Genomic DNA, 72,089 nt, shown 5'->3' on the forward strand with positions numbered 1-72,089 from the left:
CTTTTATGAACTGTTTACTGACACACTTTCCGAAATGACTTTCCAGGCGACAAAGATATTCTCGTTGTTCCCCAAACTTGTCTCCTCCTAAGTACCAAAGTTATATCTTGGCGTAAAGCTTATCTTTACGGCCTGTCACTACGACCGATGTTAGATGTAAGGAGATTCACGGGTTTCCAAGTTTTTCTGGCCACGTTAAAAACCCTCCGGGGACTTTATTGGTTTAACATAAATTAACAAAAATGAACTATAGTGAGATACATACAAGAAAGAGCACGATATCACAAACATTTTGCTGTCTTTCTCGACACATTCTGTAGGTAACCTTTAAGCATAGTATTATGCTATTTGTGGTTATAGTTATAATTAGTTAATTACTTATATTGTTAAGGATTTTAGCATTTTCCAAGTAATCTGTTGTTTTTTGGTGTTGTTTTTTGGGTTGTGTGTGTGTGTGTGTGTGTGTGTGTGTGTGTGTGTGTGTGTGTGTGTGTGTGTTTGTTTTGTTTGTTTGTGTTTTTGTGTGTGTGTATGTGTGTGTGTGTGTGTGTGTGTGTGTGTGTGTGTGTGTGTGTGTGTGTGTGTGTGTGTGTGTGTGTGTGTGTGTGTGAAAAACCACAAGATTCACATATAGTCGAACACTGTTGTGTTTTACCGAGGTACGCCACAGCGGTAAAACGACTAAATACCAGCTTTTGCTTCGAGACAATGGTACGTTCGACACATCAAAATTCGAGACAATGGTGTTTGACTGCAATATACCTTTTACGTAGTAGACACAAGAGGTGATTAGGACGGGCTACGTGTTGTTTGCGAGACAGATTTGGTCATTTGTCCTCTACTTGCCTTTGTGTTCCATGACGTCAGCGGTCCTCGAAGTGTCACAGCCACGTTGTGTATCTGCCAACACAGGTTGCATTGCGTTAACGCATTCAGCAATAGCGTTTGTTCCGGTCAATATGTATCAGACATAAACAGTAGTTCTGTAATAGTTTTACAAGAGATCAGGTAAGATGCAGCTCAATATTAGACGCAGCTGAGGGATCATTTTGTGACTAGATATTAGACGTAGAAAAGTCCGTACAGAGAGGTCACTATGTGACTAGATATGAGGCACAGCGAAGTCCCGTACAGAGGGATCGCTTTGTGACTAGATATTAGACGTAGAAAAGTCCGTAGTGAGGGATCACTTTGTGACTAGATATTAGACGCAGCAAAGTCCGTACAGAGGGATCACTTTGTGACTAGATATTGGACACAGCGAAGGCCATACAGAGGGATCACTTTGTGACTAGATATGAGAGGCAGCGAAGTCCGTACAGAGGGATCACTTTGTGACTAGATATGAGAGGCAGCGAAGTCCGTACAGAGGGATCACTTTGTGACTAGATATGAGAGGCAGCGAAGTCCGTACAGAGGGATCACATTGTGACTAGATATGAGAGGCAGCGAAGTCCGTACAGAGGGATCACTTTGTGACTAGATATTAGACGCAGCAAAGTCCGTACAGAGGGATCACTTTGTGACTAGATATGAGAGGCAGCGAAGTCCGCAGCAAAGGATCACAATGTGTGACTAGATATAAAAAGGCAGAAAGGTCCGTACAGACGGATCACTTTGTGATCAGATATTAGACGGTAGCTGTGATGACACTACAATGGGATTATTTAGTCACCAGATGATGGAGGAAGGACAGACAGATCACTGTTTGTTGTTCAAAAAACCTCACTGAACAATATTCCAGCTTTATGGTGGCGGCGTATTCATGATCTGGATCCTGACAATCCGGTGATTGCTATTGCATTTTGCTTCCCAAATGTGCTACCACTCGAGGTTAAATGACAAATCAAGTGACAGAAAATCAAAACACTCACCCTTCAAAGCAAATTATATATTTCAGGCAACTTAAAACAAACTCAGCTTCAGAATGTTTCAGCCGGTCCTTGTTGTTTGAAGCCAGCAACCAACGCATGATAAGAAAATATCCACGATCGTGGAATTTACCAGAATCATGAAAGACTACATTACTTTAAGCTGGATTTTAACTGGCGTTAAACTCGCACTCCCCGCTGCAAGTAAATAGTATACCGTATCTCTACCTGGATTTAGGTAGATCAATAAATCAAATCATTCCGCCCAACACCTTTGTGACTGTCAGTTTGTTCGTGAAAATCAATACGTATCAATGTATCGACTGAGGGCACGATAGAGCCATTCACAGGGGACGACGTGTACCTCTATATACACAATCATTACTGACAATAACATAGGTAACCCCCGGTGTTCTATCACTCCTCACCAACCAAATAAATGGAATCTTAAAATAGCAAATTTGCTTTGGTTGGTTTTATAATCCGATTTTACAATGATGGGTCATTTTGGGTAATAATGACTCTCTATTAACCTATGTTCGTACGTTTAGGAGAAATCACGATTACGAGCTCGAGGGTTTACGGCAGATTGCAAACCCTGCAGATGTTCCCTCCTCTCAGTGGTTCACAATCTCTAGTAAACCGAGTAGGAGTGGTTTCTCCGACTGATCAACCGTTTTGCGTAAAATATCTTTTAAAATATTATATAACGATCGACATCAATACGCCCCGAGCAGAACAACATTGATGAGACAGCCCACAAATGATGGAACAGCCGGTGTCAACTGGGATGCGACTGGCAGCCAAACCCTTGCCTTGCATCGCGTAATGCACGTGCTACCCGTGTCCTGCACGTGCGCTGCCGCAGTACCCGTCTTGTGAGGAAGACACGTTTCATACTGACAAACAATCTCATTTTTCACAGTGATCCTTCGTAGCCTGGTGGATAAAACCGCCAAGTTATAGAGTGAAGGGCTGCAGGTTCAAAACCAGTTATCGCCACTATATGTTGGAAGTTTTCAATAATGTGATGGTTTTACGATCAGTGATAGCAAGGCAAAGATTGTATCAATCATGAATAATATCCTAGGTTTAGAAATGATCAGCGTAGAGGTGTGGGAAACCCACTTTACAATTCGCACATCCTGGGGATTACAATACACATCTTTGATCATATAGTCTAACCATATGATACGATTTCGAAAAAGACTGTCTGAGATGTCTGAGGTTGATAATGATTACGACGGAATGAATCGGGTGGTCGGCAAAGTGAGTAAGTGAGCGAAGTTAAGATTTATAGTCACATCGGCAAAATTTCAGCCATATCGTGACTTTTACAAATTACAAATTCATAATCAAATGCAATCACATCATAAAAAACTGTCGACGTAGGACAAAGTAAAATAACCAGATTATCACATATAGAGAATTAAAACTAGCATGTAACTGTAAAATGAAACAAATTTTATGAACAATACAATATATAAAATCGCGGCTAGAGATCACCAGCAACTGTAGGTAGATCACTCATACAAGGGACCAGGGGACGCAAGTACCTTTGTTACCCGCATGGACCCCAGTTGATTTGCACCTATGCCTCCAGCCACTGGCGATTACAGGAAATTTAGCCTAAATTTAAAATAACAGAAATTCTACATTTAAATTTCAAATTTATTTCTTTAGATGTTGCTTCGGGACTTACGTACGCTCGCCACAGTACTAATTAATGTAGTTGATCATGACATCAACAGTTGCTCTTAATATCAAACACTTGATTGTCTAGTCATATCCAGGTTATTGACAGGAAGCCCTCCGATTCCTGAAAAGTGGCCTCGTGCAGCGTTAAACAAACAAACAAACATAATCCGATATTAAATTTACTATTTTATCTCCAACATATGTTATCTATTCGTTTATCAAGGAGTAGATTCCTATTTCAAATTGCCACGCACACAGTTAATTCTGTAAACTTACGTTGACGGATCCCAGGTCAGCTTTGAGTATTTCTCCTGGTTGAAATCCGTACGGTCCGTACATAAGAGAACCGGGTGTCATGCATGTGTCATGTGAAACACTCCGGTCCACTCCAACACCGAGTAGTAACGAACAATCAGCTATTCCAGGGCCTGATTCAAGAACAGCGATTGGATATTTGTCTTGAAATATGTTGACGTTTTCACCGAGTAGCTTTTAAATAGTTCATATGCAATTTTAATTTTATGTTTTCAGCACTGGTTATATAAGCAGGTTGAATACATTAAGCATTCTGTCTGTATGTAGTCCAGTGACGTATGTACGTCTACCTGTGATCATATACTTGTGCATTAACAATCTACAACTTAGAGTCTCGCTACGAGATTTACAGTAACATATAAATAGCTTTATCTCGTACATCGCTTTTTATATCAGCAGTAGCTTACGTGCTTAATACTGCTGGGCGTTATTGATCGTTATCACAGTAACATACGGTAACCTCGGGTTATATCGTCGGCTCGCCCGGTTTGATACCCACATGGTTCCTATGTGTGAATCTCAGTTATTGATAATTGTACCAGTTATCAAATGACAACATCAAATGCCTTTGCTATTACATAGTTTCCAGAAACAGACCTGGTAGGTTTAGTCACTACAACATCGAGTGTCAGATATACTCTCGTCACTTTATGCACAAGAAAGCGGGTCTCTTGGGTAATAACTGAGCCGGGAGAGACGTTTGAACCGACAGGTCTCCCGGAATAGATTTTTGAGATGTCCCCCGCCATGACTGGCTGTTCCGTTTCTGTGGTTTCACCCGCCGTGACAGATAACAACTTTTGCGTTTTCAATGATGATAGTTTCTTAAACAACTTTTGGGTGGAGTCCCGAAAAATTTTCAAATATATGAAAGCTGTTGGGTATTAGTAAATGATAAACATGATATATTTATATGGCAAGTTTGTACAATGATAAAATTTACAATTCATCGGTCTGCGTTTCTGACTCAAACGGACTGTAAATGCTCGTCAGTTTCTGGCCCCAACTTACTAGACGACTCAGAAACGCGTATGATATGTACAATATACAAATATACAATTGATCCATTTACCCGTTATCGACCCGCATGAAACGGTGTCTGAAAGAAATGTTAAAACGGTCATATTGGGGAAGAATGTGAGAGAATTAGGAGCAAATTAACCCGTATAAACAACGTAACCATATATCTTCGTTATTGCTTGTTGCACTTGTAAAACGATGATATCATCGTGTTAGCAGCGCCAGAGTGAGTGAAGTTAAAACCCTAACGTCAACTCAGCTTATTATCAGTTCTGTCGGGACGCGGCCAAGTTCATCATATGCACAAGACCATTGTCAACAAAATGTCACACTCGTCAGCAATTTCGATATATACCTTCCACCGCTACTCTATTTGTATATGCATGCGTGTGGACATTTGAGGATTTTATCCTTCCAGGCATAACGGCATGAAATCACTGTATTTTATGTATGCTTCTATGTAAGTTTTGGTTAACACAAGATGTTTGAGACATTCTGTCAAGAAATTGCTCTTTAGAACGTGTGATCTTTACAATGAGTGAGTCTGATCAATTGAAGATGAACTCTTCATATATTGTTCGCATAGGACGAATCGGACCCAGGCCTTCGACGAAACTACCGATCGCGGTAACACTGGGTCATCTCGATGTCTCTGTTATGACGGCTAAACAGGACTGTCTGAAGTAACGTAGAGTAATGAGTAGTGAGTTAAGTTTTACGCCGCACTCAGCAATATTCCAGCTATATGGCGGCGGGTCTGTAAATAATTGAGTCTGGACCAGACAGTCCAGTGATCAACATCATGAGTATCGATCTACGCAAATGGGATACGATGACATGTCAACCAAGTCAGCGAGCCTGACCACCCGATTCCTTTAGGCGCCTCTTACGACAAGCATGGGTTATTGAAGATCAATTCTAACCCGGATCCTTCACGGGTCATAGTGTAATGAGAGACAAAGATAAAGGGTATTGAAAAATCTGATATCTGAGTGTTGGGTTATGTGAATAACACATTTATTATATTCCCTGAGGTGATCGTTTTATACACATTTTCTCCTCTCACCACGTCGACAAACATAATATATGATATATTTTGGATTACATACTGCAGCACAGTAGCCTGGAATAGAAACCGACTGAGCCTATACTTATATATACGTATAACAGGAAGAACTGTCATTTATAAATTTCAACATACCCATACGGCCGGGTAGCCCAGTGGTTAAAGCCCATTTCTGGTTTCCTCGCCGTGATATTACTGGAAACTCACTCACTCACCCACTCACTCACCCACTCACTCACCCACCCACTCCGTCTCGTCCACTCGTCCACCCACCAATCACTCACTCACCTTCCCACGCTTGCACTCACTTATCCTGTTCTATTTTCAGTGTGGCAGTCAATGTGGTAACAAGGCTGTGAAGTCGACATGGCGAAATGATACACAGGAAAACATTCGCCCCAGTTGTGTAAAGGTTCTATAAATGTCTCCCCTTTGTACATGATAAGCGCGTTGCGGGTCTGTACACCTCTGATTAAATATACAACACAAACAATGCACTCCAGGCACGAGCGAACGTGTTATCAGGGAAGGATATACATGAACGTTAAAGTTTCCTGGTCAACCTGAATGGCAGGTTAGCAGGTATCTAATGACATCAGATATTGACAACATATATTTTGTTCATACAAATTCACACACTTTACAATCATTTATTATTACACGAAAATACACAGTGACAAAGAGACAAATGTACAACACAAATAATGCACAAAGTGAAATCTCTGTATTCTCACGGTTTTAGGTTTATTTTGAAACATTTAGTTCAATATCGTAATTTCTGCCTTTTAACCCATCACGAATAAATGGTGCGGATGGTTCATATAGTGACAAGCACGTAATTGTGAATCCATTTGCACCGAATACTCATTAAGTGAGTGAGTGAGTATGGTTCTAGACCGCTTTTAGCGATATTCCAGCAATATCACCAGAAATGATGTTCACACATTGTACCCATTCTGGGAATGAACCCAGGTCTTCAGCATAAAGAGCGGACACTTTAACCATTAGGCTACCACCACACGCACGCACGCACGCACACACCACCACCACAAATATTAAGTGATTTTTCCTAAACTGTAAAACGCGCGTACGTTTGTCAGAATAATTTTTAATTAGAATATTACCGGTATTACGACATGCCAGGGGAACACATGTTCATGCGGACGAATGAAACAGTCATTAAGTCAGCACTCCATGCGAATACTTCCGTCATAGAGTTGTTGCAGGATCCGATGATCATAAGTTCGAATCCCAGATTCGTACTGATTCACTAATGTGGTAAAATGTCGAAAACCTGAATTACGCCCTGATGTAACCCAACTGTTGTTCAACACGACGTTTAATCCAGTACACTCATTCCCTGCGTGAAACATTATCAACTGTCACTTAGCTCAACCCTTTTCCACATAATATGCAAGGCTCTGTGATCTGCAAATATTGCTCTTTTGTAAAATGATATTGGCTTTACGAGGAAGTAGGACAGATAATACTGTCAACAAAGAGACAAATACACAGGGCGGGGCTGCATCCAGAACGATTATGCCAATATTTTATTTGATTCAGACATTCGTACAAACATTTGTATGTGCTATTTAGATAGGATTTCAAGTGTCGATGGGTTAGGTTTTGGTGTACATACATCGAACCACCTTGTATCCTTTCTGCCCAGTATTTAACAAGAGTAAGTTAGGTCTCATGCTTCTGCCATCCCTGATTGGTTTGTTATTTAACGCCGCACTCAGCAATATTCAAGCTATATGGCGGCGGTCTGTAAATAATCGAGTCTGACCAGATAATCCAGTGATCAACATCATGAGCATCGATCTGCACAATTGAGATATTATGACATGAGTCAACCAAGTCAGCGAGCCTGACCACCTGTACCGTTAGTCGGCTCTTACGACAAGCATGGGTCACTGAAGATTAATTCTAACCCGCATCTTCACTGGTTTCCCTGACATAGACGTGACGTAGATATGACCAAACAAACAAGAGTATGGTGCTGTAAAACTAAGATCTGAGAAAACAACGCAATTGTACTGAATCAAAAGGGAATTTCTGAATCTTTATTAGTATACAATGCGAAGGCAGAAAGCCTCGTCTGCAATCAAACATTGAGGAACGATACAAGATTTGATGCATATTATTGAATGAGAATAGCATCCTCAAGTGAATGAGAGGACTCGATATATAAGGCACATGTGATTTTCAGATAACACTTATTTGCATTTTCAAAATGCTGATGATGATAACTTAAAATGTTATCGTAAAACGACATTCAGGTTATTGCAGGGGGTAATGAAAAAATATGAATGCAAACAAGAAAAAACAACAACAATTTTCTGTAACGCAAGTTTACAAAGCAATCATACATGAAACGAGAAAATAAATGAGATTAGTTGCTGGAAAATAAGGCACCCAAGGCACTCACTCATTTTGAAAGAAAATACAACAATCGGTCAAAGACATTATACATTTCTGTGTTTTTTAGCAAACATATATTTCTGTACTTATATACTTAAACCCGTGAAGGTCCGGGTTAAAATTGGTTTGCAGCAACCCATGCTTGTCGTAAGAGGCGACTAACGGGATCGGGTGGTCAGGCTCGCTGACTTGGTTGACACACGCTATTGTATCCAAATTGCGTAGATCGATACTCATGTTGTTGATCCCTGCATTGGCTGGTCCAGACTCGATTATTTACAGACCGCTGCCATATAGCTGGAATATTGTTGAGTGCGGCGTAAAACTTAACTCGCTCACTCACTCACTTATATACTTATTGTTAGAAATATTCTTACTGACACATATATAAGATAATCTCAAAGCATCTGTTACCGATGAATCATTAAAGGTGAAAAGATATTGTTAAATTTCGAGGTCGTTGTCTCCAAGCACGGATGTGTTACATGTAATGAATCATATTATAAACTAACCGTGAGAAGCCAACTTCAGCTGTACGAGACCCTCCACGTAAAGTGGTGACTGATCAGTGAACAGTTCAGTATTAAAACAAGCTTCAGAAAACAAAGTTTACGTATACAACGTATTTTGTGAAACAAAATTGATGAAAAGTAGTAAATGTTATTATGAAAATGTAAGAATATCGTGACCGCTATACAACAACAACTACGTATCTGAACTACTGTGTATGCATAACCATTGTGAAAATGTTTCAGAAATATATTTTGACATACATATAATACCTTTATTATTCCTTGCACATGCTAAAACTTTCTTACCTTCACATGGTCAATTTTTCAGTCAAAGTTTTGGAAGTAGATTTCAAATGTACAGAATTGTGAACAAGGAAGGTATTTCCTGTATGACTGGGATGTTTCTAAAAGATGAAAGTTACATAACAGTGGAAAAGCAATAGTAAACCGAAGGTTGGAACAAAAAACAGTGTTTTATAAAATTTAGATAGAAAACAATAATTTTAATGAATATGGTATTACACCGCGTTTAGCAATATTCCAATATATCGGTGCGTGTGACCAATTTCTCACTTGAATTCCACATGTAAAACTGAACACTGAATGAGCATATAAAGAGAATCGTGGTGTCCATCATTTGGTGGCGAATGTGTTTGTAGACTGCACCTGCTGGCTGGCTAACTCGTACAGGTATCTGTAGTCCTCCTGAATAACAAACAAGAAGATCGAAGAGAATTGTTTGCAATCCATGTCAGCATTTATAATTATTATACCTATCCATAGAAACATGAGAGTATTGATTTTAATGGAACACGAAGCAGTTGATCGAGTCCTTGAATCACGTTTCGCACTGATCTGTGCTTTGTCAAAACCATACGCGTTCTTTACTTACCTTTGCATGGGCATGTGGCTGATGTGATCGACAGGGCAGAATACTTTCAACTGTTCTCGAGTACATGGTATTGTCGTTAATTGATGGTGAATTATTAACATCTCCTTAGGATATATATTGAACAGCATAACAAATTCTGCTTTGAGCAGATATTTGCAGTTTTTGTTTTCAGGAACCTGTTAAAAGTCTATGATATGTTTTAATTCGGGCTTTCTTTCACGTCAAACCTACCGCCATGGTTTAACCCTGACATTGTGTTCAACACCTCCATCTGAACATATAAAGTATGCTCACCACACAGGTGATGGGTTGCCCATTTCTACACTGTATCTCCCTGACTGTCAAGTAGATGTCCACTTCCTTGTCCAGTCTCAGGCTGGTCAGCACATTGACTGCAGCAGCAAAGAGGCTGCACTTCCTGGGATCGTCTCTGGTGTATAGTATATTTGATAACAGTATATTTGATAATAGGCGCAAACATATTCATTGTCTGTAAATCTTTAGATTTCCTGTTGGGGCCACTGGCATGTTTTATATAAAGCCTTGCACCGTCATCAGGCAGATAGTTTATCGAAAACAACCATTTCTGTGTATCAAATGTCCAATAATGAATTATTATTTGTTTTGATTTCATGGTGTCATGCAGAAATAAAAATGGCTACATGCACTGAAGGTGTCAATGTTGCCTGCATATGCTACGGGCACACCATCTACTGACTATGGAATATACCTGAGAAATGAGTCACTTTCACCTGGAAGAGCAGGGTAACCGAGGGACTATGAGCCCTCGACACGTTTGTGTAACGGACCTACATTCAAGAACAGCGACCTACCGACACTGGAGTATGACGGGATGGCGCCCACTGATGTGTTGACGTTCAGCCAGGAGCTCTACGAGCATCAGGAGATTGGTTTTGTCAAAGTGACGTTCTGTAGATGGGGAATGGAAGTTGTAGTTGACAATAGACGTCACACCAGATCCACTGTCCTGTAAACACAGGAACCAAACCAACACATGATCAATCAACCATGTCCTGCGGCGCAAATTATATAAGAGGCTGTGGATTGCCATGACTTAATAACGACAGGCCCGTGTTAAAGGATTTTCCATACCCAACATGTCTGTATCGTCTTTGATTCGATGGTTAGCTTCTTCTCCGTCACTCCTATAGAAACGTCATCGACAGAATTCAAGGTCACGTGAAACTCTCCAAATGTCAACGACGTTCCAACGTCCTTTGGCATGGCATCAGAAGGATCCTAAGGATGAAGGTAGAATCAAATCTACAAGGAGATCCGTAACTCAGAAATGCCCATTAGGCTAACATTCAAACCACTATAATATACCTATTACATGTTATTACATGGCGCAAATGTCATTGCATAGTGGGAAATGTAACATTGATGCGGTCTGTAGCAGATATTTCTGATGACTATGGATAGTGCATTTTTGCATGAAATTGCACAGGGTTTTCAGGGAGAAAGTACACTGGTATTTTATCAGATCGCTCAGACATAACAAATGAACATATTGGTATCGATGGGCAATGAGGTTACCCAATATTTTCATTTCTTATGATATGCCTTGAGACCTAAAATGGACATTACCTGGCTGATGGTGATGGTGGTACTTGAACTGTTCCTGCATATCAGCTGCCAGAGTTCTTCCGGAGAAGGTTCCTTAATCACTCCAATGTTGAGGAAGCCCTTCTTGTTGAAATACGACTGTCGTTGAAAGCAAATAAAATATATTTTATTTATTCATACATTTGGCAGAGTTTGATTTATGTCGTCGAACATTTGCTGTAGATAATATTTATAACAAACAAAACAAAGAAAAGCAAAACAAAATGATTTTAGAAATTACTCGCTCAATACATACCGGCAGAGGTGTTATATTGAAATTGAATAGATCATCACCTACAAAAGAAAACCATGTTAACATATTTCCTCAAGACATACTAGTAGAATATGTGTGAACGAAGGGAATGAAACAATAAACCCCGAAAACTTTGTATGAAAGTCCACACCAACATATTAACATAAACGTTCTTCAAGTAAATTGTCATTCCGTAAGAAGTTACTTTTGATGACACACTTCATACATTTTAGATTTTGACAAATATGTTTACCAAGATAATATTGTGTTAAAGGCTTTAGAAGTTAGCTGCAAGGCATAATGTTTTGTACCATCTTCTTGTGTGGGATCTGGCTTTGCGTCAGACTTCTGGTCTCTCTGGAGCGACATCATAACTTCCAAATTCTGGAAGAAATCAATATCCACATTCAGGACATATTCAAGTAATCATTGAACTTTGATCCAACCGTAAGATACTTTGGTTTCTTAATTGTTTTCTTCACTTAGAGTGCACATAAGTAAATTTGTTTAAAGAATCGTGACGTAACACTATATATTTATCCCAAAGCGTCATCAGAATCACCTCGTATTCCTCCTGGATTACGATGTTGCCTGCTTCCAACATAGCTGGCAGTTCTCTAGCCACTACCGGCGAATCCCTGCTGAAGAGTGCCTCGAGGACAGCCCAGTGGAGGAACTTATACTGTCCCTAGAACAAACACCAACACCAACAATACTACATGTGCCAGGAGAACCATTTATTTATTTAGAAACACCCACAAACATTCGCAATACATTATATACTAATATGGATCAGATGGTTTATGCCAGTGTGTTGGCATACGATATAGAACGTCAGTGCAAAAGAACACCCAGTATTCCCAGAAACCAATTCCATTTAGCATGAAGTACATGGAATGGAAGAATTCGTTTTCATAGTTCCTGTCTGGAGAAGTCATGCCTACTACACCTGTGTCTGCACCATGTTCATCCTCTGGTCCCTCATGTTGAGGACGACGATGAAGAAGTTCACTTTCTCCTCCACAAGCGCCTCATTCATCAAGATGTCAAGACCGATGAAAGTACCTGTCCGACCCACTCCAGCACTAGTGGACAAACAAACGTATTTCTGTACCACTGGTTGTGTTCCTATTTTAGACAAGGTGTTAACCCAACAGCAGTATTACTACTTCTTGTAACGTTTTGCGAAAGCAAACATTTATGGATGTTTACGTTTCGGTGTATATTCTTATTCCTTCACCTCATACTCTTTATTTTGAGGAACAAGACATTTCTGAGATTGTTAACGTTTTTACTCCTTCATCAGGTGTAGGAGTAAGAATATATTCCGAAACGTACATGTGGTGTTCCTCAAAACAGAGAAGGTGACATCCATACATCTTTACCTTGTGTATTACTTCTAAATGCCGTTTAAAGAACTTACTTTTATTTAGATTTGAATATTAACAATATCTGTTCCAATAAAATTTGGTCCTCATGGGTTGAACTGATTATAGAAGCCTAAAGATTCGCCGATACTTCTTGGAACGTATTGCCTGCTTTGTCCGCCTTTTCTCCCACAATTGTCACACTATTATAGGAATCGGGAGATTAGCCTAACTCACCCTATATCTCAACTAATGAGGTTACAAGATGTCCATGTTGTCAAGCATTGTGATGTATTAATAGGATCCTTATTCAGTGAATATTAGAAGGAATTTAAGGACTTTATATAATCAAGTTGAGTCAATTTCTGGTCTTAACAACCAGCACCAAGTCCATATGCATTAACACTACCAACAACCTTGATTGATCAACGTTTATCTTTCACATATTTCAGATAAATTATTTTGGTGTTTTGGAATTTGTCAAACTGCATGCAATTTCTTTTATTTCGACATGGCAAACACATTGTAAAAAGCAAATACGATACAGTGATACCTGCAGTGGACAATTATTGGTCCTGCTTGTCCGTCATTTGGCTTGCTGCATATGTTGACATGTCTCCAGAAATTGACGAGAGAGGGCGCCGTGGGAACTCCATGGTCTGGCCACGAGGTGTAGTGGTACTGGGTCACCTCACGCCGAGTGTCCTCCTGAAAATATGCCACTTATAAAAACTGAAAGACGACTATAGGATAGGTGACGCAATGGCGATAACTCAATCTGTCGTAATCTCTTCAAGGTATTGAACATCTATGAACAGCTGAGTTTATACTAATTTTCTCAGGGGCATCCTGAGTCAGTCGCCGAACGAACTGATAATAATTCATGGTTTGTCGACAGCATACCAGTGTTCTTTGATTTGACCGAAATATTCAAACGTCTCAGACGTACGTCTCTTTAGCATGGGTACCACCCTGGTTATGTCTACACGTGACATTAGACTCTCCCTTACCAGAGAGATTTGGACTTTGACTATCAAACGTACCTTACGGTGATGCAGCGAGAAGATGCGAACTGTGTAGTCTGCACGTTCTATAGATTTCTCCTGTGTCACAGTGATGTTTCCATAACTACCGCGTTCTTCCTTTCCTGGCCAATACATGTGGCACTTGTGCTGAAACGCACCACATAGTATATTACTATGGACTGTATTTATTGAGGGTATCAAATCATAGTAGTTGTAGAATTAATAGCGTGTGGATACGTATCAGAATTGTTTTGATGGCTGTTCTTTGTCGAAACATATTGTTAATTGCCTCTTTCTTGAACGTAACGCATCACAATATAACGGAGATAATTTCTCCACGCACCACGCCATCTTCCAGTAGATTGGTGACCATGACGATCTCCCGAGATCCCTCCTGCCAGACCATACTCCAAAAGTCTACAACCGTCGAGTTCAGGGGACCTGTGGACCATTGTTGGTATGTGAGTGTGTATCGTTATATATCGTTCTCAGCAACATTCCAGTAATACCAAAACGGTGGACACAAGAAATGGTCTTCTGCAAAACCACATGGATATCCAACCGTCTCATCATAATTTACATGAAACTGTATGTCTATACACAACATTTCCAAGTTAAAAGAAACTATGTTTTAGATGACATCCAATGCGTGGGCATACAGGTGTTTGGGTTACACATCGCTCACACATTATTTCAGATTCAAGTAAGAAGCAAGCAAAACCACCAGCATGGGTATGATTCGAGCAATCCCGGGGTTTAGGATCAATCTTGAAGTTGAAACCAGGAACATAAGTCTGTGAGTCTTCAAGGATGCATATTGTAGCGTGTCAGACTGCTGTATCTCCTGTATCCCATGTGATGTGGATGACTAATTATTTTAACTTTGACAACACGTATGGCAAATAGAACTTTATACTTACCTTGCGCAGCTATAAATTTCAGAGGACTTTTAAAGCCCTGAAAAAAACAACATGTATTCTATCAAAGTTCATGAACGATGTTTGTTTGTTGTTTAACGCCGCACTATTCAATATACTATGACAATATTCCATCGAAACGGCGACAGTTTATACATAATCGAGTCTGGGCCAGACAATCCAGTGATCAACAGCATGGGCACTGGAGAACGCAATTGGGATACGATGACATGTGTCAACCAAGTCAGCGAGTCTGACTACCCGATTCAGTGGATTCTAACTGGGATCTTCACGGGTTGTTTATGAAAGCTTGGTTTGAATGGCGGATATATAATACGTATAAACGTAATATAATCATGTTTTCGTTATATCATATTTATGCTCATTGCCTCTCTCTACATACGTGTATGTACGATGCGTTGATATAATCTGCCCCACCTTCGCTCTGTAAGGGCACCCGAGTATCGTCATCTGTTGATGATACATTTCAAATCGAAAGTGGTGCATACGAATGATAACATTGTAACGTATGTGATGTATTAACATGTACCACAGTCGCTTTGGCCGAAGGGAAAGGGTGAGTGAGTTACTTTGGTTTTTCCAGCAATGTCATGGCAGGGGACACCGGTAATGTGCTTCAGACATTGTACTCATGAGAGGAATCAACCCGCGTCTTCGGCGTGACGGGCGAACGCTTTAACCACTTGGCTACCCCACCGTCCCCATACCCGTAGGAATGTGTTGTCAAAACGATTGGACGATTATATAACTATATCATACGCATATGCCTATGAATACCTCCCAAATGATATACAAGATGTGTATGAAAAGCTTAGGTATGCTGTCCCAACGGTGGGGCCATCACACTTGACTGACTGACTGAGTTTGGTTTTACGCCGCTTTTAGCAATATTCCAGCAACATTACGGCGGGGGACACCAGAAATGGGCTTCACACATTGTGCCCATGTGGGGATTCGAACCCGGGTCATTGGCGTGACGCACAAACACTTGAAAAGGCAAGTCAAGCATTCGCCACATCATATGACGATTTTGTTTTACAATATATCATCATTACATCCATGCATATATATCTTTTATGTTAGAGAATCCAACACGATATAACCGATCCCTGCTGTGTCTTAAGAACTTAAGACAAATGATGTTACATGCAAATAGTCTGTTGTAGCGGTTCTTGTGGAGATTTTCCTCTCTCGCTGCCGTCTCATATGTATGAGTGTTCCTCAGACCGGCCGGTATCATCTGAAAGAGAGCGGTAGTCATATAAATAGTATTACGTTTTTAAGCATAAACGATAAGTGTATACATTCTGCAGCAGCGCATGGCATCTTGACGTAATGCTACTTCCACTGGAAATTAGGGTCCATGCAGGAACCAAATGTACTGTAAGTCCCCATGGTCGCTAGTATGGTGATCTACCTTCAGTTGTTGGCAATCTATAGCCGTTTTATACATTGTATTGTCATTTAAAAGTAACATATTTTAGATTTTATTACTAGTCTTAAATTTTTCCCTGTTATAATCTAGTAGTTTTACTGTCCTTCGTCGACAGGTGTTTTATAATGTAATTGTGTTTATTGTTAATTTATAACTTTTTAAGTCACACTATGGCTGAAATATTGCCGATGTGACTATAAATTTGAACTCACTCACTCCACTGGAAATTTGTTTTTCCAGACTCCAGAGAATACAGATCCTACTACATTTGTTTGGTTGAGTCCAATCTGGGATTTATACCCACCACTGTCTGACAGAATGGATGAGATGGCTGACTTTGTGTGCTGGCGATTATGTGCCTTACTCTGAGAGTGTGGGTTCGAATCCCGGATTGGACTCAACCCATCAAAGGTACTAGAATCTGTATTTTACTGAGAAAGTGTAATCCTATATTTAACACGCGTTACGTTTGATCACTTTCTAAATGGCCTCGTGTATCCATAAGATGAATCTGGTAAGGTACTTGCCGCGTACTCCGTGGCGACGTTAGCATCCAGCTTCTCTCTGATGTAGCTGGGGAGATTCGCCACGCTAACAGCACTAGGGATGTGGCTCTGGAGGGATCCGTTAGTAGACGCAGATTTTTCCTCCGGGTAAGTAGGTAGTGCCACACTTTTGAACTCATTAAGATCAAACACTGTTGAGTTCGGCTGTTCGACTTCATCCATCTTAATTGCTTGATTCCTCACGGCAGCTGATTGATCATTCATGCATAACATGAATATCAAGTTCTCGTACAACTCTCAACCAACTATCAGTAGATGTTATATATTATGTACTTTTACGAGCCAATATGCACATGTTCACGGATATTAGCAACAACAGTTTGTCGTTGATGATGCCAATATGCCAATACCATTTTGTATGCTATACTTATGATTTTAGTTATATCAGGTCCCTACTCGTGCCCTTGGCACTCACTCACCCAAACTCATGCACACACGCACGCACTCACTCACTCACTCACCCACCCACCGATGATGCTCGCTCACACGCACGCACGCACGCTCGCACTCACTCACTCGACAACCAACACACTCACTCGGTATGTAATACATTGCTCGGTTACCTCTGGCTTCTGCATCCTTTGGGTTATACCTTTTTTTAATTCCATTTCTGAAAAGTATAGAGATCGGTAATGCATACACAAGTGCTCCAAATGACTAACAGTTTTGGGTGAACCCTTGTGTCAATATTTACAGACAAATTAGAATACGATAAATACGAATTTTAATGACACTCGTGAAATTGAAACATCGGTGTCATATTAACTTGTCTTTGCCTTGTGACAAAACAAAATGTGAATACGACGTGATGGTGTTATCAGTAAACACAGATGGGTTTACCTGCAGACAACTGCCACTACGACGATAATCAGCAGCAGCACGACCACTCCCACTACTGCAGCAATCGTCGTCCCTGAGATAGACATAATCTTTTAATAACGTGAGCTCGGTATCCAACTTTTATTTACCAAACTGGAAGTTCTTGAGGGAGGAAGGCAACTGAGTGGCATGAAACAACTATGATATCATTTACTTATCGCTCATATATCTTCCTCAATCTGCCTACCTCAGCAGTCTGTTGATTCCACTTGCATGGATGTAAATTGATCTGCTCGTTGAAATAATATTTTAAGCTGTTGGGATATTTTTTAAGTTACAAAAGTCCTCACGGAAATATAAAATGGTTTTTGGCGTTTATTTCGTAGTTTTGATCACAACTAAAGTTTCATTGTTAGATATTCTGTGACTATCGTTTTATATGTATATCACTCGCCTGTATCTGCACCAGCAGGTTGTGTGGTTGGTTTTGCATGCGACGTTGTTGATGTCTCTGTTGGAACTGGTGCAGCGGTGGAGGTAACAATGCTTGTTTGGGGTGATGTCGTGGGCTTGGTCGTTGTTATGGACGTGGTCGTTGTTGAGTCTACTGTACTGGACGTAACACCCGATGTCATCGGTGGCTGGGTGGACGATAAGGATGTTGTACTGTCGTCTATGCTGGTCCCCGATACTGTACTGGGTGTTGAGGATGCTATCGATGACGTAGTCACTGTTTTGTCTTGGATGTTGTTGGAGTAGTTGTGGAAGTAGACATCGTAGAGGACGTTACTATTGGGCTAGCTAAAGAAAACCAGAAATGTATTTCCATATGTTGTAAGAACCTTGAATTGGACGTAAAGATATCTTTAATACTACAAATGTATCTGAATTGAAACATAATTGCACCAAAACAGAAACGAAACGCTTCGCCGTTGATTTAAACATAAGGGTACCGTTCCTCAAAGCGATCGTAGCGCTAAGATGATCGTAACTCCTATACTTTAACATAGACTTACGATAGTCGTAGCGCTACGATCGCTTTGAGGAACGGGCCCCAGGGCCGTTGAAGATGTACAACCGCACAGAAGTTTGATGGATTTCCTCTAAAATATCTCCAGCGGAGGGCCATCAAAAATGTTGTACAATAACCTTGTCTTGAATGTCAGTGATGTACCGTCGTCCACTCAGATTTTGTGTGAACGTGAAACGGTCAATATTACAGTCATATGAGGGGGAACCTCACACCATAAAATGAACCCAAATATTACTTGCTCCAAGATACTCCGTTGTGCAAGTTTGAAGTGTTTCTGTGGTGTCAGTAACGAGCTCGATCATCAGTCATGAACGACGAAATCCACTTTCGTCTCACCAGTGGATCTTTCCCCCATGACGTCAAAATTCAGTGGCATCGAGCTTACACCAAGTTAGTCGTACTGCTTTGAGGTATGGGGATAACAACGTGCGTCTGATAGGTTGTCTGGCTCAATACCCCGCCGATGTTAGGTAAGTTTGGACCAATCTGATGGACAAACGATGATGTGGAAGCCACTCTGATTTAAACACGCCACTTGACAAAACGGGTAATGTCTTGGGATTCTGAGAAGGCCTGTATCATCCCTTGGAGTTGTAACTCGCGGTCGTCGTGAAAGCTGACGGAACATAACATCCTTAGTTTGATGATGTTTTCTGGCCAGTCAGCTGATGGCAACCAGAATCTATTGCCACGCCATGTTAGCATTCAGTATACCAATAACTTGCCATCTGTGAGAAGCTGTTGTCTGTTAAGGAGGCCTTATATTTGTTATCAACAATGACATCAATTCATTTTCCAAGTTGTCCAGGTGTACCAACAGTTTACTGAAACTTGATATTTGCTTAATGACAGGTACTGCGCGTGGTGCTCGCCTAAGATTGGAGCACGTGCATAACTAAAATCAATGACCGGTGAGTCAAAATACTCATTCAAACAAACATAATTATGATATGAATATACATGGCTATATGGGGGTTAAAAATCATGGGTGTTGCGGTACTTTTACCATGTGTATAGTTTAACGCGAACGAAACGTTACACCGTTACGCCTACGGTTACTGATTTAGACATTAGTTCCGTTGAAGATACAAAACTGCATATGAAGGTGAAGGTATTTCTAAACTTCTTGAATATCTTCAATAATATTTACAATTGCGTTACAGACATCAACACACTTCTATCGAAGCCAGACACATGATGGTGCAATGATTGGTCCGTATCAGATGATATACGCACACATCACAGCATCCTTGGCCTGTGCTATGCTTTATATTATGAATTATAATGGCATCGAAGAACAAAATGAGTAAGTGAGTTAGGGAGTTACTATTTATAGTTACATTAGCAGTATTTTAGCAATATCGTGAATAAAACAAGTTATAAATGCTAAAAAGTTAAATCATACAAACCTGTCGACACAGGACAGTAAAGGCAACCAGAATATCACAGAAACAGTATTCTAAAATTTGAGTTATAAGTAGAACAATACAAAACACAAACGGGCAATGGATCGCCTGAAACTGAATTTAGATCACCATACTAGGGACCATTGGGACGTACAGTACTTACAGATTTCACATGATCCCTTCAGCCGTTGGCGATTGTACTCATTTTTACTCATAGATTTAAATCAAAACTACACTACATTAAGAATAATTGTAGTCTGAACGTAGTTTTTTAAGAGTACCGTAATTTAACAATATTTCCACCTCGCAGAAACTCAGATGCACCATCCCCAATGTAGGTTGGCGATATATCTGGATATAGATGGTCCCCGTCACGGGTACATCACACTCCCAGGTTGTACTCTTTTTTCCAAATGTAGGAAGAGTTCGGGATGTGACAGATCCTGCCACCTATAGACACATATACGTCATCTTGTTGATCTGGAATATGTTTTGAGAAGAATGAAGAAAATACCTCACACTGAATACATATTCGGGTGTGTTGTAGCATTGCTGGTAACAGAATAGATTTCAAAGCTGACAAAATAACATTTTAGATGTCTCGTGTAAAGTATAACTTGTCCAAATTAGTACAATCTGTCAATCTAAGTGTGCATTCGTTATCTTGTGTTTATGATGACACCGTACCTTCCCAGAATATCTTGATCCTGGTGACTGTCCTGTTCTGTCCAAACTCCGCCTCCCATGCTGGGTATACGGACGAGACTGATGCACACGGCCCTGACGTCACACCATCAGTAACCCAGGATGCCTGCCCAGTGGTGGTGTAAGCATGGTTGTCCACAGATGTCAGATTGCTAATTGCTTCTCGTGCTATATTCACTGTAACAATAAACATAGTCATTATCTGTGGATAACCCATTTCAATATGGGCATTCAGGTAGCAATTACAAGAAGTATTGTCTGCAGAACCTAGCATATGTTGTTTCACTTCAGCTTGACTGATGCACACTGCCCTGACGTCACACCATCAGTAACCCAGGATGCCTGCCCGGTGGTGATGTAAGCATTGTTTTGCCCAGATGTAAAGTTACTTGCTGTTATATTCACTGTAATAATAAACAGTATCATTATCTGAGGTAAGGTGCATCACATTCCAATATGGGGATTCAGGTAGGAATTACTGTACGTACTGTATGTAGAATCCAGAACGTGTTCTTTCACTTGGTGTGTCATCTCGAGTTGCTTAAAACTTTAATATATGTTGCGTCACCTTACAGCACCAGTCTGTTGTTTTCTTCATCTCCATTAGATCGAAGAAATATTGTATCTTTTCCTGCATTCATTGTGTAACCCCTTTTGTTGAAAGACATCTTGTTAAATACTAAATACTAACTCTCCTATTTTCACTCTTGTGGTCAACAAGTAGTAAATGTCTATACGTGAAGTTAATGTAAAAAAAATAACCACAATGTAATGGCAACGCGATTCGAGTGTACATTAAGGTTTCTTGCGAATTATTGACAAAAGAGATTCCGTTGGCCGCGAAAAACAGGTGCAAATTTGTAATCACGACCTGCGTTACCTGTAGCATCAAATCAAAGCATCGACAATGACGTATAGTAACGGGAACCTGCTATCGGGGCACTCTGAAAGTGTAGGATACATTCAAGCGAGGAAATAAAACACATTACATATTAACACATTGAACAGGTAATTTTTGTATGTGAAATAGACACTTTTATGCCGCATTGATATCCTTTCCAACAATGACATGCTTCTTTTGGATGAACACATTTCTTCAGGCAAAACACAAACGACTTTTGCACCCGTCACCATGTGATCTATGTGATTGAATACTGCTCCTTCAGAATTGAAAGAGGTATTGTACGCCTGCTGAGAAATATCTCTGACAAAATACACTAATCGGACTTCCCCTTTGCAATAGCTCTCTTAATCCGTATACATGACCTGCATGATTCTAAACAATATAACCTCATAGTAAATGTAATTAGTAATGATGAGAAGTATTTTCTTCTTATGTGAGTGCATGCGAGTATAATATATATATTACATACGTGCACGTGAGATAGTACCAACAATACAATACAAACACAAAAAAGTCAGCAATATAAATTGGCCTTGATCATCTGCAGTGATTAACAAGAGTGAAAGCCTCGAAGTGACATAGTGCCAGTTATCATAGGGTTGGCCAAGTATACAATATAAAATGTATATTTAATTCATAGCATAAATATTCACTTCAAACTTCTGCTGTTGAAATGTCACGTGCAAAGATAAACTTTCTCTAATCCTGCTTGTTTCAATAAATACAATATCAATGGGAGATTTAAAATGGTTATTAATTGCGCAATTACAATTGACAGTAACTACAACCTGCAAGAATTTCGCACTCTGTCATTGTCTTTAACTCGTCCGTTTTTGAAGAACCCCCAAAACATATACACCACTTCCTTTACCTGCTGCACCAGATGGAGGCGTGGATGTTTCCGATGGGTGTGCTGTCGCTGTTGGTGGTGTTGTCATTGTGTTGGACGTTTGTGCAGTAGTGGACATAGTGACCCAGAACGCTGTACTCATTGTCGAGGATGCTAGTAGTGAAGTAGTCATTGTTGACGGAGACATTGTCTTGGATGTTGTTGGCATGGACGTTGTTGTAAAAGTAGACATTGATGAAGACGTTACTACCGCATCAGCTAAAGAAACACATACATGTCTTTCTATATTTCAACATAGCCTGAAATGAAGGTATTTCTGATGCTACAAAGGTATCTGATTTGGAAGTTCAAAAGTATTGGAACAAATACCAATAGCTTTCTCCAAACCGTAAGCGTAAGCCAAAGATATTGATTCAGACATCAGTTCCCTTGAAGATAAACAGTCAGATGGATTTCCTCTATAGATGATCGTATATATCTTCAATAATGTTAGGGACGGTGGGGTAGCCTAATGGTCAAAGCATCCGCTCGTCACACTAAAGACCTTGGTTCAGTTCCCCCACATGGTTACAATGTGTGACGACCTATTTCTGGTGTTCCCTGCCTTGATAGTGCTGTAATATTGCTCAAAGCCAGCTTCGTGGTTGTGTAAGCGCATTTTCCGTGAGTCAGACTAGATACTCCCAAATCAATGTGTTTTAGAGGTCTGTTTTGATTGGCTGGTATGTTCACAGTCTGCCGTAGCATGGCAGGAATACTGCTGTGCAGCGTCAGGCAAAATAATGCTATAGACAATAACATATATAAGTGTTCATTATATAGAATATTATTTCTATTACCGTATATTTCCACCTCGCAGAAACTCAGATGCACCATCCCCAATGTAGGTTGGCGATATATCTGGAGATGGTCCCCCGTCACGGGTACATCACACTCCAGGTTGTACTCTTTTTTTCCAAATGTAGGAAGAGTTCGGGATGTGACAGATCCTGCCACCTACAGACACATATACGTCATCTTGTTGATCTGGAATATGTTTTGAGAAGAATGAAGAAAATACCTCACACTGAATACATATTCGGGTGTGTTGTAGCATTGCTGGTAACAGAATAGATTTCAAAGCTGACAAAATAACATTTTAGATGTCTCATGTAAAGTATAACTTGTCCAAATTAGTACAATCTGTCAATCTAAGTGTGCATTCGTTATCTTGTGTTTATGATGACACCGTACCTTCCCAGAATATCTTGATCCTGGTGACTGTCCTGTTCTGTCCAAACTCCGCCTCCCATGCTGGGTATACGGACGAGACTGATGCACACTGCCCTGACGTCACACCATCAGTAACCCAGGATGCCTGCCCGGTGGTGATGTAAGCATTGTTTTGCCCAGATGTAAAGTTACTCGCTGTTATATTCACTGTAATAATAAACAGTATCATTATCTGAGGTACAGTGCATCACATTTCAATATGGGGATTCAGGTAGGAATAACTGTACGTACTGTATATAGAATCCAGAACGTGTTCTTTCACTTGGTGTGTCATCTCGAGTTGCTTAAAACTTTAATATATGTTGCGTCACCTTACAGCACCAGTCTGTTGTTTTCTTCATCTCCATTAGATCGAAGAAATATTGTATCTTTTCCTGCATTCATTGTGTAACCCCTTTTGTTGAAAAACATCTTGTTGAATACTAAATACTAACTCTCCTATTTTCACTCTTGTGGTCAACACGTAGTAAATGTCTATACGTAAACTTAATGTGAAAAAATAAACCCTAATGTAATGGCAACGCGATTCGAGTGTACATTAAGGTTTCTTGCGAATCATTGACAAAAGAGATTCCGTTGGCGGCGAAAAACAGGTGCAAATTTGTAATCACGACCTGCGTTACCTGCAGCATCAAATCAAAGCATCGATATCAACGTTACCTGCGGTACAGTTCTGGGGACAGTTGGAGTCTTGACCGGACGCTGTAACAAACATAGGTTTTGAGTTAATATAAATATCGACTGATAAAATGATTAATATTATGGTCATTCTTAGAAACATTTGCTTTCAGGGCACTAGTCTGTGAACCGAATGCAATTGTCACTGCGTATGTTTGTCAAGAATTATTTGTGTATGCTCATGTTTCAGATTATAGGAATGTAGGTATTTCATCATTGACACCATATTTATGTGTGAGTAACAGAAGCATGTATCTCACCTTGCAGGCTCCAGGCAAGCAACAGAATCAGGTAAGCAATGGTGTTCTGGGTAACCATGGTTCCACATTTGTTGAGTATGACGTGCAATGAATTCATCCTTGGAGACCATGCCATTAAATTAAATTCATTAAGGCGGGGGCGAGATCAGAAATGACACTACAACCTCACCAGTGAAGCTCACTCCTTCAACTGGTAAATATATGTGAGTGAAACATAGTCACACATCAATCAGAAGATATATTTTGCTATGTACTGTTCAGTACAATACATCATGTGTACTACAAAGGGTACAGTAAGCCAGGTCGTCTGTATGCTGTGGTATGGTATATAAATACAATAATGGCCTATTTCAGAAAAATGAATATTGACAGAGTGCTCACACCTGAGGTGATCCCTGCTTGATGGAGATTCATAAACACATGATTGTGATGCAGTCGGACTATAAAATGGAGTATGTCGCTTTTGTACAATTATTTGTTAACTGAATGAGATACGATTGATATCTGAATAATCGTCATACGTGTCTACAGGAAAATGCATGTAGTTCTAATGTGCGATAACTTTCCTCGTGATAAGTAATGTTCTCCTCAAAACAAATTCGGGGAACTTTAGTTTTAATTAACGATTGAAAAAATTGGGAGATACAGCGGAGTCAATCAATGTTGATATGATGATTATGGATGTTTTGAGGGTGCATCACCGCTTGCACTTCCTTATGACCAATGTTTGTACAGTAATCGTTCTTGAAAGATGACTGGTGTATGACGTGAAATTTGCATGTGCACCGGCTTGAAACAAACACTAACAACTTTGTGATGCAAGATGACTCAAAATTAATGGTCTGCAGTGATTTATCGTCCTTCTTGAAAACCGTCGAATTCAAGAATGACACTCCATAAACGTGTATGGGGATACTATGATGTGTGCGTGCATCCCATGCGTTGTGTCTAGCGGTGATGATAAGGAAAACTGTGGTGCAATCGTAACGCTTATACTTTCTATCCAAATTGACAGTTTATGTTCCCCTACCTTTTTAAAGAGTATATTGAAGAGTATATGAAGAGATATTGTCTCAAAAGGTATCATCTGCAAAGAGGTGAGGCATCACTACATCTTTGGGCATCTCCCATATCTGCCACAGCAGCTACTGCAACAACTGATAACATCCCAGAGACTACTCAATACATATCAGAATAGGACACTGACTAGCATGATAATAACCAGTCTCGATTATCAAACGATTGATATCTGAATAATTGTCCTTCGTGTTTACTGGAAAATGTGTGTAGGTCTACAATGTGATAACGTTCCTCATGATAAGCAATATGTGTCACGGTTGTTGTCACAAACGTTATGATCTGCAATGAGGTTTCACTATATTTTTGGGCATCTCCCATCAATGGCTCAACTGCCACAGTAGCTACTGTAACAACTAATAACCTCCCAGTGGCTGCTCAATACTATCAGGATAGGACACTGACTAACATGGTACAGCAGGGCGTTGTTTGCAGGTCACAAATCAGTATTCACCTCCTCACAATGAACGTACACAGGATGATGAGCGTGAGACGTCAATGCCTGACAATAACCCGTCTCGATTATCAAACAAAACATATTCTACTGGGTGTAAACAGGAACGTAAAGGTAACAAATTTGGGTAAATCACTGAGAATCAGTATAGGCATCAGGATTTCACGAATAGCACAGGCTAATCTAACAATGTGACAGGTTTTTCCGTGTTGTTGCAACTGTTACACTTCACTTGACTTTTTGTGTCAGAGCTACCCAACCCTGATATGATAACGGTGTAGCCTGGACTACCCCTTACTTGGCAATGTAAGAGAGCGTGAGCTTCAGAGCTATACACTCCCGGATAAATTCGAAATGTGTTGTTGCTGGTGCGTGTGTGTGTGTCGTGTGTGGACTGTTTCGATGCCGTTTTAGAGGTATTTATACATGTACAAAATAGCCACAAAGTATATTTAGGAGGTATTTTACCTATTCCAACTATGGTTTCATATACATCTTCAGGCGTCATTGCTTAAAATTTCTGACTGTTGGTAAGGTCGACATTGAAAGACTTCGCCTGGGTGAAATATTGTTTTGTGACGACCGCATTTATTTGTAGTCCTTTGAAAAGGTGTGATACATATATACATGCATGATGCACACCTTTTAAAAAACGATTTCGCTGTATTTAAAGTATCTGAATGGTCTTGCCAAAGTGTTACGGTCACAGTTTTGTTACTGGTATCAAACAAACACTTATGACAATATGTATAGGAAAACAGTCACCATTGATGATCAAAGGATACACAGCTGTTTATCTGAAGTGTGTAAAAGTCACCAAATACTGGTATGAGGCTACGATTTGCAGGGTCAAAAGTAGAATTTTTTTGGCTGAAGGGCTAAAAGGTACGGTAAACGAAACCGTTTAATTATTTGTGTATTTTTCTGGATATTCCAACTATGAAAAGCGTAAGGCTAAATTGTGAAATGAGTAAATAATCACACAGATCAGTGGAGTTTACACAAGTTATAATGGGCCAAAAGGAATTAGGTTTACACTCACGAAAGGGAATACCATAGTAAAATCCACAGAAGATGAGACTCTTTATATTTATTCATTTAACAACTTTCAGAAGCCGGTGTGATGAACAGGTACTTTTTATGGACAAGTTCTTTATTGCAATGGAGGCATCGTTTCGATGTAGATGCTAACACCGTTATCAAGCAAGTGATATACAACATTATGGACGAGGCGAATATATACATGGACGATACTGGAGTTATACAATTATTCTTTTCATGAAACGCTGAATACACATGCAACATATCTTTTTGAAGAATGTCAGTTACATTTTCGTTAATTGGTGCCGTGTAGAAACGCAACCATTCGAAGCTTTTGAAGCTTTATACAGTATTATACATATATTAAGCAGAATTAACGTGAACATTGTGACAGCTATGGGCAGAGTTAATGACTTTTAAAGGTAAAAAAGCGGTGCGGCAGTCTGCAACATGGTGTCCTTCATGAGGCTAGTCTTGCAGTCACGTTGCAATGGCTGTTGTACCGGAATATGGAAATTAGCCTCTACGTCACGTCCAGGTTCACCTACTGACTATCAGGTGTTTTGAACACTGAGCTTTTACGTTGATATAATGACTTGGTGATTGTCACAGAGTGCTGGTAGATGAACTAGCGCTTGGAAGACAAAACCATTCCACTTATGAAAACATATGTCAATCAGTTTATGTGTTCGAAAACGTGGTCACACAATTTTTATTTGGCCATCCACCTTAACCCGCGCCTATATGAGGAAAGTACTAGAATATGATTGTCTACACGGAAGATACTGCAACATTAATAGCTTCATGCGAGTTATGTTTCACCTGAATGACAGCAGGGATCAATCAAGTGCAGATATTTAAGGTATTTTCGTACAAACTAAAGTGATTAGTACTAACATACATGTTTGATTCTCCCGCTGCTTCCCCGATGTCTTGATTATTAGAACCAACGTTGACATAACATGACGTGCCGGTTGACACATTCTGACCATTAACGTATTCATTATTGACATATGTGTATTCGTTTCCCCTTATGTTCTCACAACTGGTAGAAGCTGTCGTGTTAACATAAATGGATCCTTGATCTGACCACCCCCTTGGTGTTCCGTGGCTTTGTATGCTCTGGTACTGAGTATGATCGAAGGGTTCCGCTACACACAGTTCATAAGATGGCATGACTGCTTCTTCAGCGTCCCTGGCTTGAGGGTCTTTTTCCTTTCTGCCTCCTGGAACATCGAATTATGAATATGATATTACAATGGTGCTTCCTAACAATATTCAAAATTTAGAAAAAAGTGATAATTGAACTGGGTGTAGCGAGTGATATAGCGAGAGTGAATCGGATTGTGAAAATAACTGACATTGTAAAGTTAGTAAATCAAGCTAGATAGCATAAATCAAGCGTGTATGTAAAAACAATTCAAGTAAAACATGAAATTATGTTTTTTGTCAAAAGTGTTGTTTTCCGGGACAAGTACTGTAACGAATCCATGTATGCATGCTTCCCACGAACGGAACATTAATAACATTAAAATATTCTCTGGTCCCCTGTTTAATGGAGATAGTCCGACCTGCCGTTTGTGTCATTTGACATCCTGGGTCATGCATATGTGGAGTAGCTCAGGTCAAGCTGAACATGCTGTACTCATGTCATTAATATTCTACATCTTGACAGAGGTGTTATTTACATGTGTAGACGAAATGTTCCCACTGCCCACTTGATTCTTAATCATATAACCTCATAGTAAAAGTAATTAGTAATGATGAGGGGTATTTTCTTCTTATATGAGTGCATGCGAGTGTATTATATACATATATTACATGCGTACCCACAATGCATTACAAACACGAAAAGGTCAGCGACATAAATCGATCTTGATTATCAGCAATGAAAGACTCGAGGTTATCATTGTGTTGGCCGAGTATACAATTCAACTGTGTAGTATTCATGGCATAAATATGCACTTCAAAATTCTGCTGTTGAAATGTCACGTGCAAAGATAACCCATATCCACTGACTGACTGCCTGAGTTTGGTTTTACGCCGCTTTTAGCAATATTCCAGCAACATCACGGCGGGGGGACACCAGAAATGGGCTTCACACATTGTGCCCATTTGGGGATTCGAACCCGGGTCTTCGGCGTGACGAGCCAACGCTTTAACCATTAGGCAACCCCACCGCCCCTAACCCATATCCAAGTCTGTTTGTTTGAATAAATGCAATATCAATGTGACATTTAAACTGGTTATTAATTGCGCTTACCTCCGAGGTGACAATAACTACAACCTGCAAGACGTTTGCACTCTGTCATTGTCTTTAACCCGTTCGTCTTTGACGAACCCTCAAAACATATATACTAGGCACATAAAGAAACTGTGCATACAAAAATTAAAAATCTAAATTTATCAAGCCTGTGTAGACGCATAAGGATTCAACTCAGAGATTAGTTACATGTATCCAACATGCATGCACGTGCCACGTTCTGTGACGTCAGTGGGTTCGTCCTTGAGACCTGCAATACGTTGCACAGTTTCTTTATGTGGCTAGTATATATCACTTCCTTTACCTGTACCGGATGGAAGCGTGGATGTTTCCGATGGGTGTGCAGTCGCAGTCCGTGGTGTGACCATTGTGTTTGATGTTTCTGCCGTAGTGGATACAACCGCCGATGTCATTGGTGTTGGAATGGATGTTAAGGACGTTGTACTCGTTGTACACGTTGTACTATCCATGCTGACCCAGAACTCTGTACTTATTGTCGAGGATGCTATTGGTGAAGTAGTCACTTCTTTCGTAGACAATGTCATGGTTGTTGTTGGCATAGTAGTAGTTGTGGAAGAAGACACTGAAGAAGACGTTACCACCGAATCAGCTAAAGAAACACATACATGTCTTTCTTAATTTCAATGTAGCTTGAATGGAAGGTATATGATACAATGTATCTGATTTGGTAGCGGACTGATTTGGCATTTGACAATTCAACATGTCATATTTTGGATTATACTTTCTTAGTAAAGTACAGATTCTAGTACTGGTGGTCTGGACCACGGACATTGTGGAAGCCGTGGTGCCTAAGCAGGCTAGGCGCCTGACTTTGTGTGCTGCTGATTAGGTGCCTGACTCTGAGACTGTGGGTTCGAATCCCATGTGTGCTGATAAGCGTGCGGGTAACACTAAATTCGTAAGTTGAAAATAAAATATATTGTACAACCAAGTGATATACGTAAAATATACCAGATTTTAGAGAATATTTTACTTTATTCGTGATCTGGCATCAAAAGAAAATATCATTTTAATAATATATATGATTTCAATTGAAAATCTTAGCACAAAATATTTTAATCATCATCGTGATAAAACAAATTCACAACACATAGTGCACATCCAGTCTCACCTACACATACACCTATTTTCTGTCGTGTAGACACAGCGACCTTCCTTCAAGGATTAACGACAATATTTCATTTTTTATAAGAATTGTGGACATTATGTAAAAACTTGTCAGGTGTATTATCTTTGGTGTCCAATGAAACAAGGTCACGTGACATGGAACAGGTTTTTGGCAACTGCAGATCAATGGTATATTGTTCCATTATGTGGATACTGATGGATACATTTCTCAAACAAGGTACATGTAATAGCCAAATAGTTTGATATAACGTTAGTTGGTTTGATATCTGTATTTTGTCTTTTTGTAACTGAAACCCAGTGCAAAGTTTCGTAAATCAGGATAACTGAAACCTAATGAAGCCTTACCGGTTTCTCAGTAATCTATAAGTTTAAATTATCTGTAATTAAGTTTACCAAACGAAACGTAAAGGAGACAAAGTAGAATCTTAAGTTTCCATATTCTTTCAATTAGGTTTAAGTTTTCCTGAAATTAATTGTATGTGACAATATCTTTTATTTGAATTCTGGTGTACAGAAGCATTGAGATCACTAAACTGAAACCTATATACATGTAATATATGGGCAGTTTAACAGGTTTCTGGATATATGCTGTATATACTGGTATATGTGGAGTCAAATTAATTCCCTCTACGTTCGTTTCATTCAAGTTCTCATCAATGATGGTTTCCAGTTGCGCTACGCAATGGAAATTACCAATGATACTTTACTGTAAGTTTCCATTTCTGGAAACTAACTTTGTTGGTATCCGGCAGTTTCCAGTCGCTGAAGCTAACCTTGTTGGTTTCCGGAAGGTTCCAGTCGCTGAAACTAACCTTGTTAGCCGGAAACCAACAATCATAGTTTCCGTGAGCGGAAACCTACTTGAATCTGACATTACCCAGTTTCATGTAGGTTTCCGGAAAAATGGAACCTTTTACCTTGTTATTTTAGCTGTGATAGGACTCAACCCAACAAAAGTACTAGAATCTGTACTTTACCAAGACAGTGAAATCTCAAATACAATATACGTTACATTTGACGACTTTCTAATCTCATTTTGTATTCATAGTCGACAATTTACACATGAAAGTTCAAGTGTTCCTTTGTTCTTTTCCAGGTTTCTTCTCAAGGTTGCACTGTGGGTGAAAATCAGGAAATAAATAACGGAACATTTGTACTTTCATGTGTTCCCTTATTTGTTTCCATGAGTATATTTAACCAGACGGTAAGTTGTGTGAAGATATACAACCGCTCAAACAGTCTATGGTCAATTTATGAAACGTCCCGTCAGAGCCAGCGTCCTGGTGGTGTTAGTGAACTTCCCTCGAATCACTGTCGGTACAGTAGATGTATTTACTAGCTGAACTTAAATATCTAATGACAAACTAGTTTTCCAAATAAGATTTTAGTTGGTGCCGTTTTCGCCATAAGATATGTAGCCGTTTTCGCCAAGTCGAGGTTCCGTTATGTCCAAATGGTGCCGTTTTCGCCAGATGCCGATTTGCTGTGGTGACGTTTTAGCCTGAACCCCTTTGCTCGTCTGGTTTGCGCATGTGTACTGCTGTGCAGTGTAACGCAACATGATACTCAGCAATATTATGAGTGGCAGTTGCTACCGATAGAACAGGATATGCCTACCCTTAGTGCGAGCAAAATAAAACAACATTAGAAAATTGATTCGAAAAAGAAATAGACAACATAGAAGATCTAAACAAACAAATAATCCCAATGATTGGGCAAAATTATGTATCATTATTGACTGAATACATATATCTTCTACCGTATATTTCCACCTCGCAGAAACCCAGATTCAGCATTCTCGCATCTTCTGTAGGTTGTCGATGTATCAGGAGATGCTCCCCCGTCACGGGTACATCACAATCCAGGGTGTACTGTGGTTCCCGTCTGTAGGAAGAGTTCTGCGGGGTGTGACAAATTCTGCCACCTACAGACACATATACGTCATCCTGTTGATCTGGAATATGTTTTGAGAAGAATAAACAAAATACCTTGCATTGGATACATATTTTGATGCATTTAAGCATTGCTTGTAGCAGAATACTGTTCCAAGTTGGCATATCGATGTCTCTTGTCCGGGGTGTGACATATTCTGCCACCTACAGACACATGTACGTCATGTTTTAGACCTTGAATATGTTTTGAGAAGAATGAACAAGATACCACACACTGAGTACATATTCGGGTGTGTTTTAGCATGATTGCTGGTAACATGAAAGATTTCAAAGCTGGTCAATTAATATTTAAGATGTCTCATATAAAGTACTTTTCTCATATAAAGATACTCATATATCAGTATTAGTACTATTTGTCAGTATTAGTACGCATTCGTTATATTGTGTTGCTGGTGACACAGTACCTTCCCAGAATATCTTGATCCTGGTAACTGTCCTGTTCTGTGTAAACTCTGCCTCCCATGCTGGGAATATGGAAGAGACTGATGCACACGGCCCTGACGTCACACCGTCAGTAACCCAGGATGCCAGCCCCGTGATAGTGTAAGTACTGTTTATCCCAGATGTAAAGTTACTCGCTGCTGTATTCACTGTAATAATAAACAGTATCATTATCTGTTGTATGTTAAGTTCATCACATTCCAATATGGGGATTCGAGTTACTGTCTGTAGAATCCAGAGAATGTCCTTTCTCTTTGATTTGTCATCAAAGTTGTTTAATTCTTTAAAATATGTTGCGTCACCTTTCAGCATCTGTCCATTAGATCGAAGAAATATTGTATTGTTTCCAACATCATCTTCGTTACAGTGTGTTGCACCTTTTGTTGAAAGACATCTTGTTAAATACTAAATACTTACTCTCCTACTTACACTCTTGTGGTTAACAAGTAGTTAACAAGTAGTAAATGTCTATACGAAAACATAATGTGGAACTATAAACCCTAATATAGTGGCACCGAGATTCTAGTGTACATTAAGTTTTCTAGTGATTTAGCGACAAAACAGATTCCGTTGGCCGCGAAAAACAAGTGAGAACGTTGTTATATCAATTAATGAAAACTTCGATATCAACGTTGCCTAAGGTACAGTCCCTGGGGGCAGTTGGAGACTTGACCGGACACTGTAACGCACAGAGGCTTTGGGTCAATATGAATATCTGATGATTAAATGGTTAATATAATGGTCATTCTCAGAAACATTTGCTTTCAAAGCATTTGTCTGTGAATCCAATGCAATTTTCACTGCGTATGTTTATTCTAAATTGTCTGTGTATGCTCATGTGTCAGGTTCTAGGAATGTAGGTATTTCATCATTGGCACCAGATTTATGTGTGTAGCAGAAGTATACAGCTCACCTTGCAGGCTCCATACAAGTGTCGGAATCAGGTAAGCAATGGCGTTCTGGGTAACCATGGTTCCACATTGGTTGAGTATGACATGAAATATATTCATCCTTAGAGACCATACCATTAAGTTCATTAAGAGGAGACGAGATCAGAAATGACACTACAACCTCACTAGTGATGCTCACTCTTTCTGTTGGTAAATATATGTGCGTGAAACATAGTCACACATCATTCAGAAGATAACTTTTGCTATATACTGTTCATATACTGTACACATTATGTGTACTACAAAAGGTACATTAAGCCAGGTCGTGTGTATGCTATGATATGGTGTATAAATACAATAATTGCCTATTTCAGAAAAATGAATATTAAATCCGCCGTTCAATGACAGAGTGTTCAGAGGTGTGATCCCTGCTTGATGGTGATTCTTAAACAGATGCATTGTGCTGTAGTCGGTGCATTATAGAATGGTGTATGTCGCTTTTATACAATTATTTGTAACCTGACTGAGATACGATTGATATCTGAATAATCTTCCTTTGTGTCTACAGGAAAATGCGTGCGGGTCTACTGTGATAACATTCCTCGTGATAAGTAATGTACTCCTCAAAACAAAGTCCGGGAACTTCAGTTTTAATATAACTATTGAATAAATTGGGAGATATATCGGAGTCAATCAATGTTTGATATGATGATTATGGATGTTTTGAGGGTGCATCACCGCTTGCACTTCCTTATGACCAATGTTTGTACAGTAATCGCTCTTGAAAAAATGATTGGTGCATGACGTGAAATTTGCATGTGTACAATTTTCATCTTCAAACAAAACATACAGGCTGGATGAAACACTAACAAATTTGTGATGCAAGATGAATGTCAAAATTAATGGTCTACAGAGATTTATCGACCTTCTTGAAAACCGTCAAAATCAAGTATGCCACCCAATGGACGTGTATGGGGCTACTGCGTTGTGCATGTCACGTGCATCCCATGCGTTGTGTTTAGGGTGGTGATAAGGAAAATTGTGGTGCTTTCATAAGATGTATGTCTTTGTAAGTTTATACTTCCAATCCAAATTGATACTTCAGGTTCCCCTACTTTATAAAAAAATATATGGGAAGAGTATATGAAGATATGTTGTCACTAACGGTATGATCTACTTAATAACTGTTAGAGTATGACACTGACAAGCATGGTACAGCGGGCGTTGTTTGCAGGTCACAAATCAGTACGCATTCCTTCACAATGCAGTAGTACATGGGCAGATGGATGATGAACGTGAGACGTCAATGCCTGACAATAACCAGTCTCGGGTATCAAACGGAATATATTCCACTTGGTGTAAACAGCAAAGTAGAGTAAATCACTGACAATCAGTATAGGCATCATGATTTCACGAATAGCCCGAATGCCTCCTGACGCACGCCAATCACAAGCTACAATGGAACAGGTTTTTCCGTGTTGTTGCAACTATTACACTTCACTTGATCTTTGTGTCATAGCTACCCAACCCTGATATGATAACCATATAGCCTGGACTACCCCTTACTTGGCAATGATCTGAAAGCGTGAATGGCAGTCAAGTGCGTCGATATCAGTGCTAGAACTTTAGAGATATACACTCTCGGCTAATTTCGAAATCTGTTGCTGCTGGTGCATGTATATGTGTCGTGTGTGGGCAGTGTTTTGAGGCCGTTTCAGAGGTATTTATATATATATATATGTATACAAAATAGCCACATAACATGTTATCTATTCCAACTATCGTTTCAGGTACATGTTTTCAGGCGTCATTGCTTAAATCTCGGTTGGTAAGCTTGACATCAAATGATTTCGCCAGGATGAAATATACATATGATACACATATACATGCACGATGCACACCTTTCTAAAACGACCTGTCTGTATTTAAAGTATCTGAATGGCCGTGCCAAAGATTAACGGCCACTGGTTTGTTACTGGATCAAGCAAAGGCTTATGACCTCTACATGTATAGGGTGACAGTCACCATCAACGATCAAACTAAAGATAAACAGCTGTTCACCTCAAGTGTGTAAATGTCATGAAATAGAAATATGAGGCTACGGCTTAAACGCACAATGTCACGCTTTTTCGACAATATTTTGGTCTATAATATATAGAGAGAGGGGCATATGCACTCATTTTAGCTTCCTATTGATACAATAAATGACTTATTATCCCTTACGACTTGCCTGTAATTCGATAATTGAAACTTTGAGGCGAAGAGCTTCCAAAAAAGGTAACACTTGCCATATATGGAATGTAAGCGATTGCTCCGTACATCGAAAACTGTGGCTCGCGGTGTTGTCGGTGTTTGCCGCAATCACATGTTGCTTAATAGGATATTCGTAACGCGTTCCAAGGGACAGAACTTCATGAGGTTCGCTTGAAGAAACGGTCGGTCGGTAGAGGGCGCGAGAGTCGATCTAATCCAATGTTGCATTAATTCATTCGAACTTTTTAATTTCAAATTGTAATACGTAATATTTTTCGGAATAAAGTATATAGTAGTTTCGCTGGGGGCTGATAGTTACAATTAATAATGAGAGAAATGCAATATTGATTTTTAGAGAAGTGTGACGTGATAGTGTGCCTTTAAGGGCTAAAATGTTAAGTACCAAGTATTTGTTTTATGCTACATTTTGAAATGAGTAAATAATCACATAACATCAGTGGATGTTCACAAGTTTTTTGGGGACATACAGAATTAGGTTTACACTCAAGAAAGATAATACCATAAACCAGTACCACGTACTCCTTAAAATGAAATACGAATAAGACGAGACTCTGGATTTTACATGTTCATTTAACATCTTTTAGAAGCCGAACAGGAACAATTATTTTAAGGATAACATCTTTATTGCAGTGGGTGCGACGTTTCGATGTAGATGGTTTCTAACACCGTTATCAAGCCAGTGATAAACAACACTATGGTCAAGGAAATATAATATGAAGGATATTGGAGTTGAACAATGATTTTATTCGTAAAACGCCCATTACACATGCAATATGTCTTATTGAACGCTATCATGTTACATTTTCGTTAAATGGTACTGTGTACAAACGCACCAGTTTTAACATTTTATTAAGCTTTATAAGTATTATGTGAGTGCATGAACATGTCATGGAAAGGAGTTCTAAAACAGAATTAGCGGGACGTTGTCACACTTATGTGCGGTGTTGTGGGAACGAACCACTTCGTCGAGGTTCACCAGATCTGGCCCCTACTGACTCTCGGGTGTTTTGAACTTTGAATATTGAATCATTAAGTTATTATTGGTGGTTGTCACAGAGGGCTGGCTGATGAACCAGGATTCGAAAAACAAAAACATCCCACTTACAAAAACATTATGTCAATGAATTATTTTAAGTGTTCGAAAATGTGATCACTTCTAATTTGTCCATCCATAACCCTCGCCCATATGGGCAAAGTACTAGAATATGATAGTCTTCACGGAAGATACCGCAACGTTAATAGCTCCATGCGAGTTAGGTTTCACCTGAACGACAGCAGGCACCAATCTTAAGTGAGGATATTTGGGGTATTTTTGTACAGACTAAAATCATTAGTATTAACATACATGTTTGATTCTCCCGCTTCACCGATGTCTTGATTATTAGAACCAACGTTGACATAGCATGATGTTCCAGTTGACACATTCTGATCATTAACGCATTCATTGTTGACATAGGTGCATTCGTTTTCATAAATGTTCTCAAGACTGGTAGTTGTTGTCGTGTTAACATAAATGGATCCTTGATCTGACCATCCTCTAGGTGTTCTTTGGCTTTGTATGATCTGGTACCGAGTATGATCGCAGGGTTCCGATATGCACTCTTCATAAGATGGCATAACTGCTTCTTCAGTGTCCTTGTCTTGGGGCCTTTTTCCTTTCCGTGTCCTGAAACGTCGAATTATGAATATGACTTTACAATGGTGCTTCCAAACAATATTTGAAAATCCGGTTCAGGTGAAACGACCAAACAAACCAAATTCCTCTGATAGAACAGAGGTACTTATGTCATTGTTTCCTCTGCCCAAATGTGCAGTGAAAGTATAGTTTTTTCCAGTTAAGGAGGACTTTTGCGTCAGGATGTTTTGACGTCATCATTGTCAACGGGGAGGACATTTGAACAGAATTTTGAGGTCAGCCTATCCCCGTTAATCCTTCAGCGAAGCCTTTTAATATGCTCTGTTATCATAACTTATACAACATTTGTATCAAGTGCATAAATTGTTGATAGCTGCACCATACCTCACACACACAATAGCAACAACTACAACTGTGACGACACCAGCAACCACCACACCCACGACAATGACGTACTGTAACGGGAACCTGTTATCATGGGACTCTGAAAATGTAGATATACACTAAAGCGAGGAAATCAAACCAATTAGATATTAACACATAGAACATTTAAACGTTTATATGTGAAACAGACATGTGTATGCCGCATTCATATCCTTTTCAACAATGACATGCTTCTTTTAGCTAGATCACAAACAACTTTTGCACCCGTTACCATGCAGCATAATGTGATTGAATACTGCTCCTTCAGAATCGAAAGAGGTATTTTACGCCTGCTGAGAAATATATCTGACTTTATATACTAAAATGACTTCCCCTTTGCAACAGCACCTTACATATGACCTGCTTGATTCTTAATCATATAACCTCAAAGTATATATAATTAGTAAATGGTGAAAAGTGTTTTCTTCTAATGTGTGTACATGCGAGTATGATGTACATATTATAATAACAGGCGTGATGTAGTACCCACAATGTAATACAAGCACAAAAAGTAACCGATATAAATCGGTCTTGATCATCTGCAGTGATTAACAATAGTGAAAGACTCGAAGGGACATATTATCATAGTTTTGGCCGAGTATACAATTTAACTGTTGTCTATTTCATTAATGACATGTGAACATGCACTTACAAATTCTGCTGTTGAAATGTCACGTGTAACAATAATCCTTCTCCAATACATGCAATATCAATGTGAGATTTAAACTGGTTATTGACTGCGCGTACGTCTGCTGTGACAAGAACTACAACCTGCAAGAATTTAACCCGTTCGTCTTTGAAGAACCCCCCAAACATATACATCACTTCCTTTACCTGCTGCACCAGATGGAGGCGTGGATGTTTCCGATTGGTTTGCTGTCGCTGTTGTTGGTGTTCCCATTGTGTTGGATGTTTGTGCAGTAGTGACCCAGAACGTTGTACCTATTGGTGAAGTAGTCACTTTTATTGTAGACAATGTCTTGGATGTTGTTGGCATGGTAGTAGTTGTGGAAGAAGACATTGAAGAAGACGTTTCCAGCGGTTCAGCTAAACAAACACATGCATATCTTTCTATACTGATACGTAGCTTGAATGGAAGGTATTTCTAATGCTACACATGTGTCTGATTTGGAAGCGGTAAAGTGTCTGCAGTCGACAGTATATCAATATACTTAACCAGACCTTAAGCGTTGGGCTAATGATACTGATTCAGATATCAGTTTCATGAAGATATACAACCGCACAACACAGTCAGATGGATTTCATCTAACGTTGATGTCATATATCCTCAAGTTTGACCAGAACACATTTCTATAACGCCCCATCAAAACCAGCGTCCTGATGGTGTTAGTGAACGTCTCGTGTATTCAGACTAGGTACACCCAAGTCGAGGTCTGCTTTGCTTGTCTGGTGTGTTCACAGGCGCATGAGTACTGCTGCACAGTGTAACACAACAAAATAGTTTACAAATTTGTGAGTGACGGGTGCTACCGGTAGAACAGGACATGATTATCCTTTATGCGAGCATCTTATATAATTTTAACAGATATTTTGTAACTTTCTGTTTTCGGAATGTGTTTCTGAAAATAGTCAAAACTTGGTATTCTTTTGCATTGACGTTTTATGTTATCATTTGATGATCTCATGAGTGATCTCATGGTTAACGTTGATAACACTGTTGAGTGGTTTAGGCAAATATATATATTTCTAGTACCGTGTATGTCCACCTCGCAGAAACTCAGATTCAGCATCCCTACTGTAGGTTGGCGATATATCAGGAGATGGAACCCCGTCACGGGTACATCACACTCCAGGGTGTACGCTGTTTTCCATATGTAGGAAGAGTTCGGGGTGTGACATATTCTGCCATCGACAGACACATATACGTCATCCTGTTGATCTGGAATATGTTGAGAAGAATGAATAAAATACCTTACACTAAAAACATATTCGGGTGTGTTTTAGCATTGCTGTAACATAATAGATTTCAAAGCTGGTCAATTAATGTTTAAGATGTCTCATATTAAGTACTTGTCCGATATAAAGACCTTGTCAGTATAAGTACTATTAATTTTGTACGTATTAGTATGCATTCGTTATTTTGTGCTTCTGATGACACAGTACCTTCCCAGAATATCTTGATCCTGGTAACTGTCCTGTTCTGTGTAAACTCTGCCTCCCATGCTGGGTATATGGACGAGACTGATGCACACGGCCCTGACGTCACACCATCAGTAACCCAGGATGCCTGCCCAGTGGTGGTGTAAGCATTGTTGTCCACAGATGTAAAGTTACTCGCTGCTATATTCACTGTAATAGTAAACAGTATCATTATCTGTGGTATGTTAATGTACATTACACAACACCATCGCATGGCAGATAGGAATTATTTTACTTACTGGTCATAGAATTTTATATTATGCTGACTTTCATTTCAGGTTGTCCTTTCGAGCTGTAAAAACTTTAACATGCATAACCTTTCAGCATTAGCATATTGTTATTGTTTTATGCTTTCCGGACATGAGGCATGATAGAAACGAGACCCGTGAAGATCCGGGGTAGAATAGGTCTTCAGCGACCATGCTTGCCCCAAAAGGCGACTATGCTTGTCGTAAGAGGCGACTAACGAGATCGGGTGCTCAGGCTCGCTGAGTTGGTTGACACATGTCATCGGTTCCCAATTGCGCAGATCGATGCTCATGCTGTTGATCACTGGATTGTCTGGTCCAGACTCGATTATTTACAGACCGCCGCCATATAGCTGGAATATTGCTGAGTGCGGCGTAAAACTAAACTCACTCACTCATGATAAAAACGTAACGTTGTTTGTATTGCATCCCATATCTTGTGCTGATTGACACTTTGTAAAATACAAATACGTATACAACTTGTACTCTTGTTGTCAACAAGAAGTGACTGTTTTAACCTATATGCAAATATAAGCAATATAACACCTAGTGCCAACTTGAATGGGAAATACATTTTATATTGATTCATTGACTAAATGGAATTCTTTAACAGTAATAGGCAAAGTGATACTGACAATTATATGAATGGATCACTGACAACCAGATGTGCACCGTGAACAAAATATCGATATTAACATTCTTTCCCTATTTGTTGAATGACATCAGGCAAAATACTGAATACAAAAGCTGCTGCACGTTGGTAACAAGTAGTAAATGTCATGGCGTAAATCTAATGTGCTGATACAAATAGTAAAATACATAGCAACGCCATTTGAGAGCACATTAAGTATTCTAGTGAATCCTTGACAAAACATATTCTTTTGGCTGTTATAGGCAAAATATTTTATGAACAGGTAACTGAAATTCAGATGTAAACTGTAATCACGACCTGCCCTACCTGTACCACCTGTAATCAAAACAGTGATATCAACGTTACCTAAAGTACAGTCCTGGGGGCAGTTGGAGTCTTGACCGGACACTGTAACACACATAGACTTTGATTTAATATGAATATCGGCTTATACATCAGTCAGTAACAAAGGTAAAACTATGAAACATCGTTTCAATGTGCAGTGTATTTGTGAGGTGAGGTGAGGTGGGGTAAAATGAAATTAACGTCGTACTTGAGAATATATGACTGGTCTTACGCAAGCTTTTGGCGAGCTCTTCACAATGTTTTACATTGTTACATACTAGTATATATTCTTCCACAACTGCGACAGTAACATTCATGACAGTACATATTTAGATATCAAACTGGTTGTATCGTTTGCTCTCTGTCGGTTTCAATGACAGGACGTGGAGCCGTACAACCTATGTAAACAAAGGATCGCTACGCAAATCGAAATAGTGTTACATGTTTTAGGATATTCTCATTGAAACTAAACCATTCTATCAAAGATGTTTAATTAGATCTTTAGGTTCGTCAAAAATAAAAGAGTTAATAAATATGTAAATTATATTGAATGGACGGTGCAGAGGTACTATGCTGGCTTGCCGAATGGAACTCTGGTTAGGAGATTGGTTGTCAACACTCGGTCAGCTTCCACATGTCTAGCAACCACAAGGGTTTTGCGAACACTGGACACAAATTTTAACTTTGATACTCACTGTTTAATCTGTGCTGAAGAAATTGATTTTGTTAAAGGTCGGCGTTATCCTAGCCAGGCCTCTGCAGTAACCAGTATTGAATGTGTTCGTAATATTCGAAAAACAAACATCTTACAAGGTACACTGTTACAAGTTTGTAATCAGAGATCTGATAAGAAAGCCACAGAAATCAAGGCTAGCCTTGCAACAGCGGGTGACATTAAATACCACAGACCATGTATGCAGAAGTTATTGTCAGGATGCGGCAGAACTCCTGACCTGCCCTGACTGTAGCAGCCGTAATAAAAAATAAGCAACAAAGTTACCTGCGGTACAGTTCTGGGGGCAACACACATAGGCTCGGCGTTCATATGAATATCAGCTGATACATCAGCCAATAACAAAGGTAAAACTAAGAAAGCTTGTTCAATGTGCAATGTACATGTATATGCATTCATAATTAAAACAATTTGTAAGATCTATGTACGTTTATGTCTCCAATTACTTGGAATGTAGATGATTACTCATCTGGTATATGTACGAGTCTCACCTTGACTCCATGCCTGCATCAGAATCAGGTAAACAATGGCGTTGATAGTAGTCATGGTTCCATACGTAATCTTTGTTATTGAAAATAATGTGTGACGATGACCATACCATGGCGTCCGTTAAAATCGGACTGGATCACAAATGATTACATACTTCCTCACCAGTGAGAGTTATTTCAGTCTGCCAATAACGACTACACTACACTGACGCGGCTGTATGTATTCGACAAGCAATGTTATAATGAGGTTTACGAGGCGTATAAAGGACTGTACAACTACGACACAGTATGAAAGGCACAATACATGCGCAGTCCTGCACCAGGAAAACTAATGCTACTCTGTTTTCAGAACATTTTGATAAGCAGATAATGTCAAACATTTATTCACAATCCAGTTTATTCTGTATGATAAACTATTTTACGTGTTAACGTTTCTGTGTTTACAGAGTGAGATCGGTTCAACATCAGTTTACGCATGTTTCAGTCATGTCGTGGTTCAGTCATGTCGTGTTTCAGTCATGTCATGTCATGTCATGCCTAGTGCCGGAAAGCTTGAGATGATACATATGGCACCACACGAGCATGAGTATGGCGCAAAACTATGATCTTTATCAGGTCGAAGTCACGTACTGTTCGGGTACGTCTAAAGGAGGCAACCCTGTGGTCTTATCAGCATTAGATGCTAAGCTTGGTTGGTTGGATGTTTCGTTAACGCCGCAAGCAGCAATATTCCAGCTATGTGGCGGCGGGCTGTGAATAATCGAGTCTTGGCCAGATATTTCTGTGATCAACATCATGCGCATCGATCTACGCAATTAGGATACGATGATATGTGTCAAACGAGTCAGCGAGCCTAACCAACCGATCCCGTTAGCCGCCTTTTACGACAGGCATGGGTTGCTAAAGCCCGATTCTAACCCGGATCTTCACAGGTCGGAAGCCAAGCTGGAAACACAAGTGTATGTACAAGTGCAGGTGACTTGGTTGATGACGGTGTTAGCATCCACACGGAAACGTCGCATCTATTGCAAATAGAAGTCTATCCATACAAAAATCGTTCCTCTTCATCATATCAGCTTGTAAATGCCACTCAAAGACATTTGTATAATGTATCGGTTAGAAACAAGACACTAAAAGGAACTAATTTGTCTGAAAAGGCTTAGATAGCAGCACACAATATTGAATCAGAACTATATTTTCTATAACACTCATAAATTAATGTATATGAGAAATCGCTTATGATTCAATAAACATTCTGATGCTTCTCGGCACAACAAAGGCTAATTCAGAGGAAGAACAACGACAAAATAGAGGAGTAAGTGAGTGAGTTATTATTTAACGTCACATCGGCAATATTTCAGCCATATCGTGACGAGAACATTTGACATTGAAATAGAATATATATAGTTATTATAAAAACCTGCCGACGAAGGACAGTAAAAATACTAGATAATCACAGATATCAATATAAAACTAGCGAACAAAGCTAAAATATTCCAATTAAAGAAGACAATACAATGTAACAATGGGCTATAGATCGCCAACAAGTGAAGGTAGATCACCATACTAAGGCCTATGGGGACTTACATTACTTTTGCTACCTGCATGGACCCTAGCTGGATTTACACCATCCCTTCAGCCATTGGCGTTGATACTGAGATTTAGCCATACATTAAAAACACAAAAATACTACGATTAAAAACCTGGTACACTTAAACTGACTTGAAATGTTTTGGGACTTACGTACCCTCGCAGGAGGACAATAATTTTACGCTACTTCAACCCCCTTTGAGAGTACAGCCACTAACATTCTCAGTTACTAATTCAAACTATGAATAATAAAAAATATATATCTATTTACAAATCACTTAACAAATCTAATTCTTTTAAAAATGCAATAATTAAATGGGAACTGACATTATTAAAAAGATCCTTCATAGCGTTTACTTTGAAATAGTTATCCCTTGTGATGGAATGTTCAATGCAGTCAAGCAAGACATGCTTGACCGTGATTCTTTCATCACAAGGGATACAAAACGGAGGATCTGCGCCTTTCAATAAATATTCATGAGTATATCTAGTATGGCCAATGCGATATCGCCGCATAATGACCTTTTCAAATCTGGACTGACAACCCAAGTAGGTGTAACCAATGTAGGGTTTTATTGCATGTAATTTATTCATACCTACTTGGGTGTCCCACTTCTTCTGCATCAAATCACGGATGTAGGTGCTAACGCTAGCTTTGTAATCAGAATATGGGATAAGAAGTGGTGTCACAGACATGTTGAGTGCTGCCTTGGCAGCAAGGTCAGCCATGGTGTTCCCAGAAAGGCCAACATGGCTGGGTAACCAACAAAAGACGATGTCTCATTGGCCAGTAGCAAGTTCATTGTACAATTCAATACTTTCTAATAAAAGTGGATGTTTGCAAGAAAGATTTTTAATAGCCTGAAGACACGAAAGAGAATCTGAAAAGATTGTTTATATTTACGGGGTTTATAAATATATTTAAGAGCTGTTAAGATGACGTTTGCTTCTGCTGTAAATATAGAGCTGTTATCAGGTATTCTAGAAAATATTGTTCTGGATCCAATGACAGTGGCACATGCCACTACGCCACCGTCCTTGGACCCATCTGTAAATAAGGATTTGTATGAATTATATTTATTTCTTAATTGACTAAATTCTTGTTTATACTGTAATTCGTTTGTTTCTGATTATTTAAATGTAGTTAATGTTAGGTCAACTTGTGGCCTAACCAATTGCCAAGGCGGAGAAGAAATAAGACGGGAAGGAGCTATATGTTCTAGCTCAATGCCAGCAGCAGAAAGGAAAGGTTTCACTCTTATACCAAGAGGCGGAACAAGAGAAGGCTTCTTGTTATACAGATCTTCATATAGTGGATTAAAGACACAGTTAAATGCAGGGTTTGACTCATTGGAATAAAGTTTTGTAATATACTGTAAAGTTAATTTTATACGGCGTTGTGTAAGAGATGGCTCATCAGCCTCGACGTAGAGGCTGTCAACAGGTGAAGTTCTAAAGGAACCAAGACATAGTCTTAGACCTTGGTGGTGGACAGAATCTAAAAGTTTTAGATTACTGTTGCAGGCTCCACCATACACGATGGAGCCATGATCAAGTTTGGAACGTACCAATGATCGATATAATTGTAGGAGGGTAGCTTGATCCCCTCCCCACTTAGAATTGGAAACGACTTTCAACAAGTCAAGTGCCTTCAAGCATTTAGTTTTTAGGGACTTGATATGGGGAAGAAAAGTTAGATACGAGTCAAAAATTAAACCCAAGAACTTGCCCTCCTTTACAATTTTGATGGGAGTGCCATTGAGGAACAGTTCCGGGTCTTTATGCGGTTTATATTTTCTACAAAAATGTATACAATTAGTTTTGGATTTAGAAAATTTAAAGCCGTCTTCAAGACACCATTTATGTATTTTATTTAAACACAGCTGCATTTGCCGTTCAATAGTATGCATATTCTTACCGCGACAAGAAATATTAAAATCATCCACAAAAAGTGATCCATCAATAGAATCATTTAAAACCTTTAAAAAAACTGTTAATCTTGATACTTATCAATGTTACAGACGACATACTGCCTTGCGGGACTCCCGGATCCTGATTGTAATGGTCAGACAGGGTTGAACCCACTCGGACTTCAAATAGCCTGTCATTTAAAAAGTTGGATATAAAGCGAGGCAAACGGCCTCGTAATCCAAAGTCATGTAAATCTTTTAAAATCCCATGTTTCCATGTTGTGTCGTATGCTTTTTCTAAATCGAAAAAGATCGACACTGCATATTGTTTATTAATTATGGCATTTTTCACAAAAGATTCTAAGCGCACTAAATGATCGATGGTACTACGGTTTTTTACGGAAACCACATTGTATATTAGTTAGAAGGTTATTGGTTTCCAAGTACCAAACAAGTCGATTATTTATCATGCGTTCCATGGTCTTGCAAACACAGCTAGTTAGTGAAATTGGCCTATAATTGGAAGGATCAGTATGATCACGTCCAGGTTTAGGGATGGGCACAATTATAGCATCACGCCATGACAAAGGAAATTGTCCAGATGTCCAAATGTCATCAAAAATAGATAGGAGCATCTCTAAACATGATTCAGGTAAGTGTTTCAGGAGTTGATAATGTATACCATCAGCTCCTGAACCAGTATCGTGAGCTTGGTCAAGAGCAGTATGAAGCTCATGTATCGAAAAGGTTTCATTGTAGTCTTCCCAATTGTCTGAATTGAAATTAATAGGTTTCTTTTCCTGCTGTTTTTGATATTTCTGGAATTCAGGTACATAGTTAGATGAGGAAGAATGTTTCGCCAAAGTTTCTCCAAGTTTATTTGCTATGTCCGATTTATCAGTTAATAATTCATCTCCATTTTTGAGATGCTTAACGCTAGATTTAGAGCCCTTACCTTTTATTTTCTGGATCATGTTCCACACCTTTGATATCGGCGTGCGCGAATTGATGTTTGATACATAGTTTCGCCAAGATTGGCGTTTACTTTGTTTAAAAGTACGCCGTGCTTTGGCGTTTAAAACTCTAAATTTGTTTAAATTGTGGACCATAGGATGACAACGGAAATAATGTTCAGCTTTCGTCCGTGCCTTGCGAGCTTGTTTGCAGTCAGCGTTAAACCATGGTTTACGTACATGAGGAACTGCAGAGGATTTGGGGATACACTTGTCAGCTATGTGTCTGAGCTCATCTGAAAAACATTTGATGGCATCAGGAAGATCATGAAATGGTTCCGGTTTGAGTTTGTCAGTACAGAAAGTTTCATATAAAGGCCAGTGAGCCTTCTTAAAGTTCCATCTTAATGATGGAGGAACATCAGATGGATTCACGGGTTTTAGTATTGTTGGGAAATGGTCACTTCCACACAGGTCGTCGTGGACTGACCACTCAAATTCATTCAATAAGTCTGAGTCAGTAATTGATAAATCAAGAGCTGAATAAGTTCCTGTGCCAGGATGTAAATATGTGCTAGAACCGTCATTATATATGCATAAATCATTGTCTGAACAAAACTCTTCTCATAGTTTACCTTTAGCATTAAGGGTTGTACCACCCCAGAGCGGGTTGTGGCCATTTAAATCTCCCATAATGATACAAGATGTTTTGGAGTTGGTCATATAAATTTTGAAGGTCAGTCTTCTGAAGAGTTGAAGACGGTGAGATGTACAATGAGCATAATGTGAACGCAACATGTAACGTCAGTCGTACGGCAACCGCCTGGAGACCAGTAGTAAGTATAACAGGGCTATGGATAACATTTTGTTTGATAAGGATCGAAGATCCTCCAGTGGCCCGATCACCTGGAGGTGAAAAGGAATGGTATGCATTGAAATGACGTAAATCAAATGTATCCGTCTGTTTTAAATATTTCTCCTGGAGACAAATGGCTGATTGTGTGAAGTCCTGGACTAATAGCTGCAAATCATTGAAATTATTCCTTAGCCCTCTGCAGTTCCACTGTACAAGATTAATAGAAGACATTATCTTTTGGGGGGAGAGAGATCCATATTTGTTGAACAACTGAATTTTATTTTGCGACCCCTTTGGAGCTCTGCCACTTTGTTTCTTGTGAGCATCAGGCTTAGGCTTACCTTTACTCTGAACAATTTGTTGATTTTCAGATGACGATTGAGTGAGTGAGCGTGACTGAGAGGATGATTTATGATCAGAAGAAGATTTTGACGTACCAGGAAGTGATTCCTCAGTCTGAGATGATATCACAGGGTACAAATTCTGTGGAGAGTCCCCTTTGACCCAAGACAAGGTTGTTTGGCAGCTAGTGGATGATTTTGTTATTTTAGAGCTAGACTCAGATGGTGTTTTGGCTACTGCAGCATAACACTCTGGAAGGTCGGATCTCTTTACCAGTTTTTTTGCCTCAGAAAAGGTGATATTTTGGGTAAATTTGATTTTGTTAATTGCCATTTGCTCTTTCCAAATGGGACACTCTTTAGAAAAAGCTGAATGGTCGCCCGAGTAGTTGGTGCATTTTTTAAAAATACTGTTACAATCTTCTGTTGTGTGTGTCTTCTCACCACAGTGAGCACACACAACAGACAATGTACAAGTATTTACACCGTGTCCATAATTCTGGCATTTAAAACACCTGAGTGGGTTAGGGATGTAGGTGTCAACGGGAATGTTACAGTAACCTGCCTTCAGCGATTTGGGAGCATTTGGAGATGAAAAGGAAAACAGATAGGTATTCGTTCTGAAAGTTTAATTGTTTTTTCGGGTTGTAAAGCGCTTAACGTAAAGAACACCTTGATCTTTCATCTCTGATACTATGTCAAGTTCTGACATATCATCAAACAATCTATCCCGGTCTCTGACAATTCCTTTACTTGTGTTCAAAGTTTTTTGAGAAGAGACCGAGACCTGAATGCCAACAAACAATTCTGTATTCATCAAGTTGGTTGATTGCTGTTTTTCGCGCATTCAACTAGCAGCGCACCTGAACGGAGACGTTTAATGTTCTTTACATCACCAGCAATACCTTGAATACCCTTAGGTACTGCAAAAGGGTTCAACTTTTATGGACTCTTGTCTAGAGTCTCGATTACAAGGAAACGTGGCCAATACTCAATCGATTTAGGCAGTCTGTGGTCATCATCAACAGGGGCATTGTCAAGAGGACGTTTGGTTTTTTTGTTGGTGTTTCGTAAGCCATGGTTATTTGGTTAGATTTCATCATCCGAGCTCCCCACCCACCACGGAGTATCACAAGGACAATGCTAAAAACAAGCGGATCTCCGACTTGCAGCACCAAGGATACCCGGATGACATACTCCAGCAGAAAAATTAAAAGATTAATGAATCCACCAGATTGGCCCATGAGCCACCGCCGTCTGGGCATACGACTCTAGGCAAAAACATACATGAAATTGTGCAGTTGAAATTCAGAAATTCAAAGTTCAAAAATTGCCAAGACTTAAAAATATCATATAATAATTCTCAAATTTTGTGCAACATTTTACAGTTGTAGCACAGGGCTTGGCGTGACCAGCCGATTGATTGAACCGGGCCAGTTCAACCACCCGTCACAGACGGATACATTTGATTTACGTCATTTCAATGCATACCATTCCTTTTCACCTCCAGGTGATCGGGCCACTGGAGGATCTTCGATCCTTATCAAACAAAATGTTATCCATAGCCCTGTTATACTTACTACTGGTCTCCAGGCGGTTGCCGTACGACTGACGTTACATGTTGCGTTCACATTATGCTCTTTGTACATCTCACCGTCTTCAACTCTTCAGAAGACTGACCTTCAATATTTATATGACCAACTCCCAAAACCTTGTATCATTATGGGAGATTTAAATGGCCACAACCCGCTCTGGGGTGGTACAACTACTAATGCTAAAGGTAAACTATTAGAAGAGTTTTGTTCAGACAATGATTTATGCATATATAATGACGGTTCTAGCACATATTTACATCCTGGCACAGGAACTTATTCAGCTCTTGATTTATCAATTACTGACTCAGACTTATTGAATGAATTTGAGTGGTCAGTCCACGACGACCTGTGTGGAAGTGACCATTTCCCAACAATACTAAAACCCGTGAATCCATCTGATGTTCCTCCATCATCAAGATGGAACTTTAAGAAGGCTCACTGACTTTTATTTGAAACTTTCTGTACTGACAAACTCAAACCCGAACTTTTTCGTGATCTTCCTGATGCCATCAAATGTTTTTCAGATGAGCTCAGACACATAGCTGACAAGTGTATCCCCAAATCCTCTGCAGTTCCTCATGTACGTAAACCATGGTTTAACGCTTAATGTAAACAAGCTCGCAAGGCACGGACGAAAGCTGAACATTATTTCCGTTGTCATCCTATGGTCCACAATTTAAACAAATTTAGAATTTTAAACGCCAAAGCACGGCGTACTTTTAAACAAAATAAACGCCAATCTTGGCGAAACTATGTATCAAACATCAATTCGCGCACGCCGATATCAAAGGTGTGGAACATGATTCAGAAAATAAAAGGTAAGGGCTCTAAATCTAGCATTAAACATCTAAAAAGTGGAGATGAATTATTAACTGATAAATCGGACATAGCAAATAAACTTGGAGAAACTTTGGCCAAACATTCTTCCTCATCTAACAATGTACCTGAATTCCAGAAATATCAACTCCTGAAGCACTTGCCTGAATCATGTTTAGAGACGCTCCTATCTATTTTTGATGACATTTGGACATCTGGACAATTTCCTTCGTCGTGGCGCGATGCTATAATAGTGCCCATCCCTAAACCTGGACGTGATCATACTGATCCTTCCAATTATAGGCCAATTTCATTAACTAGCTGTGTTTGCAAGACCATGGAACGCATGATAAATAATCGACTTGTTTGGTACTTGGGAAACCAATAACCTTCTAACTAATATACAATGTGGTTTCCGTAAAAACCGTAGTACCATCGATCATTTAGTGCGCTTAGAATCTTTTGTGAAAAATGCCATAATTAATAAACAACATGCAGTGTCGATCTTTTTCGATTTAGAAAAAGCATACGACACAACATGGAAACATGGGATTTTAAAAGATTTACATGACTTTGGATTACGAGGCCGTTTGCCTCGCTTTATATCCAACTTTTTTAAATGACAGGCTATTTGAAGTCCGAGTGGGTTCAACCCTGTCTGACCATTATAATCAGGATCCGGGAGTCCCGCAAGGCAGTATTTTGTCTGTAACACTCTTTAGCATCAAGATTAACAGTTTATCAAAGGTTTTAAATGATTCTATTGATGGATCACTTTTTGTGGATGATTTTAATATTTCTTGTCGCGGTAAGAATATGCATACTATTGAACGGCAAATGCAGCTGTGTTTAAATAAAATAGATAAATGGTATCTTGAAAACGGCTTTAAATTTTCTAAATCCAAAACTAATTGTATACATTTTTGTAGAAAATATAGACCGCATAAAGACCCGGAACTGTTCCTCAATGGCACTCCCATCAAAATTGTAAAGGAGGGCAAGTTCTTGGGTTTAATTTTTGACTCGTATCTAACTTTTCTTCCCCATATCAAGTCCCTAAAAACTAAATGCTTGAAGGCACTTGACTTGTTGAAAGTCGTTTCCAATTCTAAGTGGGGAGGGGATCAAGCTACCCTCCTACAATTATATCGATCATTGGTACGTTCCAAACTTGATCATGGCTCCATCGTGTATGGTGGAGCCTGCAACAGTAATCTAAAACTTTTAGATTCTGTCCACCACCAAGGTCTAAGACTATGTCTTGGTTCCTTTAGAACTTCACCTGTTGACAGCCTCTACGTCGAGGCTGATGAGCCATCTCTTACACAACGCCATATAAAATTAACTTTACAGTATATTACAAAACTTTATTCCAATGAGTCAAACCCTGCATATAACTGTGTCTTTAATCCACTATATGAAGATCTGTATAACAAGAAGCCTTCTCTTGTTCCGCCTCTTGGTATAAGAGTGAAACCTTTCCTTTCTGCTGCTGGCATTGAGCTAGAACATATAGCTCCTTCCCGTTTTCTTTCTTCTCCGCCTTGGCAATTGGTTAGGCCACAAGTTGATCTAACATTAACTACATTTAAAAAATCAGAAACAAACGAATTACAGTATAAACAAGAATTTAGTCAATTAAGAAATAAATAAAATTCATACAAATCCTTATTTACAGATGGGTCCAAGGACGGTGGTGTAGTGGCATGTGCCACTGTCATTGGATCCAGAACAATATCTTCTAGAATACCTGATAACAGCTCTATATTTACAGCAGGAGCAAACGCCATCTTAACAGCCATTAAATATATTAATAAACACCGTAAATATAAACAATATATCATCTTTTCAGATTCTCTTTCGTGTCTTCAGGCTATTAAAAATCTTTCTTGCAAACATCCACTTTTATTAGAAAGTATTGAATTGTACAATGAACTTGCTACTGGCCAATGTGATATCGTCTTTTGTTGGTTACCAAGCCACGTTGGCCTTTCTGGGAACACCATGGCTGATATTGCTGCTAAGGCAGCCCTCAACAAATCTGTGACACCACTTCTTATCCCATACTCTGATTATAAAGCCAGCATTAGAACATACATCCGCGATCTAATGCAAAAGAAGTGTGTCACCCAAGTAGGTATTAATAAATTACATGCAATAAAACCCTACATTGGTTACACCTACTGGGATTGTCAGTCCAGATTTGAGGAGGTCATTATGCGACGATATCGCATTGGCCATACTAGATATACTCATGAATATTTATTGAAAGGCGAAGATCCTCCGTTTTGTATACCTTGTGATGAAAGGATCACAGTATATCACGTAGAATATGTGTGCTTTTAATTTATGGCTAGATTTCTCTTCTGTCGCCAATGGCTGAAGGGATGGTGTAAATCCAACTAGGGTCCATGCAGGTAGCAAAAGTAATGTAAGTCCCCATGGTTCCTAGTATGGTGATCTACCTTCAGTTGTTGGCGATCTATAGCCCATTTTTACATTGTATTGTCTTCTTTAATTGGAATATTTTAGCTTTGTTCGCTAGTTTTATATTGATATCTGTGATTGTCTAGTATTTTTACTGTCTTTCGTCGGCAGGTTTTTATAATAACTATATATATTCTATTACAATGTCAAATGTTCTGGTCACGATATGGCTGAAATATTGCCGATGTGACGTTAAATAATAACTCACTCACTCACTATCTACCTTTATGTCCGATTTGAAAAAATGCGATAATCAACGTGTCAAAACGTTGTTTGAGATAGGATTTTACGGAAAAGGAAACATTTCGGCTATTATTGGTGTATGAACAGTTTGTTAATGTTTTTGGTTTACTTACAAAATGAGAAGAAGTGACCTTTCATTGAAATCCCGCTAAATGTTATTTGGGTTTATTTTTTTAACAGACGTCGACCGGTTGTACCTGTATTGAATATACATGTATTATTGCATGGCATATTGACGACGTAAAATGGTATACTCTGGAAGAGAGGTGTTCTTGTACAGCAAACAATTGTATTTGCATTTGATGTAAGGAAAGGTACTATTTGTGAGTTCTAAAAATAATCAAGATCACCAAATATCCGCTACACGAAAATGTGTGCTCTTGATCATAGAGCGAAACGAAATCCTAGAAATCCAGAGTGTGTCATTATCACACATATGTCACAGTGCCTATATAGTTACATCACATGTTCGCAGATCATTAGTCAGCATGCATCTAGTCCTCTTTGTTATAAACGCGATAGTATTTCAAAACCATATCGGCCGAAGTCGTATTCAAGATGCAGCCTATTTTTTTGGTTCACTAAAGATGTTTTTGTAACCACGAAAGTTGTGTATGACATTGAAACCGCTGTTTATTGCCCTTGAGTGGGTGAGTGAGTAAATAATTATCGTCACATCAGCAATGTTTCAGCCATATCGTGACAAGAACAACTAATATAATTATATTGTAGATCAAGGAAATTAAAAGTCAGTTAACGAAGAACAGTAAAACTACTAGTGTATCACAGATATCCATTTAAAACTAGTTATTAATTCTAAAACATGTTCACTAGAAATGACAAGACAATGCAAAAACAGGCTGTAGATTGCCAACAACTGAAGGTAGATCACCATACTAGATAGTAGATACCATGGGGACTTACAGTACATTTGCTTCCTGCATGGACCCTAGCTGGATTTACACCATCCCTTCAGCTGTCAGCAAGTTTAGACAATTTAGCCATAAGTTAAAATAACACATATTCTACGGTTAAAAATAATGGTATATTTAAATTTTATGGCCCTTGAACTTCGTATAGGGAACATAGTTACATTGAATCGAGTGGTGATACAAATATTATAACTTTTTATCAATGTGTTTATCGTCGTTTGAAAGCCGAATCATTTAATGAGCGCACACGTTTGCATATTAAAGGATATATATTGAATATAAATTAATTTCTCAACGTGTGTTAAATGGACAAAGTATACATATTTACATCCCAGAGTGAACAATACTGTAGCCATATATCAATGAGAGAAAGGTTAGTTTTTATTTGATTAATGTCTACAAAGGACAGTAAAACTGTAAGATAGATATCACAGTTCAATTATGAAACAAACCAGGTCAGTATTTAAAAACAGAAGATTCAGGATAAATTATAACTATGTCATAGACCACTAGCAACCAAAGTTAGACCACCTTACTGGGCATCATGAGGACTTGCGGTGTCAGTTTTAAAAGCGAAGGAAGGAAGGACGTATCGATCATTTACAGTCATTGTATTGTCATTGTATTGTACACCATGGTTTAAGGACATATCATTTCACATGGTTGCGTTTTCTCAAGTTTTCCATCGTTTTGCCAAACACCGAATTATTCATCAATTTATAGAGATTTTTCTCAAAGGCGCTCGTGGCTTGTTTTCTCAGCTCGGTGTTCAATCGAATGTAGGGTTCCATCCACGGACTTTGATTAAATTTGAGCACCTGGTGTATTTTTTTCAGCTTCATGCCCAGCGATAAGTACAGTTGCAGATTCCTATAATGCACGATGTACTTGGTTTTATTCATCAAGTTGGGCACGAGTTTTTCCACCTGAGCTGGTTTCGTCGTGCCCAACAAGTCCCGCTGATAGTCAGACATCCAGTCTTGGTCCACTTTTAACCATCCGGGAGACAGCGGATAACTGTTGTTAGCAGCGTGGAGTTCCACGGGGTAGTCCAAATCCTCTTCGAATACGTAGCCCATCTCGAAGTTTTCAGGGATGGTCATAATGTTTTTCGGGTTAAAATGGTTGTTATCCACCCACTCGGATCCCCCCGTGGGTAGATACTGACACATCGCCCAACCATACAGGTTGTTGGCGTCGAGATAGAGGAGATGATTGCTGGGTTTGTTCGAATCATAGCCTTTCACGTAATTATTATTGGCTTTGGCGTAGCGCTTTGAGACCATCGTGACCCGGCATGCATCCCTTTTTCGATAAACAGATGCATATTGTAATCTGTTAACAATTCCAATTGATATCCGGTTTTCTTCAAGAGCGCATCCCACGACAGACCGGGCTGGTGTAGAGGTCGTAAGTAGAGGTCGTGATAATCGCCTAAAGGTTGACAGACCAGTTTCTCCAACACGTGGAGGGCGTGGTCGTAATCCTCCTGCAATATAGGGGACTCATCAATTGGCTGTAAAAGCAGTCGATGGGAGGTAACTTCGTTTCCACGAATCGAGACTAATCATTCATGTACTCGTAAGGGACACACCCTTTCTCAGCAGCAAAGGCCGAGTCGCCACGTCGGTGTATCGATCGGTGATCGGGAAGGTATCATTGGCTTTGACCAAACTGTCGTTAGACGATAGGAGAAACTGTATACTATCGATGAATTTCAGACCGTTAAGCGAGAAGGAGATGTATTTTTCCATGTTGTTAGGGATGCATTAGATATCGCCATCAATTTTCGAGATGGCCTGCATGATCAGGAGGGCCACGTACCCCAACCCGCAACGCTCGTGTTCCTGCATGTTCAGTCGTGTCGGGCAGGACGTGGTCGATCTGTTTGATGAGGGCTTCCAAGACGGCGTAGATCACGTAAGGCATGGGCATTTTTTTTATAATGGTTAAATTGGATCATATTTTTATTTTTGTTCGGGCATGTCAATCCTGATCGCGGTTGGTCCCAGCCTCGGCAGTCTTCCTTTTGTGCTTCCAGCAGGTCAGCTCGCTTCCAGTTGTGCAGACAGCATTCGCAGAGGTGTTTCTTTTCCTTGTGGTTGGATTGATCATTCAACAGTCGGCTTAAGATTTTAATCCACGTGTAGTGATAATTGCCCTCTTTTTTCGACGAGAAATAAATTGATCCTGGGTATGTTTTCGGGAGTGGAGCTTAATCTGTGCACAATCGTTCCCTTATCGTGTTCGAAGACGTTGATGGCTAAATGGTTTGTTTTTCCACTCGAGGGATTTGGGGGATGGGTGTGGGTCCGTCTATACCTTTGAAGTTAAGCCCATCGTCTGTGGGATAGCTGGAAGGTTTATTCGCCACTTTAGAATCAGCGGGGAATAAGGCGGAACTTAGTGCCCATCTAAGCAGTTATCGTCATTGTTTTTATCGTTAATGATGGCTTGGGTTTTTTTGTAATATGGAGGCAAATCTAGGTACGATCCACCTTTAAACGGCCTGTAGTTCGCTATATCCAGATCGATGGTATCGATGGTGTCCAGCACCCATCCGGAGCCTCTATGGGTAATTTTTTACAACGATTCTTGTATTTGTCGCAACGAGGTATTGAGGGTCAAAGGAATCAAGTCGGATTGAAGAACGACTTCCTGTTAAGGTTCGAGGTACTCGGTACTTCCGTTCGTCTGCTGTTTGCTGAGCGACATTTTAAGGGTGAGCTGGTATTTGATACTTTTTTAAATCATCTAGCTCTTTGTTACTTTTGCTGGCGATAAGAGGTTTAACATCGTTGACATTGATATTAGACTGGACAGTCATCCGTCAGCCTCTTAAATATTTCCCCACCGCGTGATCCGTCGGTACGAATTGTAATTCGACCAGCTCATTGTCTTCCAGGAGTTCGATCAGCTCAGCTTTCCTCAGTCTGGAATAACCTCAGAGTTTGAGTTCTTTTACCATGGGAGGTTTCTGAACATCGAGTAATTTCAATGGCTGTTTTTTCTTCAATCGGGAGTAACCAACCACGCCACATTCTTTGGCCATCGCTTTCAATGCTTGAAGGGTAAAAATTGTCACTATGTCAATGTGTGAACAAAAGCTTTCCTAAAATAAATAATTATATTGAGATGCGAAGTCGAATGCACATATTATCGACAATACCTTTTCAAATGGACATCATATGTATGTCACAATAGTCGGTGGTGAATTTCCTGCCACACGTTTCGGTTTTTCCAAGAAGCACGTACTGACAATGATATGGTGCGCGTCATCCCATCTTTATACACATATATATATATTTTAGATGCACATAACTATATTTTAGTCTAATTGATGAACGATCAACACGGTCGCGGCTAAACCGAGTGCGACGAAGATCAGCTCCCGGTCTTTTTTACCCAGGGAAAGAGTGTAATACTGAGATAGGGTGAGTTCCCCGCTGAGAGGTTCGAGCCGTTTCTCTGCATGCGTTTTTTAACGTAGTAGGCTTGTGCGGCTTGTAATTCTCCACGGCTAAATCGTGACGTTTCCGTTCCACTTCGATTTCGGCCGCATTCGACGTTCGTAGGTAAGAAAAAAAGGTAATTGCTCCCCGAAAAAGCCAGGGCTTTGACTAATGCCCCACCGACCATCGCGATTGTGGCCATCTTTATGTATTACAAACAAATTTTTTATGTTTTCTTGAATGATGACTTGCTTAACGAGTATCTCTTTGGTGGACATCACCAGTCCCAAGTCAAACACGAGCATGCCCATGTCTTGCAGGTTAAAATCGAGTTTGGGTGCTGGTTGTTTGGTGATCACGGTGGCGTGATTCGCATCGTTGACAAACGTTTTTCAATCGGGGGTCGACAAGGTGTATATAAGACAAATAATTTTTTAAATTATCACATGATATGAGGATGAGGTTCTAATTGCGGTGCTACCGGTACTACCGCTGCTACCGATGTTGCTGGTGCTGCTGGTGCCGTTTTGAATTTATACAGCAATGCGGTGACGATGGTGATGCATGCCGCTGTATTCTTTTGTCTGGTGAAGGTATTAATCACCGGTTCTTCTGTCTCCTCCTGTGGAACCTATTTCCTCCTCCTCCATCTTGTATATTATTATTGTTTATATTATTTTTTTCTTTAAATCGGAAATGCTTCGCTGTTATGATCACCGCGGTCAGAGGAGCCAGTAGCATACCGTACCAGTGGAACATGTCACAACTGACGGGGCTCAAGGCGTGGTCGATAAACAGATCTTTCTCGAGGTCTTCGCACATGGACAGGCGACGTTCTGGTGGAGTGGGAAGGAAATACGATTCGATGCCGACGTAGATTTGCGTCATGGCCGATCCTATGGTTTTCGTCATTTTGGCGCCAAGACTGGCTTTGTATCTCACGTACAGCTCATCAATTCTTCGACAGGCATTTTTTGAATTTTGCAGGGAGTGCAGTCCCCACCGAATTATTGTTTGGCTTTGCCGCGGACCACCAGCGCCTCCAGTCTCTCCCGCTTGTGGTGTTATTATCAATCATTTACTCACGCAGTTCGTTGCACTCCATCTTAATAATATATATAGCAAACTATGTTTAAATCTAATAAAATAAAATCCAACGCACACGAAACACAGTGATAGGAAAGTCAAGTGACACGCAACGAAAATTTCGAACATGCTTAAGCTATGCCATTCTCTTCCCACAGAGGTTACTTGTCATATCTTCCTACGAACCTCTGTTCTAATACGGCCCTTTCATGATGCGAGTGTTTAGGATTTGTGATTGGTTGCAGTCAGATTTAGTTGTGCAATCAGCGACGTTCTTTCAAAAGTGATCATTCACAAGGCCTCGGTTATCACTTTTTGTGGATGATTTTAACATTTCTTGTCGCGGTAAGAATATGCATACTATTGAACGGCAACTGCAGTTGTGTTTAAATAAAATTAAAAAATGGTATCTTGAAAACGGCTTTAAGTTTTCTTAATCAAAAACTAATTGCATACATTTCTGCCGTAAATATAAACCACATAACGACCCAGAACTATCTTTACCTGGCACTCCCATCAAGGTTGTAAAAGAGGCCAAGTTCTTAGATCTCAGTTTCGACTCCCATTTAACTTTTCTTCCACATATCAAATCTCTCAAAACTAAATGCCTGAAGGCACTCGATTTATTGAAAGTCGTGTCAAATTCAAGGTGGGGAAGGGATCAAGCTACGCTCCTACACCTTTACAGATCACTTGTCCGCTCGAAGCTTGATTATGGCTCCATCGTATATGGTGGAGCCTGTGAAAGCTACCTAAAACTCTTAGATTCAGTCCACCGTCAAGGTCTGAGACTTTGTCTTGGGTCCTTCAGAAGTTCTCCTGTTGAGAGTCTTTATGCCGAGGCAGATGAACCTTCTCTTAACCAACGGCGTAAAAAATTATCATTACAATATATTACAAAACTATATTCTAATGAGTCTAACCCTGCATATAACTGTGTCTTTCATCCCCTCTATGAGGATTTATACATAAAAAAAACTTCTCTTGTTCCGCCTCTTGGGCACAGACTTAAGCCATTCCTGTCTGCTCCCGGCATTGAGCTGGAAAATATAGCTCCTTCCCGTCTTCTTTCTTCTCCTCCTTGGCTAGTGGTTAGGCCTGAAGTTGACCTAACTCTGACACAGTTTAAGAAATCTGAAACTAATGAATTACAATATAAACAAGAATATAATCAACTAAAAACTAAATATAATGCACACAAACCCTTATTTACAGATTGGTCCAAGGATGGTGGCGCGGTGGCATGTGCCACTGTCATTGCATCCAGAGCAATATCTTCTAGAATACCAGATAACAGCTCCATTTTTACAGCAGAAGCAAACGCCATCTTAACAGCTCTTAAATATATTCAAAGACATCCCAAACATAAACAATATATAATCTTTTCTGACTCACTTTCTTGCCTTCAGGCTATTAAAAATCTCTCTTGCAAACATCCACTTTTAATTGAAATAATCGAATTATATAATGATCTTGCCACTGGCCAATGCGACATCGTCTTCTGTTGGTTACCCAGCCACGTTGGCATTTCTGGGAATACCATGGCCGAGCTCAACAAATTATTGACACCACTTCTAATTCCATACTCTGATTATAAAGCTAGCATTAGAACTTACATCCGCTATCTGATGCAGAAGAAGTGGGACACCCAAGTAGGTATCAATAAATTACATGCAATTACACCAACCATCGGTTACACCTACTTGGGTTGTCAGTCCAGATTTCAAGAGGTCATTATGCGACGATGTCGCATTGGCCATACGCGTTATACTCATAAATACTTGCTAAAAGGTGAAGATCCTCCGTTTTGTATCCCTTGTGATGAGAGAGTTACGGTCAAGCATATCCTGCTTGACTGTGTTGAATTCTCCATCATTAGGGATAAATATTTCAGTGTGAAAACACTTCACGATCTTTTTACTACTGTTAATTCTCATTTAATTATTGTTTTTTTAAAAGAATTGACTTCATTGATGAATTCTGATTAACATGTTCTGTAGATAGATGTATTTTAATGATTGGTAGTTTAGATTAGTAACTTAGATTGTTAGTGGCTGTACCCTCAAAGGGGGTTGAAGTAGTGTAAAATGATTGTCCTCCTAAGAGGGTACGTAAGGCCCAAAACTTTCAAAGTAGAATTTTCACATACCAAGTTTTTAAACGTAGTATTTTTGTTCATTTAGATTTCGGCTAAATTATCCTACAATCACCAGCGGCTGAAGGGATAGTGTAAATCCAACTAGGGTCCATGCAGGTAGCAAAGGTACTGTAAGTCCCCATGGACCCTAGTATGGTGACCTACTTTCAGTTGTTGGTGATCTATAGCCTATTTTTATATTGTGTTGTCCCCTATGGTTAAAATGTTTTAGACTCTATTACTAGTTTTACATGTATATCTGTGATATTCTAGTTGTTTTACTGCCCTTCGTCGGCAGATTTTTATCATTTACCTATATTTCATTCCAATATCAAATGTTCTCGTCACGATATGGCTGAAATATTGCCGATGTGACGTTAAATATTAACTCACTCACTCTTATAAACAAAACACAGTCATGTAAATGGCGGATGAATGGCGTCTCCATCGCCCTCATTGACAATGGACAAGCTAGCCATTAAATGTCTTGTGTGTCACATCAACACACGTTCCTGGCTGAGGAGGGATATTTGTGACCCAACATTTGCTTGTATTAGTCAAGTTGATGTAACACGTGTTCTGATTGGACAGAAAGAAGGGAGATAATTAGTGTTGCGATTTTATGCCCCTAGGGGATTTTACGAGAACCGGGAAATATGACCGTATTAGAACAGAGGTTCATAGGAAGAAATGACAAGTAACCTCCGTGGGAAGAGAATGAAGCCATGCTAAGGTATGCCAACATTTTCTAAAATATGCTTAAATTATGCTAGAATTTTGCTTAAGCTAGTGGATTTTATAAGCTACTTGTTGGTCCATTTTCAATAGCCGTTTGGCGTGTTTCGTTTCGGCGAGCTATTTTTTCATGTGGTCGCATTCTTGTTTGCTCGGAATCACGTTGTTTTCACGCAAGCATTCCTCGAACGAATCCCTGTCCTTGCAGTGAAACAGGGCCACCCATCGCATCTGCGCCCCAGGTCTTTGAGCACCGAGTTAAATTTTTGCGTCAGCACCCAAACGCTGTGTTTTTCGAGTATGCCATGTACGATAGCATGTCTCGTTTTAAAACAATGTCCTTGTTGGCGCTTCAGTCATCTTGGATGAACAGCGTCGACTCCCCTTTCAATTTGTCGTGGTAAACTTTTAACCAGTCTTGCAGACGCCTTCCCGGATCCACTTTGTGCATGTCCGGGGCCGTCTTCACCCTAGCTCTCTCCGTGTATGTCTTGTTCACCGGCAGAGAATGACGATGTGGTTGAACGCGTGTCGATAGTATCCTGCCAGCATGTTCAGCATGAAAGCCGTTTTACCACACACCGGCTGACAGCACATGATGGCGCAAGGCGGATCGCGAGTCAGATCAATATCAATCTTAACAGAGGGCTTGCACGAATCTTCCATTGTCTTTATTAAGCTGCACATCCATAATCACGTACAAATAATTTTTTTTTGGTAATTTGGATCTTAATACCCTCGCTTCATAATCCCCTCGCTGCCGTTGTTGATGCGACGTCCGCTCCAATGCAGCCGATCGTCGTCCGTGGATCGCATGTCCAGCCACAGCATGTACTTGGTCGTGAGGTATTGCCCTAGTGTTACGTAGGCGAGACCGAGATCCTTCACGATCATGTTGATTTCCAATGGGCGCTTGATCGCCGGTAATTTTTGGATCTCGTCCCACTGTTGGTAAGCTCGCATGCCTTGGCTAAACAGTTGATTAGGCACGCCCTCGATGGTCACTTCTGCTTTGATAATCTCGGGGCTCAAATATTTTTCGTTGACTCTTTGAAACGGAAAACATTCTTCCACCTTCAGGATCAAAATACCCTTCATCGTTCGAGCGGGTGAGTTCAGATTGATATTCCACAACTTGACGACAATCTTCCGATGCTGCAGCACAGAATCATACAGGAAGGATGGCTAGCGTTCCCGAATACTGGTTTCGAATTTGTCAAGGTAATTCCGGATTCGTGACCTTGTCGAACTCCATCGAAATATTGTCAATGGTATACCTGCCCGCACCGTTCTCAACGAAAACAACCTGGCTATAATCGCTAAACATCTGTTCGTATTGCAGCCTATCGCCCAGCGCGACTTGGTAAAACGGCATGTGACCCTCCAGTAGTTCGAAGTCGAGTGGAATGCAAATCGGTTCCTGAACGCCTCGGCTATAGCCTTATGTTTCCTCGGTATAGAGGCAAGTTGGCTTGGTCAAAAGTATACCCCACGCGCAACCGAGTCGATGAACTGAACAAATGCCTTGGTATTTCATGTTTTCCCGTTCGCTCGCAGTTCTCCAGAGGCCCGTGTAACTGAAAAATACGTCGCTGTCGTAGATGCTGAGGATCTTGTTCCAGCTGATTATGATCATCTTATAATTCACGATGGCGCCACCCAGGTTCGCCACGATTTCTCTTTTTGTCATTTTTGGATTCCAAACTGATCTGAAAAGACAGGGGAGCAGTCATGGGGACGATGACGTCGTTCTCGTCCAAAAGTTGAGGAATCGCACCAACAGCGTTTGGTTTTCATCGATCGTGCTCAGGTTGTTGGTGATCGTCACGGATTGACGAACGGCTTTCACACCCAGGGCTTCTCTCAATCATCGGAAAGGTTCTAGTTTTCTTCCGACATTATTTATATGACGTGAAATTTGCTTGTGTACAATTTATATTTTCAAGCAAAAAGCACCGGCTTGAAACAAACACTTACAACTTTGTGATGCAAGATGACTCAAAATTAATGGTCTGCAGTCAAGAATGACACTCCATGAACGTGTATGGGGATACTATGATGTGCGCGTGCATCCCATGCGTTGTGTCTGGCGGTGATGAATAGGAAAATGGTGGTGCATTCATAAGATGTCTGCCTTTGAAAAGTTTGTTAACGCTTATACTTTCTATCCAAATTGACAGTTTATGTTCCCCCTACCTTTTTAAAGAGTATATTGAAGAGTATATGAAGAGATATTGTCTCAAACGGTATGATCTGCAAAGAGGCGAGGCATCACTACATCTTTGGGCATCTCCCATATCTGCAACAGCAGCTACTGCAACAACTGATAACATCCCAGAGACTACTCAATACATATCAGTAAAGGACACTGACTAGCGTGGTACAGCGTGGCGTTGTTTGCAGGTCACAAATCGGTATGCATCCCATCACAATGCAGTAGTACGTGGGCAGATCGATGATGAACGTGAAACGTCAATGCCTGTTAATAACCAGTCTCGATTATCAAACGATTGATATCTGAATAATTGTCCTTCGTGTTTACTGGGAAATGTGGGTAGGTCTACAATGTGATAACTTAAGTAATGTGTGTCGCGGATGTTGTCATAAAAGGTATGATCTGCAATGAGGTATCACTATATTTTTTTGGCATCTCCCATAAATGACTCAACTGCCACAGCAACTACTGTAACAACTAATAACCTGGGCAGATCGATGATAAACGTGAGACGTCGACAATACCTGACAATATAACCCGTCTCGATTATCAAATGAAACATATTCCACTGGGTGTTGAAGGCCGGGTGGGACAACTTAGGAATGGCCAGTGAGTCCTAACTTGACGCATAGAAGGAAGCGAGCTTCAAAGACATAATTTATTTCATTGGAAAGATCTCGAGAAGATGTACCCAAAAAGTTCATGTGCCAGTGCGCTCACGTGTTCATAAGCTCACAAATTGGCTCTGAAAATGCATTTCTGCAGAAATTTCTGGCAGAATTTATTTTTTCCGCAGAAATTTCTGGCAGAATTTATTTTTACCACAGAATTTTCTGGCAGAAATATTTTTTCCCGCAGAAATTTCTGGTAGAATTTTTTATTTCACTACCAGAATTATCTTAATTGAAAAATATTAGACACCATTTTAGGATACTCAATATGGACTTTCTTTAAATGATGTTATTTTCTCCTGTAAACAACTTCAAGTGGGAGGGATAATGGTTCCCAGAAGTAGATCGCCGCACAAATCTTACAAGGCATTTTTAACATCTTATCAAGACGAAATGAAAATAAAAATAATATGGTGATTTCTTTATACATCCTTTATTCACGTTCTGTATTACATGAGTTTCACTGGACAAAGTTACAGTCATTTCATCTCTGACATGAGCCCTGTTGTCTTTGAGTGCCAAATGTTTCAGAGATAGATCCTCTAGGAGAAATGTGTGTACAATATATATATAAATAAATGTCAGGGTTGAGATTGCGATCTGATCGGATATTCTACCTTCGCAGTCTTTACCAGTATCCTACTAGTAGAGATTGAAATCGGATCCTACCTGTCAGATCCGATTCTACCAGTACAATTTCCAATTCAACTGGTAGAAACTCTGATTGTTCTGTAGGCAAACAACACTTTATTTGCTGAACAATAATATTCATTTGTTATGCATGTTATTTAAAATATGAAAAATGTAAAGAAATTCAAATAATTCCATATCAATGTATCTCACTTTTAATACAAATTGCATTAATTGATAATGTCCTAATCATGACCATTTTGTTGATACAAACTATGGTTCAACATTCACATATGAAAAAATCATATGTAGGATCAGAATGGAGCTTCCACTGGTAGAGATCGTAATTGCATAGGTTATTCTATATAATAAGTTTCTACCAGTACAGACTCCGCTTGCAATCTCTACCCAGGCATATATATCATCTCTATATATACATTGTATATATACTGTATAGTTTAGTTGAATGAATTCATGTATTCAAGTCATTGAAGGCTTAATATTAGCATATATTCTGAACAACATGAAAAACACACTCAGTCTTTATATATAAAGATAAATGCATTCAATATGTTTGGACACATACTAGATACATAAAAACAATATTTGATCATTTATATATTCCTAGAAATGTCACCAGCAACACGCTTAACATGACCAGCGTACCGAGCTGAGATGCCTAAGCGACAATGTATCACTGTTCAAAGTGACAATACCCGAGAAAATCTAATTGTTTTCACACCTGACAATTGGTTGTTTATGGGGCTGTCCCTATAAGCGGCCACCGTCCCGGTTCGGTTGTCCCTGGTGGCCACAGCAATTAACGATTGCGTAATCCAGAGAGCGGCCACTCAGGGGAAAACACCAAAACAATGTCGGGCGGTGCCGCATGGACAATACACGTCTTTTGGGTTCTATCCAGTACGTTTTGTCTGTTCAGTTAAACACCAGATGATGATATTTTGTTGATTGTAGGAAGACATTAACAGAGAACTTTGTAATGAAACATACATTGGGCCCGCACATTTAAGTTTCATATCTTTAAAGTTATAACTTTATAAATATTCTCTTTCATGTAATCAAAATACTTTTTTTCTAAACGATGCATAGTTTGATAGTTTATCCATGTATATTGTGGTATTACACAGATATGATATAAAGCAGCATGCGCAAATATATTTAAGTCATATGACTGCACCCCCAAGTACTTACAAAGTCGTATCGGAAATATTTATTGTCCTGCAGCAACAACAGGTGTGCATTGTCTGCCGAACTCAAATAACAATATAAACCCGCATACCATGCAGATTTTATGTGGTACAGGAAAAGGTAGGCAACGGCTCAGTGTCTAGTGTTGTCACAAAAATTTTCACATGACTGAAATAACTAAGATACGAAAAAAAGAATTATATGCATGAATGGGAGGATGGGTGATTTACGATAAGGGTTACTATAATTCATTGCAACTGACAAATCTCAATTAGAGAGGGGGTAATCATAATTATCAAAGGAGCAGGTGCCCACTCTTTGCACAGATCAGACTTTACAGGGATTAAGTAAAGCAACATGTAGGCATGCATCAAAGGGATTAACAGCAAGAACTATATAACATGTCATGTATTCAACAACAACTATAGAATAGTGGTAATAAAGCAGTGACAACAGGAGGAAGTCAAATGTCCAAGAGGTAGAAAATATACATGGCTGGAATGCTCTGCTAAGTTGTTGCTATCAGTTCATTGTATGCAGATGGGATGAGATATCCTTCATCTTCGTTAATGGAGGGTTTTGTGTCCGTGGATTTGAACTGCTTAATCCATGTTGATGTATATATAAGTCTGCTACAGCTCCTCAGTCTCACTTGACAACGGTATAAGAATCTATACTGAAACGCCGCATCCTATATAATAAAGACGTTGTCATCCATGAAGCGAAAATGTGTTGAAAGAACGATATGAATGTAAGTCACTGACGTGAGGCTCTAAAATCAAATGGTGGTGTGCAAATCATATGCGTTTAATTCGTGATTGGAATATTTTTTATTGTATGTTTCCTTTCACACTCGTATTACGGTGGGCAGACAATAAGCCCACTGGGATAAAAGCCCTCGGACAAAACCCCTAGGCTAAATGCCCCCAGGACAAAAAGCCCTTGCAAATTTCAACCCATAGGATAAAACACCCTCGGTGTATATTTTGAGTTGACAGGTGATAACATGATGTTTTCTAAGCAATTCCTCCCACTGCTGATAGTTGTTACAGGCTCCTCAGTGACGATGTTGTTATTTAAACAATGGAATGAAGTCTGCTAAATGTTGTTTCAGAGAACTGGCTTAAATTGGTCACTTCCTCTTATGTTTGATTTTGTTGGGCAGGTACTCATTGTGGTATGTCAATGAACATGGTGTTTATTAAGATGGTCTATTAAGATGGTCAGCGCTATTATTATTTAAATGAATTGCTGATTTCCTGCTACCTTCTTTAATGTTTGGAATCCAGCGGCCGGCTATTGGTGACGGTGTTCCCAGCACTCGCTTTTGACTGGTATAGGACACAATATTAGACTGGTATGAACTGTAGCACAAGTATCAACTGCACAACTGCATTATGTGCATGTCGATTTACATTTGTGAAGTATGTGCTATTCCCTCGCGTAATGGGTTTCCGTGGTATTAAGAAATTTACGACTATGAATATGATCGCTCATATTGCAAAGTCATATAAACATAATATAGTGTTAGACGACATACCTTTGTATCATTTAATGTCAATAAAACACTTTTGTCATTCTGAAGTTCATTGTTGTCCGTATCGGACGACAGGCGGCCATTGTGCACAACTTGGTGACGTCGTATGTTTCCGTGGTATTTCCTTCAGATCAAATTGCGCACAGCACATGTCACAATCTTACACATTGTCAACAGCCGATCCGAGAGTGTCAATGTAGGTTTACAGTAATATCGAAGTTGTTAAATTGTAATACAGTAAACGATTTTGTAGAATTAACACAATAGTCACATTTCTTCAGCATAAATAGACATAAAGTTGCATTAGGTTTAATAGTAGATGACTGTACGTACGCAAATTGATGAAAGTCTGAACATATTTTGCTCAGAGCTGTGCCGATCAACTGATGAACGTAAACAATCGATAGGTGGCGCGATTTGGCGAGTGGCTCGTGAGAAATTATGTCATTAGAAAATACCACGGAAACCTAAGTACCACGGAATCATATGACGGCATGGTTACATATGCTATTTAATGTTATATTATATTGTATTGATGTGGGAATGAAAAAGATTTGTTGGTATTCTATTACATCTCTTCATTGAGGACCTTTGAGGGCTTTTGTCATGGAGGCATTTAGCCTAGGGTGTTTTGTCTGAGGGTGTTATGTCTTTGTGGGCCTATTGTCCTACCACCCGTATTACAACACAAATCATAAAATAGATAAGATCTATATTATGATCTCGGTAGCAACAGCATGGAGAGTGTTGTTCAGTGACAAAACAATGTGAAAATACATCGAGGACACTTACGCAATGGATTGATAATATATCTAAACGATATCAAATACAGAACATCATATAACATATAGTGTAGTAGTTATGTACTAAGCATGTGTTTCAAGAGGAGGTGCTGCTTAAAAACTAAATCCATGTCTACATCTATTAGCCATTGTCAGACAGGCTTTGTCGCCACTGTAGTAGTCAGGCTGTCGAAGACGAAGTCCATTTCTTAGTTAGCTGTCCTTATTATTCTGATCTTCGGTATGATCTGTTTAGAAAAACTAGTATCTTTTACCCACATTTTGCTCAGTTATCAAACACTGAACAAGCTACACTCCTCTTACAAACAGAAATTATTGTTAATCCACTGGCCGCTTTAGTTAGCCGTATGTACCGGCGTAAGCTATCATCCCTATAAATTTCTTTCTTTTTCCTTGGGTCTTTCATATGAGTGATACTCCTTAATGTTTTAATCTTATATTTTATACATTTTATGCACATATTGTCTAGTGTGTCTCATTGGCCATCTGGCCTGGTGTCTGTATTTTCTATGTCTTTTACCGTTGCCATTTTTTGACATGTACATTCACGACACAAAATAAACTATTTTGTCTTGCCTGTCTATAAATATTTTAACTACCAGTCCTACGTTCTTTGAAATATATTTGGACTTTGGACCGTAGCCTGGGATGTTGATACGCTTTACAACAGATTACGTGAACACCGAGTGGGGCGTGGAGGGAGGTGTGGGTGGTCGTGTACACCATTGTGTTTGTTTTGCAACGCCAATAACCTTTCTCAAAAAGATGTGCAAAAATGGTGTGTGTATGGTGTAGTGTGCAGATTAGCCAAGAAGAACGCGTTGTTCATCCTGCAAGACCGTTCAGGCAGACGGTGAAAATATCTCTATTCGTTAAGTCGGCAAATCACAGATACATGTTATTGTGAGTACTTTGATAACTGAAGCAACGTTTCTGTGTAGGTTCTCACACCATGTTCAAGCTAACGGTGACAAAAACCAAGTGATTAGAATGATCGAATGCTGTGACAAACATCGTGTACTTGAAAAACAAGGGGTAGATAATTGGACGAGGCCAGGTGGGAAGTAAGAACAATAAATAGCACAGCCATGAAGCCGATAAGCAGGACGGATTAAGTTGTAAAAACAGTCATAAAAAACGGGTGCTGATTGATAAAGTCTATAGCGTGGTCAGCCATTCGTAGGCTATGGTATGTAGTACCCTTTGTCAGTAACTACATTCGCAGCGCTCGTCACACGTTGCTTTATGCAATGAACAAGAAGTTGCTATTAACAAAATGATTAAGAAGCCGCATGCTAGAATGCCAATGAAACATACAATCATAATTGCTGTTCATAACGTTGTTGTATAATATGTATATATATACAAGCTACTTTAACCGACCTTGTACACCTGAAACATAGTGTATCGAATATATGTAACACAGAACTGAACCAAAACATATAATGTATTGTCTAGTGTCATGATGATATGAATTGTTGAAATTCCTCAAACCGGTCTTGGGGGTAATAACAGAAGTGTATATAGTTTTAGTTTCCTGATCATGAATCAGTTATTGTCATTCTGATGCAAATACCCCAAGCCCAACAAGATCAGCTCCAGATCAGTTGATCACACTGATTGCTAATTACCTAAAATAAACAAGTGGCCCACACGCAGGTGTCTCATAAATTATCTGATACAGGTGAAAGGACGGTCAAATACACACTCTCCCAAATAATGAGTCATTACGAGTATTTACACAGGATGGTATTTGTTGGGATAGTTTATTACTACTGTCTAGAACACGTTTTCTACCCGCATTACGTTATTACACAAACTTTTCACAACATAATGCAGGATTTGAAGAAGTGAAACATTTCAAGTTTTATACAATATGTATATACATGCATCCCTGTCTCAATTCACAACATAATAATATTGTAATCAGAACTCTTGACCTGAACACTCACCACTTGCCTACTACCTATGGAAGATTCGTTCTGTGAGTTCATTCGGGAAGACGACAACTGTGATGTTTGAAACAACAAATCAGTGGAGCATGCAAGGATTTTCAAGTCGACTGTCTCTGGAGAACAACGGAGGTTCTGTGTGATTTTAAGTACATGGATGATTCTAAATTGTTAACCGGTAAATAAATGAAATACTCCCCTCGAACCATTATTTACACCCCTTAAAATACATATGACATTTTTATCCGTGACCATTTTATCGATAACAAATAATTTATATACATTTGAATGTCATTATTCAACTGTAGAAATATATAGTTTAAGTGCAGTTCTTATCTAGGCACATCCATGATATCCGCGATGCAGCATTGCGTTTGTGACTCACTCTAAACATGTATCCATCTATACAGAGATACCTTCCTCCACGTGAGGTTGGAATGAACTTGTACTCTAACTGCTGATTTGCCATTTCGAAAGTAATGCATTGGATTGCGCGGATAAGCAGGAAATATACCCATAATAATTAGTGAGTAAATATCAACAAATAATTAGTGAATTAAAATCAGTGTCAAAGGCAATCAGTAGTAGTGAATCAATGTCAATCAGTTAGTCATTTTTTTAAATAAATCAATGTCAATTAATAAGCAGTGAGCTGAAATCATGTTCATATTACAATGTGAGTTGATATCATGAAAATGAACACCGATTTCGTTATGCAGTTCAGTTTATAGTATAACCCACCTCACTAATCCATTAAAACAACATGTGTCTACCTCGGCGAAACATTAACACTGTAATA

The 72,089-nt window shown here is 39.5% G+C and overlaps 1 protein-coding gene across 2 annotated transcripts; it reads right to left on the minus strand.

Moving 5' to 3' along the window:
- Positions 1 to 9,232: 9,232 nt before the first annotated feature.
- On the minus strand, positions 9,233 to 39,537 carry LOC124266030 (receptor-type tyrosine-protein phosphatase epsilon-like). Of its 2 annotated transcripts, XM_046700842.1 has the most exons (21): positions 23,959 to 24,177; positions 23,565 to 23,751; positions 18,282 to 18,628; positions 17,849 to 17,921; positions 17,572 to 17,618; positions 16,970 to 17,196; positions 16,154 to 16,247; positions 15,390 to 15,457; positions 14,990 to 15,026; positions 14,413 to 14,510; positions 14,088 to 14,216; positions 13,598 to 13,752; positions 12,627 to 12,762; positions 12,240 to 12,365; positions 11,989 to 12,061; positions 11,681 to 11,718; positions 11,407 to 11,523; positions 10,912 to 11,058; positions 10,632 to 10,786; positions 10,093 to 10,228; positions 9,233 to 9,611 (listed from the first exon to the last, which is right to left on the minus strand). In XM_046700842.1, exons 3-21 carry the CDS (start codon positions 18,460 to 18,462, stop codon positions 9,540 to 9,542), a joined length of 2,109 nt encoding a protein of 702 aa, XP_046556798.1. In that variant the 5' UTR covers positions 18,463 to 18,628; positions 23,565 to 23,751; positions 23,959 to 24,177; the 3' UTR covers positions 9,233 to 9,539. The 2 variants fall into 2 exon arrangements, with proteins under 2 accessions (XP_046556798.1, XP_046556797.1); XM_046700841.1 differs by lacking the exons at positions 23,565 to 23,751; positions 23,959 to 24,177 and adding an exon at positions 39,503 to 39,537 and having other exon boundaries at positions 18,282 to 18,564.
- Between the last annotated feature and the right edge of the window lie 32,552 nt (positions 39,538 to 72,089).

Source organism: Haliotis rubra, unplaced genomic scaffold, assembly GCF_003918875.1.
Source record: "Haliotis rubra isolate DU_JTF1 unplaced genomic scaffold, ASM391887v1 Scf1229, whole genome shotgun sequence".
Taxonomy (NCBI): domain Eukaryota; kingdom Metazoa; phylum Mollusca; class Gastropoda; order Lepetellida; family Haliotidae; genus Haliotis; species Haliotis rubra.

What these genes read in the sequence shown, in the direction of transcription:
- LOC124266030 (XM_046700841.1), bottom strand. Translation starts at nt 39,532, where the DNA reads ATGCCAACAACATCCAAGACATTGTCTACA. An exon ending in CATCCAAGACATTGTCTACA is followed by an intron (nt 18,565 to 39,502) that starts ATAAAAGTGACT and finishes AACATCCAAGAC; the next exon opens with AAAACAGTGACTACGTCATC. An exon ending in GGCAACCCATCACCTGTGTG is followed by an intron (nt 9,612 to 10,092) that starts GTGAGCATACTT and finishes TTTGTTATTCAG; the next exon opens with GAGGACTACAGATACCTGTA.